We start from the raw sequence: 72,089 nt of genomic DNA on the forward strand, positions 1-72,089 counted from the left end.
CTAACACCCAAAATATACCATTTCCTAACACTAGAAAGCCCAATACTCAAGCATGATCTCATATCCATGACCAAGATGGGAACTTTATGGATCTATAACACAAATACCACTGAAATGGGACAGATCTAGGTCCATGGAGCTCATTACACTCATAAAGTCTCCACCTTTGGGACTTTTAACCCTAAAATGGTCCATGAAGCAACAAACCAAATTAAGAGGAAAGTTTTGAACTTTATACCTCCAAATGCAACTCCTTCCTCTGTAGATCTCAGATCCAAACTTGCACTTCAAACTCTAGTCTCCACAAACTCCTCTCCTTCTTCTTCACTAGCACACCAAGGCACTTTTAGCTCCAAAATCACACACACTCACTAAGAACGAAGAAAAGTTCTCTCTTAGGGTTTTACTCACTGCTATGGAGGCTGAGAAATGAGCCTTAGCATCCAATATATAGGGCACAAGTCAGAAATTAGGGTTTGCACCTGGACACATTACGCCCAGCATAACCCTGAGTACGCCCAGCGTACTCAGGCGAGTCCGCGTCCAAAATAAGCGCATGAGTACGCGCAGCGTACTCTTGAGTACGCCCAGCGTACTCATTTGCTACCAATTCCTCTTAAGGGCTTAACTTGACACTTTGAATAAAAGAAGGGCTAAATAGTTGTACCTGAATTTCGGGATGTTACAATTCTCTCCCACTAGAACTAGACTTCGCCCTCGAAGTCTCACTCAACAAATAACTCTGGATACTGCTCGCGCATCTCTAACTCCGGCTCCCAGGTCATTTCAGAACCCTTCCGATGTTGCCACTGGACTTGAACCAATGGCACCTCCTGGTTTCTCAAAGTCTTGATCCTTCGATCCATAATTGCAACCGGTCTCTCAACATAATTCAGGCTCGCATCCACCTGAATGTCCTCTAACGGAACCACTGCCGACTCATCAGCGATACACTTCCTCAACTGAGACACGTGGAAGGTATCGTGAATCTGGCTCAACTCCGTAGGTAGCTCCAAACGATATGCTACCCTGCCCACCCTGGCAGTCACCCTGAAAGGACCAATATACCGAGGTCCCAACTTACCCCTCTTCCTGAATCGGATCACCCCCTTCCAAGGAGATACCTTCAGGAGTACTAAGTCACCAACCTGGAATTCAAGCTCGGATCGTCGCCTATCCGCATAACTCTTCTGGCGACTCTGAGTGGTTCAACAACCTCTGTCTGACCCGCTGAATCTGCTCAGTCGTCTGAAGTACTATCTCTGTACTACCCATCACACGCTGCCCGACCTCACCCCAACAAATGGGAGTCCGGCACCTCCTCCCATACAACAGCTCAAAGGGTGGCATACTGATGCTCAAATGATGGCTGTTGTTATAAGAAAACTCAACCAAGGGTAAATATGTGTCCCAACTTCCTCCGAAGTCCAATACACATGCCCGAAGCATGTCCTCGAGCGTCCGAATCGTCCGCCGGCTCTGCCCGTCTGTCTGTGGGTGGTAGGCGGTACTGAAATGCAACCTCGTACCCAACTGGAGATCGACTCAACCCCGACCTCTATCATCTGATACTCATCGTTGGACCCTTCGGTCCGGTCTATATCGTTGGACCCTTCGGTCCGGTCTGTACAACACATCACCAGGACTCAACTCAACTCAAGAGTTTGGTCTGCCCGTAGTTGGAATCGCTCGTTCCAATGACTCATTCAACTCATAGCTTGGGGACCCGCAACCCATGTGTACTTTACTTATCCAATCCCTTAGGATTGGATGTCCACACTTACTCAGAATGTAATGATTCCCAATCATTGAGGAGACCCCGGTCTCACCCCTGGTCCGACCACCAGGTTCCCAAAACTCATGCGTAGGGCTTTTCAAGCCTAAAACCCTCCTGTGTCATGCTCAGATCAAGAAGGCTTCCTCATAACAACCTCTCGCTAATTAGTGCGTATTACGGCTCCCCATAACATCACCACAACCTCCTACTGACTAGTGAGTACTACGGCTCCCCATAGTATCACAACAACCTCTCTCTGACTAGTGAGTACTACGGCTCCCCGTAGTATCACAACAACCTCTCTCTTACTAGTGAGTACTACGGCTCCCCATAGTATCACAACAACCTCTCTCTGACTAGTGAGTACTGCGGCTCCCCATAGTATCACAACAACCTCTCTCTGACTAGTGAGTACTACGGCTCCCCATAGTATCACAACAACTTCTCTCTGACTAGTGAGTACTACGGCTCCCCATAGTATCACAACAACCTCTCTCTGACTAGTGAGTACTACAGCTCCCTATAGTATCACAACAACCTCTCTCTGACTAGTGAGTACTACGGCTCCCCATAGTATCACAACAACCTCTCTCTGACTAGTGAGTACTACGGCTCCCCATAGTATCACAACAACCTCTCTCTGACTAGTGAGTACTACGGCTCCCCATAGTATCACAATAACCTCTCTCTGACTAGTGAGTACTACGGCTCCCCATAGTATCACAACAACCTCTCTTATAGTAGCTCCTGAAGCTGCGAGGATAAATATTGCGTCTCTGGCGGCGCAAAGCGATAAGGCGCCTTGGCGATAGGCGCTGCCCCCGGAACCAACTCGATGCGAAACTCTACTTGCCTCTCGGGAGGCACACCCGGCAACTCCTCGGGAAAAACATCCGGGGACTCTCGCACTATCGGAACGTCATCCATCGAACTTGGCCTCCCAGCGGCCTCTCGTGTGTCCATCACATAGGACACATACCCGCTGCAGCCTTGCTGAAAACTCTGTCTCGCTCTGGCGGTTGAACAAAACGCCGACCCACATCGGTTACTCTCGTTGTACACCGTAAGTACTCCCCCACTGGGGTCTCGTATCGTCACCAACTGTCGCTCGCAGTCTATGACAGCCCCAAATCGGCTTAACCCAACCATGCCCACTATGACACACACGTCCCCCATCGATATCGGGACCAGATCTATCGGGGACTCAACACCGAAGATCTCGAGTACACATCCTCGACTCACATTCATAACATACTCCGCTCGCTCGTCCGCTATGGAAACTCGTAGAGGTCGACTCAACGCCTCTCGTCGGCTATTGATGTGCCGACCAAACGTTATTGACACAAATGATCGACTCGCTCCCGAGTCAAATATCACTAAAGCAGGTACATAACTCATAAGAAAAGTACCAGCCACGACATCGGGCGTTGCATGGACCTCCCCCGCCGTCAACTGGAAGGCTCTCCCGCGAGCCTCGGTTGCCTCGGCCCTCGTTGGCCTGGCCTCGGTAACTCTAGCAGCAGGTGCGGCTTTCCTCAGATAGAATACTCGGTTCTTCCCCGCTTAGGGTTCGAACCATCCCCAATTGGCGTACCAACAATCTATCACCCCGACTGTCCCCACCAGTAATCATCGCACCTACTCTTGGAAGGTGATACGCAACTCTCGATGATCTCCTGACAGAGATCAAACAACTCCAAATACCAGGATCTCGTATGCAACCTTCAGTACTTACCATCGTGTCTGCCTCTAGTCATTTAGGATTTCACACTATACCCTCACCGGACCTCCCAACTGTCCAGTGTTAACATTAACCCTGGATCTGGAAATAATGAACCATCATACTCCTCATCCTTGACTCCTTGCCCAACGTTCCAACATGCCCCTTATCATAAGAGCATAAACCACATTTCCACTCCTTATACCTCTCAAGAACCATAGGAGTCACTGCCCTGATATACCCATCTTGATCGCCCAACACTGCGGCTAACACATGCCCTATTATACTCAAATAGGGTGTTTCCTGATCCTTGACCATTTCAGTCTTCACTGTCAACCTGCTCAAGCTATACCATTCCCTCGCGACAGACCTACTGCCGGATACTCTGATTGAAAAGTCACCATCAGTGCGATTCCACAGGGCTCACCCCAACTCAGAAACCAAAATCTCAACACCCCTTACGTCTCCCATAAGAAACGGAAATAGCACCACTCGGGTCACGGAAAGTGACATATCTACTATCGGCCGACTCTCCAGCTCAGACCGTACCCCTCCATAATGCACCGTCCCTACTCATCTCTTAGTCTTGTGACTCCACTGGCATATCACCAACAAATCCCTTAGAGCTAACTCGTTTTCCCTATCAAGGGATGCTCCACTAAAACTCGTTCTCCCTGGCCTTCTAGGCCCATACTCCTTCACATCCGACCTTGGTCTAGATAATCGCTGCGGAATAACCAGCAAAACCAGAAGCACTCACCGCCACATTTCATGGTACTCGAACCATGTCCTCTCTTCTCAACCCGCCTCAAATCATGGTACTCGAACCATAAAATCACCCCTCGATCTGCCACCAATCATGGTACTCGAACCATGACATCACCTCTTGATCTGCTACCAATCATGGTACCCGAACCATGACATCACTTCTCGACCTGTCACCAATCATGGTACTCGAACCATGACATCACCTCTCGATCTGCTACTAATCATGGTACTCCAACCATGACATCACCTCTCGAGCTGTCACCAATCATGGTACTCGAACCATGACATCACCTCTCGATCTGCTACTAATCATGGTACTCGAACCATGACATCACCTCTCGATCTGCTACTAATCATGGTACTCGAACTATGACATCACCCCTCGATCCGCTACTCACAATCCTCCGGATCGCCACGGTCATTTCGTCAAAATCATACTGCGAATCTCTTCATCGCTAATACCGCTGCCCTCCGGCGTGTGCGGTGTTCCAACCATGATGTCTCTGAAACACAATATGAAGATACCAGAGACTCGATCGAGTATACTCGCACTCGATAACTCAACCCTACTTGTTCCTGAGTACCCAATGGATTCTTACTTAGGGTGTGCGCTGCTCCGGTGTCTTCAGTAGTACGGGCCCTATACTACCGTCCACACCGCATCAGTATTCACTCTAAGTCCTCCTCCTTGGATCCCAAGTCCCAAGTACTATACTCTCTTTAACCATATGCTACTCACTAGCAGCTCTCTCATAACTCCTCGCTGCTATCTAAACGCTCTCAAGTATCCCTAGCAGCAAAACTCCTAGACTAAGGCATCACATATCAGGCCACTCTAGTCCTAATAAGAATACCTAGTCTACTCTAGCATGCATAGCATAACTCATCGCATATCATAACATAATATATCTCATAACACTAATTGCAAGGGTATTTTGGGAATTCACCGTTCGGGCGCTGGCTGATCGTACACACGGCTCTGCTCTGTTTGTCTCAAAACTCTTTTTACTCTTTTAAAAAGTTTTTAGTCATCAAAATTTCTCTCAAATCCTCAGTTTGAGTTCAGATACGCCCGAAGATGAATCCGAATCCCTCAAACCAAGGCTCTGATACCAACTTGTAACACCCAAATTTTCAAAACAATTTTTCACATTTTATAAAACACATTTTCATTCATAATCGTTATAAAAACACCATTGTATCACATAGTCAATCATAACATCATATCCCAAGATCATAATAAAAATCTCCCCGTGTGTGTACTGATCAAGCCGGCGCCTTCCCGCGATCCTCGCTGGTACCTGAGACACATAACACAACACTGTAAGCATAAATGCTTAGTGAGTTCCCCAAAATACCACACACAACACATATTAGCCACTCGAGGCTATAACTCTGATGACCCTCTGGTCAAGGTGTCTCTGTGGGACCCTCCAGTCCCATAACTCTGTGGGCCCTCTAGCCCTAACTCTGTGGGCCCTCTGGCCCTAACTCTGTGGACCTTCCGGTCCTAACTCTGTGGACTCTGTAACATACATAGCATATAACACATAGGAATCACATCATGCAAAAGCATACATCATACTCTGTCTCATAGCTCTAATTACCACTCTAGGTAAAGTATAGTGAGAAGACTCACCTCGGGTAACTCGGTAAAGCTCGAACTCTGTAAAATCAGGTCTAGCCTCCGCCTAATCATGTAAAATAAATACTCTCAATCAATACATCTTTCAAGGCTAGACTATTCCTCCTCTTAGTACTCTCAGAAGGGTAAAAGACCATTTTACCCCTCTCATAACTCAAAGGCCCCACTATAGACCAAACCCTAAAAGTCAACCAAAAGTCAACCCTCCGGGTTACGCTGCGCGTACCAGATGTGTACGCTGGGCGTACCCGACAGTCTCTCAGAATCGGGGAACGCCACCCCGTACGCCGCGCGTACTGGGATTACGCCCGGCGTAAATCCCAGTTTCAGTCCCTTAGCTCTTGAGGTCTTAAACAGTTAAGACTCACGTCCAACTTTTAGATCTGACCATTTCTAAGCCTCTTAATCCATAAAGTCGATGACTTTAAGCCTTTGCATGGCTGAACAAGTCACTAACACCCAAAATATACCATTTCCTAACACTAGAAAGCCCAATACTCAAGCATGATCTCATATCCACGACCAAGATGGGAACTTTATGGATCTATAACACAAATACCACTGAAATGGGACAGATCTAGGTCCATGGAGCTCATTACACTCATAAAGTCTCCACCTTTGGGACTTTTAACCCTAAAATGGTCCATGAAGCAACAAACCAAATTAAGAGGAAAGTTTTGAACTTTATACCTCCAAATGCAGCTCCTTCCTCTATAGATCTCAGATCCAAACTTGCACTTCAAACTCTAGTCTCCACAAACTCCTCTCCTTCTTCTTCACTAGCACACCAAGGCACTTTTAGCTCCAAAATCACACACACTCACTAAGAACGAAGAAAAGTTCTCTCTTAGGGTTTTACTCACTGCTATGGAGGCTGAGAAATGAGCCTTAGCATCCAATATATAGGGCACACGTCAGAAATTAGGGTTTGCACCTGGACATATTACGCCCAGCGTAACCCTGAGTACGCCCAGCGTACTCAGGCGAGTCCGCGTCCAAAATAAGCGCATGAGTACGCGCAGCGTACTCATTTGCTACCAATTCCTCTTAAGGGCTTAACTTGACACTTTGAATAAAAGAAGGGCTAAATAGTTGTACCTGAATTTCGGGATGTTACAGGTTTGAAAACCCTATATGCTCACCAGGCTCCCAAGCCTGACCCACTCAGCTTTTTATGTTACAGGTAGTTGACCCCGAGCATAGTCGGAGGACGATGAGAGATTTTTGGATTATAGGCCAGTAGTTGTAAATAACTGTTGAAAGGCTTATAATGTCTTGTTTATGCTTTTGATCTGTATCGGAACATGACATCCCGAGGTTTTGATATGAAATGAAATTATATATTTCTTAAAGAAAGGTTTTGACAAACTTTTATCATGTTTTGTTTTGGGGACCAATTCCGCAACATCTTTTAAAAAGATATCTCTGATTTTATTTTAAAAAGCATAAATTTAATCGGTCTTTTCTGGCCGAGAAATTAGGGGATGTCACAGTTTAGATTGTAGGTTTTAATAGAACTTAGTCTTGGACGTATATGAATATCATGTTGAAATGATTGAACATAGGAAATTTGATATATGGAAGTGTTATAGTAAGAGATACAAGGTCCTTATGTAAGACATAATGTATTGAGTCCCATATGCTTCAGATAAAGGATCAATTACATATGCTATAATATTCACTTGTTCTGTTTTTTTCCAAATGCCTTGGGCATTGAGAGGGGACAAGGACTAGAACTTTGTGTGAATAAAGTTGTTAAACAACTATCAAGAACATTCTAAGGTCATACCAAAGGATTGGTTGCTTGTATACAGTTGGAAGTATGATATTGGTTGGAAGGACCATAGTGACATGTTTTAGATTGGGATGATTCTTGGTCAAAATTGATGTGCATATGGGAATATGGAAATGTTTCTATAGTAGGAGTTTATTATTAAAATCTACATGCGAGTTGGGAGCTTTAATTCAAGAAAGGTGTTCAAGGAGTGTACATTGAATTTGAAACTTCATTTCCATGGAATTGTTTTTAGTAACAAAGTTCTAATGGAACATTATGTAATATCGTTAGTTGAGTCTCTGTGAATTTGAAGCCTCGACATCACAGAAGGACAATGCATGTAAGGTTGGAATTCTAACACATTTTAAGCGGTGACAAGAATTTGGAATTGTAAAATGAGCATCATTGGAATAGTGTCCAATCGATCTGTTCACAAAAGAATGACCATAGAGAGACATAGTATGCATGTTAATAACATGTCATGACTGATGTTTAATTCAAGTGGTTAGTTGATTACTCGAAACATTATACAATGAATAAAGTCTTACTTGTTATGGTGATTAAATAATAAGAGTTTTATTTATATTCAATAATTTTGAGATCATGGTTAATTAGGTTATTATTGTGTTTCACTTTGCATGTTTTACTTCCTGAATAATTTGATTATTCGAAATTCCACATTCGCTCATACTTTTGGAAGTAAGTAGTGAATTAAGGTTGTCATGAATTGAATTGTAGATTGTCTATGGAGATTAGACATTGCAATTGTTGCTACAATGTTCATGAGTACTTAGAAAATGAAGATTTTGAGTATTGGATAAACCCACGCTCAAAGAATTACTTCATGGATTTTATCACGAGTACTTTTGAGACGATAATATATTATATTCTTAAAACGGAGATATATGAGTTGTGGTTTACAAGTCAGTTGTGCATTGATAATACGTAACCGCATCAGTAAGTTGATGTTATAAAACGTATTGTTATGCATGATTTGATGAGTAAATAGTGCAAGCATATAAGTCAAAGTTTATTCGTTCCTTTTCCCCTAATGGGAAAAAGCGATATCTTTGGGCCCCTCGATGATTTGGTGTTGACTTATAAGTTCCAGTCCTAGCCAAGACTAAATTGATGTGTTCGATTAGAAGTCTTATGTCGTCATCACAAATCAGAAATCGGGGAACAAAACTTGGACAATGAGATTGATTATAATACATGTCTCATGTTTGTACAATTATTTGTAGAACGAAAGAATATTTGAACGCTTATCTTAGGACACGTACCTGACCGAGTCAAAGTTCGACAACGGCTTTTGGAAGCTACAATTTGTTGATCAGTTTGGAAGTTATACTGGCAATTATAATTACAGACTTATCCAAGTGGGAGACTGTTGGATTGGGAGTATAAGCCCATAACTATGATTGGTATAAACTTGAATTGATAGTAGCACAGTCCTTTTGGGTTGCCCTCAAACCTAGCAATTGAATAGGATAACTTTTAGGAAGAGAGAGACTGATTTATTAATTTATTATATGATTAATAAATTAATTAGAAATCAAAATAAATGATTTATTACTATATTATGAGAATAATATATTAATTAGAAGTAGTAATATTTAATTAATAATTAATCAGAAATTAATTGGAGTTAATTTTGGGATTAATTGGATTAATTAAAAGTACAGGGGTTAAAGTGTAATTGTTCAATAGTTGAGCAAGAGACCTTCTATAACCATCCTAGAGCCTTGGACGGTTTTACGAGGTGTCTATGGGTTCTATAATTATCCTTGGAGGATAATTAGAAAGTTGGATAATTACCAAAAGGAAATAAGATTATTTTATTTCTTTTAGGGTTATCTAGGTTTCCTGGTTACACTATAAAAGGGACCGTTGGGATACAAATTTCGGCCATGACTTCTAAGGGATAGTTAGGATGAAATTTCCACCTCTTTCTCTCTCTCTCTCTCTCTCTCTCTCTCTCTCTCTCTCTTCAAGCTCCTTGGTTGCTAGGGTTTGGGTGTGAATCATTAAAGGCACGACACTTGTGGTGCTTGCTTCCAAAAGCCTTTCAAGAAGTTTTGGATTAGTTAGTTACTACAATAACTAAAAGGTAAGTAAACCCTAATTTGTTATTGTGAATTTTGAAATTACCTAGGGTTTATAGTTTTTTGTTGTTCAATAGAATATTACTCCAACTGGGTTATGACATAGATCCTTAGGTTGCATGTACCCTTAAGTGTTAAGGATTTATCCGCATTAGTACATGTAAAATCCATCAAAAGCAACATTCGAAGGTAGAACAATTCACCAGAGGAGGGGTGTACGAACACAAGTTGCTCAACTGTTTTGGACGACTCATCGGCCCTTCGACCCTATGCCTCAGAGGAGGCGTCCCACTTGTAAGATTTTGGACAGTCAATGTACGTGAGATCACGACCTTTTGGGTCTCTAGCATTGTTGTCAACCATCCAAGAAGGGTCGTTTTAGAAGTAAAGGGATTACAGAGCACTTCCTCTACTATGTTGTCGTCTTTGAATAGAATTTGTTGCATGCTTTCATCATGAACGGATAGAATCTGAACCGATGGGTGGCGGCGGTGTATATGGAAGTTTAGAATGCGCCATGCTGCCTCATGTGGGCAAATCTACATGCCATCTAAAAAGTTTTGGTATTCGTTCATACAACAACCATCTTCACTTTCAGAGGTCCGATCTTTATTTGTATGGATATTGGGTCCAGATCCGTCATCCGTCTCAGTCTTCTGAATAGCATATATGACGTGGTCCAATCCTTTCAAAATGTATTTGAAGATATATTTGATCATCATGTTCCAGCCATAATATTCAACGTTAATGTGGACCGAAACTAGGAACACAGTCTTTTGTTGTATGGGACGACATAACGTCTATAACATGCCCACATTGTGTTGTATGGTGGGCAAACAAACCTCGTTTGTAGCGCACGTACGCTTCGGTATCAAAGAATGTAGCGCCAAGGCAGGGTTTTAGAAAGTGTTTGCTGCATTTTCCATCTTTCATACAGGGAACCTTTTCATTTAGTGGACCACACGGACCGTGAATCATACATGTTGCTATTGTTTCATACAACCGAGGTTCCATAATGGGATCTGGCAGTTCCGCAGTAATATATGTATCGACATTGGCAACATTCTGGATCTTAGATGCACTTTTAACCCGTAATAGGGTGTGGCAGTGGGGAAGACCTCTTTTCTGGAACTCTATAGTATATAAATTTGCAGACAATAATAGAGGTATTAGATAAGAAGTTAGTTTGTAGTTCGTTTTCCATCAACAAATTAATAAAAGCAAGAAGATATAACGATATGTACGAGTCAGTGGTATTAACACAACAGTTCTGAAGAGATTAGTAGGTATCAATGAAAGTGCAACACACAAGACTCAAATATGAATGTAGGGCATTTGGGAAATCAGACTAACAAATGTTGAAAACAAAATGTATCAAGTAAATTTGATAGATTGAAAAAAAATAACAATAAAGGTCCCGAAACAGGGAAAGGAAACAAAAAAAGGAACAGTAAGGGTCACATAAATCTCCCTGTTATAAAAATGCACGTTATCTCAATGTCGAATATGACAACACAAATTGGGGGCAAAATATGAGGAATAACAGCCAAACATGTGATACGCATAAACGACATAGCAGACATATTTTTGAAATTACGGTAACGAAAATTGATATCAGGTTAATGGTTTCCATATAATAGAGATATAAAACTGGATTTACAGAATTACTCTAACTAATGTTGAAAAGAAAAAGTATTAAGTAGATTTGGTTGTTTGAAAAGAATTAGTAGCAATGGTTGTATACAATAATAGTGACTGTGAAGAAAAGACACATCACTTTCCTAGTTATAAAAGTGTACCTTTGTAACGCATGGTTCCTGGTATGCACTTAATTCATTTATTTATTCATTTTGGAAGGGCTACTCGACGAGTTGGTAGCCCTAACTCGTCGAGTATAACGCATTATATACGCGAGTTTTAAGTGAGCTACTCAACGAGTCAAAGCCCTGACTCGACGAGTAGGACAGGTTGGATGAAACCCTAATCTTTAGGGATTGCATCCTATTTAAGCATCATATTTGGCTTCCATCCCAGCCTCCATCACCTCCAGACCCTAATCTCGAAAACCTAATCAACCTTGAGTGATCTTGAGCTATTTTTTGCCATGTTTGGTGATTAAAGCTAGAAGAAGGAAGCAAAAGGCTTGGAGTTGCATAAGGAAGGTCAAAGATCCAGAGCTAAGGATTCATTTCTATCTTCATAGAGGTATACAGCTTATACATTGGTTGTTATTCACTTAGATATCCTTCTTAGCTTGTATGTTGTCATTTTTGGGTCATTTCCAAGGTCATTTTGAGTTTTGGACCTTTGGGGATGTAAGGACTTCAGATCTGGGCACTCTTGAGCTTTAGAAGCTCAAAGTTGCCACCTTTATTCAGCCATGGCTCCATTCTATGACTTATACCTTCATTTAGGTTTAAATTGGGTGTTTTAGCTTCATAAAACCATGCATGCACGTAAAGTTAGCAACTTTACGTGTAATGCTAGTCTAAGGAGTCCAGATCTATAAGTTAGAAGCACTGTAATGGATTAGAATCGACTGAATGGATATGTCACCTGGAGGACTCGACGAGTTGTTCTTGGACTCGTTGAGTCGGGTCGTGAACCCTAACTCCTTTTCTGGTTGTGAGTTAAACCATTGAGTTTAGGAGATGACTCAGTAAGTTGGACAATATTAGGACTCAAAAGCTGAAAACTCGACGAGTCCAAGGAGGGACTCGACGAGTTGAAGTCGATATGTCCCGATGTTATGACAGGAAGAACTCGACGAGTCTGGGAAGGGACTCGACGAGTTGACTTAGTTGACCACATGTCTGAATTGTTCATGAACTCGCCGAGATGGGAGATGACTCGACGAGTTGGGGTTGACTGGGAGTTGACCTTGACTGGGAGTTGACCTTGACTTTAACTTTGACCAAGATGTTGACTTTGACCAGGGGTAAAATGGTCATTTTACCCTGAGAAGGATTATCAGATTTTGACTAAGCATTATTGTGATATTGATAGCCGGGGAGTTGTTGGAGCAACTATCAGATATTCCTCACCGCGACTTTTGCAGACAACTTTGCGAGGTGAGTTTTATCCAGTAGGAACGGGTATAAGGCACCAAGGTTGTCTCGTTTAGATAGCAGTAGTTCCGGACCACGGTCCAATGTTGGGCGGGGCCCGAAGTAGGTTTATATGTTTACTGAATTCCGATCCGATGCCGGGGTGGTCCCAAGGAATGCTTGTATGCTTGATGTCTTTGTGATTCTTGCATGTGTTTGTTATGTGTTATGTGTTCCAGGCTTAGGACCGATGTCTGGGCAAGCCCGAGGAATGTCTAGTTAATATGTTATGATAGTATGTTCTGGACTCCGGTTCGATGTCGGGGCGGTTCCCGAGGAATGTTAGTATGTTTCCGGATCTCGGTCCGATGTCGGGTGGGGCCCGATGAATGTTTTCATGCTAGGGTTATGTGCTTATGTTGTATGTTTACTGATATGTATATGTATACCGAGATCTACTCAATGTCGGGCGGGACCCGATGCCGAATAGGGTTCGATGCCGGGCGGGGCCCGATGCCGAGAGAAGCCGATGCCGAGCCTGACTCGATGTAGCAGGGGCGGGACCCGAGATATGTTATGTGATATGTGTATGATATGTGGTAGTTGGGGAGACTCACTAAGCTTCGTGCTTACAGTTTTCAGTTTTGGTTTCAGGTACTACCACTAGCAAGGGGAAGGGCTCGGGATGATCGCATGACACACACCACAGTTTCAGCCTGTGATGTTTAAACTCTTATATTTTTCCCATATGATTTTGATACAGTTTTTGACACGATGTTTTGAGATACATGATTTATGGTTTTCTTTATGATGATGGATGACTTATGGTTTTATTATAAATGAGTTTAAAAATACATATTCACGGTAAGATTTCCTGCGTCAACACCTGTCTGATTACCCAATATTAAGCGCGGAGACCAACCTTCCTCACCATATGGAAATAAAAGTGGATATTGCAATGACATATAGTTAGGATGAAGCTTACTAATACGCTGAGGATGACCTGAATTGGAGTAGACAACGATATCGTATTTTGTGCAGGTAGTATCATCACCACTCACTATGCAACCTAAGGATCCGGGTGAAGGCACATCATATCTACGGTCAGGAACGTTATTAAACAAACGCGCTGCATAGGATTCTACATTCATTTCATCAGCCATCTGCTTTGCAATTTAAAGGTGCACACATATTCATTGTTAATCCTTAAAAACTCAATCAGGAATTGAACAATATTTGGATCCAAATATCTCTTTATAGGGCTGTCAAACGCCCTAAACCTATTAACAATCTCATTTTCAGTATCAAATAAATACAACTGAAGAAACCTTAGACCCTTCACGGTATCAGGACAAAGTGACCCAATCTTATGACTAATTTGACTAGACACCTTGAACACATACGACCCACGACTATTATTCAGCTCCTCATCCACATTTGTTCCAAAGGATGTCATAGAAAACATACTGTTATAAGCCTTAATGTCCTTTAAAAAACGTACGTTATCAAAAAGGGCATAAAAATCAGGAGGTAATATAGGAGGATAAGGAAGGATAACATTCCCACCTCTGCAACAATGATTATACCTCAGACAATGAGGACTGGAAAACTTCATAACCCTTTCAACAAACCAGAACTACGCGCCACAAAATTTGCAAACACACTCACAATCACCACAGTCGAGATACTCCGGAAGAAGAAAGAGAGTTTGCAAACGTCGAGACTTCCGATCACGACCAACCACAGACCCGAGAGGCCCGCCAGAAAATTTGCAAACACACTCACAATCATCACTGAATTGCCACTTATGTCGGTCAGACATACGGAGAAAGCCAAACCAACTAACTTGAAGACATAAACAGATAAACGCAGAAGAAACATGGGAAGAATAATACCTGGGAATAAAAGAAGAAAGCGAGTGTGAGACATTCAAGAAACCGACATCTATAAACAACAGAGAGAGAAAAAGAAATTGGCTCACAAAGGCGGTTAAGAAGAATGACACTAATCCTAATGTAATTGGCTTACAAAGGCGGTGAAATGTTTATATAAATAACATGTGTGCAACTCCAATTTAAAAACTGGCCTAAAAAGATTAGTTGGAAAAAAAATAAAAAAAGACCAAATTTATCAAACTGAAAGAAATATTGGGCCAATTATGTCAAATATTATTTATTTTAAGAGGTGAACTATTATTTAAATAACATGTTTTTATTGAATATATATATATATATATATATATATATATATATAATTATTAAAAAAAAAGAAAATAAAATAAAAAAACAAATGATTACAGAAAAATTAATGAGTGTTATACACTTATACCTAGTAGTCTTAGGCTGGAGGGAGTGGTGCCACCGAAACCGCACTCCCTCCCCCGCCACATAAGCGCCATGTTATATTTTACCACTCAAGTGTGGTTTCTTGCCACACCAAGGGAGTGGTGCCACATTTTTTTTTTAACTATTTTAATTTAATAAAACTTTTTTTTTTAACTATTTTAATTTAATAAAGCTTCTATTTTAATAAAAAAACATAATTTTTCATTACTTGAAAATTAAAAAAAACAGTACATTGCATTACCAAAAAAAAAAAAAAAACACGAAAACCACACACATGACATTTAAATAATCCTAGCAACTTAAAAAACACAAATAAACTAACTAAAGCAAACTACATAAAGTCGTTCTCCGAGAACTCGTCTTCGGGGTCATCAGGTGGATCTAAATTAAGGTTAATGTTTTGAACCTCGTAAATGTGTTCCACCAAGTCATTGCGAAGATTGTGAAATGTTTCAGTGCAAAGTATCTCTGCTCTCCTGTTTATATACTCTTCGCCACCAATTTCTATTGGTTGTGTCTCTGGTATGGTTTCTTCCTCGTCAAACGCACATATCGCTCTTCCTTCGTCTTCAATAATCATGTTATGCAATATAAGACATGTATACATGATTTCTTGAAGTTTTTCCTCGCCTAAATAAGCTGCTGGTTTTTTCAATATGAACCACCGTTTCTTCAGAGCTCCAAAAGCACGCTCAACATCCTTCCTAGCTCTTTCTTGAGCTCTCTTGAATTTCTTTCGTCTAGAACCATGTGGAGCTGTAAACGATTTAACAAACATAACATACTCAGGATAGATTCCATCGACCAGATAAATGGCGTTCCACGCACTTGAAAAGAAGAATCTGGTACGGATCCATCGTATATGTTGTTATATATTGGTGAACGATTAAGAACGTTGATGTCGTTAATCGAACCAGGAGAACCAAAATAAGCATGCCAAATCCACATATCTTGTGATGCAACTGCTTCAAGTATGACCGTTGGGTGACCATGATCACCTCGGGTAAATTGCCCATGATATGCTGTAGGGCAATTTTCCCATGCCCAATGGAGACAATCTAAGCTTCCCAGCATTCCAGGAAACCCATGCACACTAGCATGATGAGCTTGCAATTGCAGTATGTCATTACGTGTAGGCTTACGTAAATATTTTGGACCATAAAACTGAATCACAGTTTTGCAGAAAAAATTGAGACTATCTCGTGCGATCCTAGCAGACATCCTAAAACTTTCGTCTAACGCATCAGACGGAATGCCATATGCCAACTGACGAAGTGCGGCCGTGCATTTTTGTAAGGGAGTGAAACCGGGTGTACCTCTAGCATCGTAGCGTTGTTGGAAAAAACTGCACTCCCTCGTTACATCTTCAACTATACGTTCGAATAAACCTTTGAGCATTATGAAGCGCCTACGAAAATAATACCCTTGATAAGTGGCATTCTCTGCAAAATAGTCTTGCACCAAACGTTGGTTGGCTTCTTCACGATTTCTGCAAATATATCTTCGTGTTCTCCGTTGAGAACTTGCAGCTGCGTTGTTACATACAACGTTGTATGTTTGTTCCGCCATTTGAACACACGCAATAGCGGTATAAAAAATAGTCTGAAATTCTTCAGACGATGAAGAAGATGACATTTTTGAGAGTGGTGATTTTTTAAAAAAAAACTTTTGAGAGAGAGAAGAGATTGTGTTGTGAAAAAAAAATGAAGTTGATATGTATATATATAGGAAAGCAAAAGAAAAAAAAAAAAAAAAAACCCAATAACCGGTCGATCCTTCCCATATTCTATCAACCAATCACAAAACGCGGCACTAAAGGACCGCACTGCGGCCGAGACCGCGGCCTGGGGGCGGTGTGCGCGGTCCAGATGGCACGAACCGCGGTCCCAAACCGCAGCCACACCGTGCAGCCTTAACCATCAAATTAACTTAACATGTGGTTAACGGTAACAAAAGACGATGTACTCACATAGTGCCGATTTCCGCAAGCCAAACGAAACCCTAATTTCAACCCTATTTAATCCCCCTTTTTACACTTCCACAACAACACGCCACCATCTTTTCTTTCAATGAAATCTATTTATGAAGTTACGATCGCACTCACACTCACACACTGTATGCTATGAATTGTTCTAGTTTGTTTTTAATGGGGGTTACAGCGAAATAAAGAGAGATCGCAATGACGACTTGCAAAATTCAAGCTCAACAGACCGGAATGCAGGCTTATCTCTCTAGAGGGATTTGCTTGCGTGTCGATATTCCCGCTGAACTGAGCGATTTTCTCTTTCAATTGATCGATTTTTTCATTGTGTTTGTGTTTATATCTGCTGCTCTTTTCTTTATCCATAATTTGGCTTTGATGTTTATGTGGGAATCGAAGGGGATTACAATGAGGATACAAAGCTCCCTCTTCTGAATTAGTGTGAGGTAACTCTGCTGGCAGAATCGAACCTAATTAAATATCATGCCATCTGAGTAATTTCTTTCCCACTTCCGTGGCCGAATAAAGTTTTGAGTTTTATGATGATTTTGGTTACTTGTTTGAATAGTCTACCATCTCAATCTTTACTCCACATCGAAGTCTTATTTTCACGACTTCATGAATTTTAACAATTTGCATATATAGATTTCAGTTTGTTGAATTCTTTAGAAGTTTCGTAGGTTCATATATAGATTGCAACGATGACCAAGTAAAATTCAAGCTCAACAGACCGGAATGCAGGATTCTCAGAATTTTGCGTGTCGATGAATCACTTACTGAGCAGTCTATGAATATTTTGTTGTTAGTTTCCAGTTTTCGTTGTCACATGTCAAAAGATTTGGTATTCTAGCGTTTCTAAATTAAAACCAAGATTCTTTCCATTGATGCCTACTTTTGGTTTTCTTGTTTTGAATTTGATCACAAGTTGTGATCTTATGATACTTTTGTTAGACGATGATGAAGCAAAATGTAAATATTCCAACACTTGGACTGAGAAATTCAATTTCAAGAGATGTGAAAACATGCCTTCTGAGTCTTGTTTATTTGTTTTTTTTGACTTTTGTTTCAAGTATATTGTGCACTTCATGTTACAAATTAGGTTTAGCCATGTCATGTCATCAAATGACGATAAATCAATTTAATCTTAGGACACCATTGGACACAACTTTTGGTTGTGGGTGAGAATACCATTATTCTGATGATGACAATTGATTTTCTAAAGTATTTTATAATTAAATGTCGTACCTAAGCATTGCATCTACAATTAATTGTTGCAAACGTCGGTGGTTTAGTGTAATTATTTATTAGTATTGGTTTTGGTAATGTGTTGAAGTGATGATGGTTTGTGGACTCATCCCACAACCTACATGTTTCGGTTCCATCTGAGTGGGGGATGACTGTTGTGCAGTTACTCGCTAAAAGCCTAAAGCTGTTAGAATATTGAATTTAGTTATTTTTACCTCCGAAAGTTTATTTGTTTAGATTTCTATATACTTTGAATTTCTTCAAATCCAGTTGGACTACACCTATTTCTACAGATTCTCTTTCGATCGTTGGCACGATGCAATGATGTACTCCAGTTCTGCTCTGTGATTTGGAACGAACGTGCTGTTAAAATGGCTTGTACTCAACGTAATCAAAGTGATTCACATGTGTTGTCCATGTCTTACCTTAGCTCACCACACCTGGATGATTGATGTTGGTGCGAGTGGATCGTATGTCCATGGACAACACATGTGTGTGGATTGTAGACTCACTAGGCTGTTAAGTTGCTATTTGCTTCCAAAAAGTTTGTACTTATTCAATTAGTCGATTCCTAGTACCTACACTCAACACATACACAGTTAAATTCGGATATGAAAAAAAACAGAAACAAAAAATCAACAAAACCACTTTATGGCTGATATAGTTTTGGGGCCTTTCAAAAATCAACAAAATCGAATTGGCTGATAAATAGAAGAAATCAAAAAATTGAGAAGAAAATTGACCAAATCTAAAAACTGATAAAACTCAATGAAATCAGAAAATTGATAAAATTCGGTTATTACCGGTTCAGAGCATCAGATGTTATTGCTTCTTAGTTCTTACTCGATGTAAATTACTGGAAGACTTGAATCGATTTCAGAAAAGTCAGAAAATTAAATGTTAAAACCCTTGGAAGAAGATGATGGATTGATGTCATTGTCTCGTTTTCCTTCGATACTGGGAGAGGGGAGGGGATGGTTTGTTTGGGATTGATTTTCATGCTAAAAATTTCTTTTGAAAAAAGTCTTTTCTTATTTTTTGGTTTTTTACAATAAAAGTTCTTTTTAAAAAAGTCCATTTTGGTTTTTTGGCTTTTTACAAAAGATAGTTTTAAAATGTGTTTGGTTCATCTTTTAACTTTTTAAAAGCTAAAAACCAAAAGTTGTAAAAAATCATAAATTCATGACTTTTCAAACAATTTATTTTTGTTTTTGCCAAAAAGTTGTTTTAAAAAACTTCTTGAAATGGCAAATATCTTTTTTAACTTTTAGCTTTTTTGAAAAACTAAAAGTTTTAAGAATCATTTTAAAAGATTTCTCAAACACCCATCACAATTAAAACTGAAGAGTCGACTTGACTGCGTTAGCCTTGAACCAATCAACGTACAACTAGAAAGAAGTGTGAAATTAGGCGCCTTTTTTTTCTGTTTTCCCAACCGTTTTAGGGCCTTGGGCAGTTGTCCAACCTGCCCATCCTATTGGGCTGGGCCTGAGGAAAAAAGATTTAGTCTCCGGTGGCAACTTACTAAGGCAATAGGGAGTGAAAGATGCTAAAGGATGCTAAACTACACACTATCTCTTCCCAAATGCAAAGAAAGTCTCCAAAAAGGAGACATTAGGCTGGTAACATAAGGAGAGATGAGAGATGAGAGAAAAAGTGAAAACGGGTGTTGTGATTTGTTGTGCTAGACATGTTAAGCTTACAAGACATAAAAGAAACTAAAATATTCTATGTGACAGCTTGCTACGCCTACACGTGCTACTACTTCTTCGAACCTAAGTAATTGTTATGTAATGTTTTGAAAAAGACCTCATATTACTTTTATTTAACATTAAAAGTAAAATTAAAAATAATTAAATTAATTAAAAAATAAAGAAATAAGTTAAGAGAAGAATATGTTGGTTGTCTAACACCAACTTCAACTAAATGCATGTTCCAATCCAACCGCATATTAAAATGAGAATTCATATTTACTAGTTCTTAACTCAATACCCATTGAAATCAATTTCATATTACTAAATCATAATTTTTGTCTTTGTGTTGGTAGTTTTTTGAACAACATAATGTGTTGTCAGTCCGAGTTCTTAAAGCGGTTATGCTCTTTTTGATCGTGACCACTCTCGGCTAAGAGGGCAATGCCCGTGGGGTCAACATTCATAATGTTGAACAAGGTTTCTTGTAAAGGTGTGGACTTGAGGTCATTTTGCAAGATTGATATGGGTATAGGTAATTCTACAAAGCTTTGGTCTGATGAATGGCTTGGTAATTATCATTTATGTGTCATTGCTCCGAGAATTTTTGTTTTGGATGTTGATCCGAATGTCTTAGGTAGTGTTTGTTTTTTGTTTGCAGATCTGCGTGACCTCTTCTGTCTGCGCCGCGCATACCACGCGCAGACATTAGCTTTTGCAGACTGTTTGTTTTTGTGAAGACTGCAGACCTAAAAATGTCTGCACGCCCTCTTCTTGGCGCAGATGTGGACTAGAGTCTTCTAACATCTTCAGACATCTTCTAACCTAAAAAACATATATATCTTTATTTTTTTTAATTTATATTTTTTTCCAACTTTATTAATGATAAGCAAATTGAAAAAAAAAATTACAAAACTTAAAAAAAATCGTTCGACGATACAAACATGATATTTTTGACAAATTTATAAATAAAGATTTATTACAATAATAGTCGTTGAAGTTGTTTATATAAATATGAAAAAAAAATCATAATATATTCTTATATTTTTTTTGCCAAATTTTGTAAAACATTATTTAATACAGTATCGTCAATTTCTCGAAAAAATATTTATGGTACGTTTTTAATGGATTTAATTGAAAAAATCGAAGTTTATTTCCATCAATTTATGTATCAAATTCTTTGATCACTAATTATAATGTTTAGCTATAACTTTGCAACCAAAGTTGTTGGTTTTATCAAATATATACGTTAATTCATACCATTTTTATTTTTATTTTTTATACAATAATACATAAAAGTTGATCTGGATTCATTAATTATTTATAACAAAGTCATAAAAATATTAAAAAATCACTTTGAAGTTTAAAAAATCAGTTTATTTAGATTTCAGTTTATTTTAGTAGTCCGCAGACGTTAAAAAAAAAAACAGTCTTCTTTTTTCAGACTGCAGACGTTTTGTCCACATCTTCTACTGCGGAGGTCTACAGACCTAAAAATGTCTGCACGCCCTCTTCTTGGCGCAGATGTGGACTAGAGTCTTCTAACATCTTCAGACATCTTCTAACCTAAAAAAACATATATATCTTTATTTTTTTTAATTTATATTTTTTTCCAACTTTATTAATGATAAGCAATTTGAAAAAAAAAATTACAAAACTTAAAAAAAATCGTTCGACGATACAAACATGATATTTTTGACAAATTTATAAATAAAGATTTATTACAATAATAGTCGTTGAAGTTGTTTATATAAATATGAAAAAAAAATCATAATATATTCTTATATTTTTTTTGCCAAATTTTGTAAAACATTATTTAATACAGTATCGTCAATTTCTCGAAAAAATATTTATGGTACGTTTTTAATGGATTTAATTGAAAAAATCGAAGTTTATTTCCATCAATTTATGTATCAAATTCTTTGATCACTAATTATAATGTTTAGTTATAACTTTGCAACCAAAGTTGTTGGTTTTATCAAATATATACGTTAATTCATACCATTTTTATTTTTATTTTTTATACAATAATACATAAAAGTTGATCTGGATTCATTAATTATTTATAACAAAGTCATAAAAATATTAAAAAATCACTTTGAAGTTTAAAAAATCAGTTTATTTAGATTTCAGTTTATTTTAATAGTCCGCAGATGTTAAAAAAACAAACCGTCTTCTTTTTTCAGACTGCAGACGTTTTGTCCACATCTTCTACTGCGGAGGTCTACAGACCTAAAAATGTCTGCACGCCCTCTTCTTGGCGCAGATGTGGACTAGAGTCTTCTAACATCTTCAGACATCTTCTAACCTAAAAAAACATATATATCTTTATTTTTTTTAATTTATATTTTTTTCCAACTTTATTAATGATAAGCAAATTGAAAAAAAAAATTACAAAACTTAAAAAAAATCGTTCGACGATACAAACATGATATTTTTGACAAATTTATAAATAAATATTTATTACAATAATAGTCGTTGAAGTTGTTTATATAAATATGAAAAAAAAAATCATAATATATTCTTATATTTTTTTTGCCAAATTTTGTAAAACATTATTTAATACAGTATCGTCAATTTCTCGAAAAAATATTTATGGTACGTTTTTAATGGATTTAATTGAAAAAATCGAAGTTTATTTCCATCAATTTATGTATCAAATTCTTTGATCAATAATTATAATGTTTAGTTATAACTTTGCAACCAAAGTTGTTGGTTTGATCAAATATATACGTTAATTCATACCATTTTTATTTTTATTTTTTATAAATAATACATAAAAGTTGATCTGGATTCATTAATTATTTATAACAAAGTCATAAAAATATTAAAAAATCACTTTGAAGTTTAAAAAATCAGTTTATTTAGATTTCAGTTTATTTTAGTAGTCCGCAGATGTTAAAAAAACAAACAGTCTTCTTTTTTCAGACTGCAGACGTTTTGTCCACATCTTCTACTGCGGAGGTCTACAGACCTAAAAATGTCTGCACGCCCTCTTCTTGGCGCAGATGTGGACTAGAGTCTTCTAACATCTTCAGACATCTTCTAACCTAAAAAAACATATATATCTTTATTTTTTTCAATTTATATTTTTTTCCAACTTTATTAATGATAAGCAATTTGAAAAAAAAAATTACAAAACTTAAAAAAAATCGTTCGACGATACAAACATGATATTTTTGACAAATTTATAAATAAAGATTTATTACAATAATAGTCGTTGAAGTTGTTTATATAAATATGAAAAAAAAAATCATAATATATTCTTATATTTTTTTTGCCAAATTTTGTAAAACATTATTTAATACAGTATCGTCAATTTCTCGAAAAAATATTTATAGTACGTTTTTAATGGATTTAATTGAAAAAATCGAAGTTTATTTCCATCAATTTATGTATCAAATTCTTTGATCACTAATTATAATGTTTAGTTATAACTTTGCAACCAAAGTTGTTGGTTTTATCAAATATATACGTTAATTCATACCATTTTTATTTTTATTTTTTATACAATAATACATAAAAGTTGATCTGGATTCATTAATTATTTATAACAAAGTCATAAAAATATTAAAAAATCACTTTGAAGTTTAAAAAATCAGTTTATTTAGATTTCAGTTTATTTTAATAGTCCGCAGATGTTAAAAAAACAAACCGTCTTCTTTTTTCAGACTGCAGACGTTTTGTCCACATCTTCTACTGCGGAGGTCTACAGACCTAAAAATGTCTGCACGCCCTCTTCTTGGCGCAGATGTGGACTAGAGTCTTCTAACATCTTCAGACATCTTCTAACCTAAAAAAACATATATATCTTTATTTTTTTTAATTTATATTTTTTTCCAACTTTATTAATGATAAGCAAATTGAAAAAAAAAAAATACAAAACTTAAAAAAAATCGTTCGACGATACAAACATGATATTTTTGACAAATTTATAAATAAATATTTATTACAATAATAGTCGTTGAAGTTGTTTATATAAATATGAAAAAAAAAATCATAATATATTCTTATATTTTTTTTGCCAAATTTTGTAAAACATTATTTAATACAGTATCGTCAATTTCTCGAAAAAATATTTATGGTACGTTTTTAATGGATTTAATTGAAAAAATCGAAGTTTATTTCCATCAATTTATGTATCAAATTCTTTGATCAATAATTATAATGTTTAGTTATAACTTTGCAACCAAAGTTGTTGGTTTGATCAAATATATACGTTAATTCATACCATTTTTATTTTTATTTTTTATACAATAATACATAAAAGTTGATCTGGATTCATTAATTATTTATAACAAAGTCATAAAAATATTAAAAAATCACTTTGAAGTTTAAAAAATCAGTTTATTTAGATTTCAGTTTATTTTAGTAGTCCGCAGATGTTAAAAAAACAAACAGTCTTCTTTTTTCAGACTGCAGACGTTTTGTCCACATCTTCTACTGCGGAGGTCTACAGACCTAAAAATGTCTGCACGCCCTCTTCTTGGCGCAGATGTGGACTAGAGTCTTCTAACATCTTCAGACATCTTCTAACCTAAAAAAACATATACATCTTTATTTTTTTTAATTTATATTTTTTTCCAACTTTATTAATGATAAGCAATTTGAAAAAAAAAATTACAAAACTTAAAAAAAATCGTTCGACGATACAAACATGATATTTTTGACAAATTTATAAATAAAGATTTATTACAATAATAGTCGTTGAAGTTGTTTATATAAATATGAAAAAAAAATCATAATATATTCTTATATTTTTTTTGCCAAATTTTGTAAAACATTATTTAATACAGTATCGTCAATTTCTCGAAAAAATATTTATGGTACGTTTTTAATGGATTTAATTGAAAAAATCGAAGTTTATTTCCATCAATTTATGTATCAAATTCTTTGATCACTAATTATAATATTTAGTTATAACTTTGCAACCAAAGTTGTTGGTTTTATCAAATATATACGTTAATTCATACCATTTTTATTTTTATTTTTTATACAATAATACATAAAAGTTGATATGGATTCATTAATTATTTATAACAAAGTCATAAAAATATTAAAAAATCACTTTGAAGTTTAAAAAATCAGTTTATTTAGATTTCAGTTTATTTTAGTAGTCCGCAGATGTTAAAAAAACAAACAGTCTTCTTTTTTCAGACTGCAGACGTTTTGTCCACATCTTCTACTGCGGAGGTCTACAGACCTAAAAATGTCTGCACGCCCTCTTCTTGGCGCAGATGTGGACTAGAGTCTTCTAACATCTTCAGACATCTTCTAACCTAAAAAAACATATATATATTTATTTTTTTTAATTTATATTTTTTTCCAACTTTATTAATGATAAGCAATTTGAAAAAAAAAATTACAAAACTTAAAAAAAATCGTTCGACGATACAAACATGATATTTTTGACAAATTTATAAATAAAGATTTATTACAATAATAGTCGTTGAAGTTGTTTATATAAATATGAAAAAAAAATCATAATATATTCTTATATTTTTTTTGCCAAATTTTGTAAAAAATTATTTAATACAGTATCGTCAATTTCTCGAAAAAATATTTATGGTACGTTTTTAATGGATTTAATTGAAAAAATCAAAGTTTATTTCCATCAATTTATGTATCAAATTCTTTGATCACTAATTATAATGTTTAGTTATAACTTTGCAACCAAAGTTGTTGGTTTTATCAAATATATACGTTAATTCATACCATTTTTATTTTTATTTTTTATACAATAATACATAAAAGTTGATCTGGATTCATTAATTATTTATAACAAAGTCATAAAAATATTAAAAAATCACTTTGAAGTTTAAAAAATCAGTTTATTTAGATTTCAGTTTATTTTAGTAGTCCGCAGATGTTAAAAAAACAAACAGTCTTCTTTTTTCAGACTGCAGACGTTTTGTCCACATCTTCTACTGCGGAGGTCTACAGATGTGGTCCGCAAACCGCAGACATTTTGCCTCAGAAAAAACAAACAACACCTTAGTGGTCGATAGATCTTCAGTGGAGGTCGTTCTTAACTTGTTGAGAAGAGTGCTGAGAGGTGTTGTGGAAACCAAGCAATGGGAAAAAATTATGGAGCTGGTGGGGGCGCTTCATGTTTCGTTGGATCACGACCGACTGTCGTGCGATATAAATGATGATGGTTGTTTTTCGGTTGCTTTAGCTAGGAGGTTACTTGAGTAGTAGTATTAAGTTAATTTTATGCCTATTTTGTGATTAGATGGGTGAGAATGTTGATCATGTTTTGTTCTCTTTCCCGTTGATCTAAGGTCTTTGGTACCGCCTTACCAAGTGGTGGAGTTCTTCTATCACTAAGTTTCAAGATGTTGCTTCGGTGTTTGCTTGGGTCGATAGTATCATCATACTCGCTGTTCAAAAGCATGTTCTTGAAGCAGTTGTTTTTATGACTATTTGGCATCTTTGGACTTTCAGGTAAAATATTATTTTCGCTAATGAGAAGCCTAAGAAGAATGAGTTTTTTTTTGTCAAATCCCAACTTAGCTGTTGCTTCTTTGTAACTCTCTACCTCTTTGCTAGTTGTTTTTAATATATCCTTTGTTACAAAAAAACTTAGGAAAATGCTAAGATTGGATTCCAATTCCTTCTAATTTCTAAGGATTCCAGCGAACCAAATACATACTACATGTTTTCATAGAAAAAATAATAATTTGAACGTTTATTTTATTATAGTTGAGAAAATTGGCATTGCCCCTAATAAGAGGGTGTTTGAAATTTTATTTTGAATTTAAAAATGACTTTTGCCAAAAAAAAATTATTGACTTATGAAGGTGAGAAAAAAAGTTTTTAAAAAAATGTTTGGATTAGCCTTTTAGTAACATAAGTCAAATGTTTGGTTTAAAATTGTCTTTTGTTTGTTTTTTTAATCCTAATAAATTATAAGTTATTTCAAAAAGTCATAATTTTGTTATTTCTTGAAAACTACTTTTCAAAGGCTTTAAAAAGGAGTTTTAAAGGTCCTTATTAGGTAACCAAACATTTTTTAACTTATTGACTTTTCAAAAAGTCAATAAGTTAATGAAGAGTTTTTAGACGAATAACCAAACACCCTCTAAGAAAAAAAAGGGTGGTTCAATGTTTAGGCCTGGTTCCACCAACCGGTCCGGTCCAAGTAACCATGTTGCTAAGTTAATGATGAGTTTTTAGATGAACACCCGAACACCCCCCTCTAAGAAATAAAAAGGGTGGTTCATTATAATTGTCCATGTATAAGTACTTTTATTCAATGTTTAGGCCTGGTTGATCAGGGCCGGTCCGTTGATTTTGAAGGTCCTGTACGAAACACAAAAATGGTTTATATATATATATATATATATATATATATATATATATATATATAACAAAATTTAAGAATGATGAATTCTCATAAGAAAAATTAAAATATAAATTAAATTAATTAAAAAGGATCAAATACAAAATTATAAAAATTTTAGAGGATATATATATATATATATATATATATATATATATATATATATATATATATATATATATTGAAAACTAATTCCGTAAGCAAAACTAATTACTAAAGATGAAGAGGTAAAACTAAAACTTATGAAAACAAATAACTTAACTTTTAAAATGGAGGAAAAGAATAGTCGAACCCTCGTCACGTAGGTCAACAGGCGCGCATGGTCAAGCGTTTAAGCCATCTGAACTACATCAGTTATGTTTATATTTTGTATAAAATAATATATATTAAGATATTAAATATATATAATTTTGGTTAAAATCGGACCCTATTTTTCTCGGCGGCCCTGTGCGGCTGCACACCTTTAGGGCCGACCCTGTGGTTGATTATTAGGTTCACTCCTGGTTTAAAATAGTTTTGACGAAAAATATAGAACTTTTGCATGCTGAATTATTAAATAATAGTTTTATGCGTGTCACTGAACCAATTCAATTTTAAACGACTATTGGGTTTAAAAAACCCAGTAACCAAGTCTGTTCCTGGTTCCATCTACCAGTCCGGTCCAAGTTGTAAAACCATGTTGCTAAGTGACCAATAATATGCCAAATGCTATATTTAAAAAAGTCTCCCAACTTTGGAGTTGTAATGTTAAAAAATTGATTTTAGGATGCACGGTGTAGGATGTTCTTGCCAGAAAACGCCGTCAGTCCCCGCAGTTTTGCGTACCAATTGGTTCAGAACGGTGTGGTTGAGCGGTTCGTGACCATTTCCAACCCACACATTTTTTTCTCATATGCTTCAGTACCACTACCACATGTTTTAGTTTTGTATATTAGGATTTAAATTATCGTTTAGGAATTTAAGTATCATTTAATTATTTTAATTATCAATTAAATAACAGTTTTAATATTTTTTTAAAACACAATTAAGAGGGTTGAGAAAAATTAGTTTCTTGTGCAATGAGTCGGGGAAGATGGAAAAAAGATAAAAGAGAAAAAACTAATGTAACTCTTATCTGACAAAAAGGTTGGAGAGAATGATTACTTCACCTTTTGGGTAAATAGTTTGAAAATATATAAATCATACGGCTAATTTTCCACTTTAATTTATGTAACATGTAATTTTTTTTTTCAATCTTTTAGGAAAGATTTGTTCATAATAGATTACGTTTTCCGAAACAAGTTATTCCACAAGCAAACATCCTCACTCGAGTAACAATGAATTTACTCTCGAACAAGAGATAAATGGGTGAATGTGAAACAGACCATCCATTCAAATCTTTTTCTGGAACAATGTGTGACAGCTAAAAAAGTAGCAATACCTTTTGTACTTCAATTTCATACAAAGAAATGATTTTAATTGATTTCTCATTGTAACTGCAAATGTGTTGACCAGCCTTTTTCCTTACCAATTTCCTTTAATAGTTTGTAAGATTTTACATTATGTGAATTTGTGAAAAAAGACAAATGGTCCACCCACTTTATCATAATATTGGAATCTCTTTAAAAAAACGCCATATGTTTGTAAACTATCGTCTCTAGCACATTTTTGCTTACGTATCCATGAAATTGAATCACCATCAAGCATCCTCAAAACTGTTTCATTGAAATTAACATATGTTTTTTTAGCAAAGTGCTCTATAAAACTTGGACTTTAAGTAACTAATTGACTCATAATATAATGCTAAACATAGTCCAGGTGTTTCAAGAGGAAAAGGATCAAGTTTGGAAATGTTTATACTACCAAATACCAATAAAATTGTGCGATCCACATAAAAATGGCTAATAGACCTTGATCGGCCTTCATTGCACCTCAATTACCAAAGTCAAGTCTGTATGTTTTGCTAAGTATGAACACGAATTTTGTGTTTTATTAGACTCATAATATATGTTATTAAACATAATCTAAGTATTTAAAATGGAAAATAAAAGTTTTTGAAAGGTTTATACCAACAAAATCATGTTATGAGGAAAATAACATAATCTAAGTATGTAAAACGGTATATGTAACATCCTGTTTCGATAAGTTTCTTATTTCGGGATTGTGGACATAAATGGATCAAGTAAAGGCCTTGGGCTTCAAGGGAATATGGTTTAGACCCTATTGGATGTTGATAATATTGGTTATGTGATCTAAGCCATTGGTTTGTGTGTTGAAGTCAAAGGGTAAAATGAGAAAAGTAATGTTCCAGACTTCTTTTATAAATTAAGGATTTTAGTTCGGTGTGTTTTAAGTCAAAAGTAATTAGATAGAGTTGTGAGACACTTCAATACCTTTTCGTGCATATAAAGATCGCCGAAAACGGAGTTGAAATGAAAAAGTTATGGTTGATTGAAGTTGGAATGGATTTGGGTGAAAAACTGTCACCACAGAGTGGAGATCAGAGCCCACGACGTGGTAGGCCATGAAGTGGAGAAACGTGGCCATGGAGTGGCAGTCTGTCAGGCCCAAGCCTATGATTTTAGGGTTTTCAACATATATAAGCATAAGGTTCTGCATTTTTGGGCATTTTAGCAGCCTCTATCATATTTAGAACCCCTTGAGAGAAAACCTAGCCTCCATCTTCAAGATTTGAGCTCCTCCCCTCTCCTCTCTATGTTGGATTTGGTGTCCAAGCCCATAACTATAATTAGTATGTACTTGATTTGATAGAAGCATGGTCCTTTTGGGTTGCCTTCACTCATGCAACTTGACATGATGACTGGTGGAGAGAGAGTGGCATTTATTATTTGAAACAATAAATTGGTACTCAAAATGATTTTATTAATATATTATAAGATTAATATATTATTTGGAAATCATATTATTAATTAGTGATTAATCAGAAATTAATTTGATATTAATTTTGGGATTAAAGGAACTGATTAATAATGGAGGGGCTGTTTTGCAAATCATTGATAATTGTGAAACTGGACTTCTGGACTCCTTAATTAGGAGTGGACGAAATCATATAGGGAGGCCCTATAGATTTCGTCCAAGGCCTACTGGTAAGAGGTTCATGGGCTGCTTAAGCCTTAAGCAGGATATTAGGGTTTCCACCTGAAAATCCTAGCAGCCCACAACTATATAAACCCCCCCCCCCCAAGCATTAGAATTTCGGCCATATGTGTGTATTCCTAACCCTAGCCGATTTTCTAGTGTCTCTCCTCTCATCTTGTTGCATTGGGTGTTTGTGACTCGATTAGAGGTGCAACATTTGGGGCACTAAGCTTTCAAGAGTCAAGGATCATCAAGATTGACTTGTTATTACTATATAACAAGTGATGTATTCTTCTAACCCTAATCTTCTGTATGAATTTCGTAATTGTATGCTAGATCGAGGGTTATTGCTTTGGTGTTCAATTTGCATGTTCAGTTAGTGAAAAACTTAGATCCAAAGCAATTAGGGTTGCATGATCACATAGGAATGTAGATATGCTCATAACCCATCAGTGGTATCAGAGCCTAATATGTTTTTCAATTGAATTGATGCAATAGTGAACTGTCCAAAGAAGAAAAAATCGCTTTTTTGCTGTCTGACCTTGGAACTCGACGAGTTCATGTATGAACTCAACGAGTTGGATGAACTCGACGAGTTCAGTGTCCAACTCGACGAGTTGACTCGTCAGTTGCCTGATTTTTCGATTTTCAGATCTCGTTTTGATTAGGATAATTACCATAATTAGTTTTTAATGCCTAAAACCAAATTTTCTGAAAGGTAATATGATATCCTTATCATTATTAAAGGATTTGGTTAAATTTGGATAATGATAAGATTATTTTGATTTAAAATTTAACCTAGTATTTTGAAAGGTTTTTAAAATACACCTTTTGGTTTTATAATTTAAATTTGAAATTAAAAGTTTATTTTCTGGAAATTTAAATTGAAAAAACCTAGAAGATATCTTTATGGATTTTATTGATAATTTAATTAAATGATAAATTAAAAGACTATTAATAAATTTATATATGGTTTAAGTTTAACTAAATTAAAAGTTTAATTTATTAAAGGATTAAACCACTTAGTATTTTAAAAGTTTAAAATGCACCCTTATACTATATGAAATTAAAAGTCTAATATATTATATACGTATAAGAAAAGTCAGTCTTACCGTTAGTAGGCCTCATGTAACATCCCAAAATTCATGACCAAAAATTCATTTTTAATTAAGTAATTTATAAAAACAATATTCTGAAAACATCGACAATGTCATCCCATGTCATGATCAAAACCAATATGTCAAATATCCAAAACATGTCATAAAAAAGTAATATCAGAGTACAACTCCCAAAGATCTCATGTGCGGAAAAGCATAGTGTAATATGTTGCGATCATGCCGGCTCCTTTCCTTTCGAAGAAGAAGTAACCGAAACCAAAACTGAAAACCGTAAGCAGGAAGCTTAGTGAGTTCCCCCATCATACCACATACCATACAATAAACATACTGTCTAGCATATCTGGGTGCTGGCCTACCATTTTGGTCTCTTTCAACCGATACTGCCTAGCATATCTGGGTGCTGGCCTACCCCTTCGATCTCTTTCAACCGGTAACTGCCTAGCATATCTGGGTGATGGCCTACCCCTTCGGTCTCTTTCTACCGGTAACTGCCTAGCATATCTGGGTGCTGGCCTACCCCTTCGGTCTCTTTCAACCGGTAACGGCCTAGCATATCTGGGTGCTGGCCTACCCCTTCGGTCTCTTTCAACAAGTTACGGGGTCTATTTCACCCCTATTACTACCACATAATATCCTAGCATATAAGCACATAATCACATACTGCCTAGCATATACGGGTGTTGGCCTACCCCTTCGATCTCTTTCGACCGGTTATGGGGTCTATTTCACCCCTCCTACCACTACCACATAATACATAGCATACAAGCACATAAATCTCTACAAATAGTAGCATACCAGACAATTATCACAAAGAAAATTATCTCTACTATAACAACTACTAGTGGGTCGGCACTGGTGCCTTCGACCCACTCATTCCGGGAAGGTAACGCACCTCGCATTGCAGAAGCTCACTACAAAAAATCCTTAGCTGCTGCCCTGGAAACTCCTCGAGCTATCAATACCAAAATATTACCCAATTAGCAATTGGGTCCCAACCCATGGTCCATAATCCATACTTTGGGTAAAATGACCATTATACCCGTGGCCCAACAAGATTCATAACTAAGGCCCAAGCCCAAAACTCCAAAATCCATAAAAGACCATTATAGACCCAATTTTTCAAATTGGGCCCAACCCCATTTGGGCCTTACTAAAAAGCCCAATAATTCCTGGTCCAATAATAATTCTTCGATGGCCCAAAGGTCCAAGCCCATTGGGCCCACCAAGGCCCAATACAAAATCTTTGCCCAACTAGACATGTCCAAAAAAAAGTCCAAAACTCTAAGAACCTTCTGACCAAAAAGCCCAACACAAGAAAACTCCAATCCAAGCCCGAAGCCCAACATGAACAAGCCCAAGAAGCCTACTGTTGGACCGAACGGGCGTTCCCTTATGGAACGTTGGGCGTTCCCTTAAAGAACGCTAGGAGTTCCTCATCAGTTCAGATCACGGGTCCTGGTCGGAACGTAGGGTGTTCCCGAACCTTACGTAGTGCGTTCGCGTTTAGAGTCCCAAAAACGCCATTAAGCACTTAATGCTTATGCCATACCACCCAAAACATAGGTCCAAGCCATTTAGGACCTCTAGGACTATAAAGTCACGGCCTTGGTGACTTTGCATGCCCCCAAAAGTTCCAATCTCAAGAAATAGCAATAAACTTTCATAAAAACGACCTTAACTCATGCATGGGTGGATTTTAACCCCAAAAATGGCAACTTTATGGTTCTAGGTCCCAAATAGCACTAAGAGTGGCAACTCCAAGCCTAGGAAACGGATTTGGACAATATAGCTTCATCCTTGGTACCAAAAAGGTCCATAAAACCCAACACAAGAGATCTAAGCAAATAAACACCAAGATGCACTCCAAAATGGTCTTCTAAGCTCAAAACACACAAAGAAGGGATTAGAGTTTCGTAATGAGGTTCAAGGTACAGTGGACGCTGAAAGAATGAAGTGCCTTGGGTCTTAAGTTGTTTAAATAGTGCACACTTAGGGTTCTTGAGTGCAGAAGGCGAACGCCCAGCGTTGGTCTTGGTCTCCGCGTCCAACTTCATGCACTGAACTGTAACAACGTAAATTTCCATAACAATTTTTCGTTTTTAAAACATACTTTTATTCATAAGGTAATATCAAAACATAATGTATCAAATGTTATCATAACAAAACATATCCCAGAATCTCAAGACATAAACTCCATGAGTGTGTACGGATCATGCCGGCGCCTTCCCGTGATCCTTGCTAGTACCTGAAACACATAACACAACAACTGTAAGCATAAATGCTTAGTGAGTTCCCCAAAATACCACATACGCACATACGCCACTCAAGGCTATAAGACCTTCCGGTCACTGTGTCTGAGAGGACTTCCGTCCCATAACCCTGGTAGACCTTCTGGTCCTACCCGTAATGACCTTCCGGTCCATATCATCATGACCTTCCGGTCCACATCATAATGACCTTCCGGTCCTTCTCATTCATAACATACATAACACATACATATCATATAACAGCATACAACACATACATCTCATAGCATATAAGACCTTCCAGTCACACATAGGTACCATCCTAGGTACAGTATAGTGAGAAGACTCACCTCGTACGAAGTCGGATAAACTCTCGTGCTTGACGTCCCGACCTAGCCTCCTCCTATCATCCGAATAAAGATTGGGTAGAAGGCCATTCTACCCCTCTCTGAACTCTCCTGAATCAGCTTGACCAAAACCCTAAGGTCAACTGAAGTCAACGGTCAAACTTTGACCCGAATCGTCGAGTGCACATGGGCGACTCGGCGAGCCCATGCGGGTCCTCTGAATCCTTCTAGCCTCACTTGGCACGTCGAGTGATCCCTTCACTCGACGGGTTACTCTTGTCACGAATCGCGGGGCAACCCCGACTCGACTCGTCGAGTCCACTTATGAACTCGACGAGTAGCGTCCATGACAACACTCAAATGACCTTCTGAGGTCAGATCCGCTTCTCTAACCTATAGATCTGACCTTTCCATACCCACTAATCACGTAAAGGTGAAACCTTTACACTCATGCAACACATATATGGTTCCTTTTGAAGAAATAGCCTCAAAAATGGCAACCTAAGTTCATTCCTTCCATAACACTTCATAAAGCAAGATGGATAATGCTCTCTGGACCTCTATGGGTCCAAATCTGAAGTCTAACACATAAAGGGACCATAAACTCATCAATTTAAGCCATAAAAAGGGTATAGAAAACCCTAGATTCATAGATCTTAACCAAAACAGAAGGAGAGTTCTATTTGCTACCTCAATACTGCAGATCCAAGCTTGAAAACCACGGATTAGCAATCCTCTTGACCTCCTCTAGCTGGAAACACCTTCTTCTTTGCAAAACAACACCAAAAAGGATTAAAATGGCTTGCTCTCACACACAACTCGCCCAAGCTCTCTAGGGTTTCTCTCTATGGACTGGTAGTCGCGAATGAGGGCTATAAGGACCCTTAAATAGGGCACAAGCCCAAAGATTTAGGGTTTCTGCCGCCAGCACGGACTCGTCGAGTCACCCTGCCGACTCGTCGAGTCCATTCATTAATCGAGTCAGCAAATCACGATCCTACTCGACGAGTCTAGGCGTCGACTCGTCGAGTCCTTCTCTCAAACTCAAAATAAATGAATAACATCGAATACCTGGGAATCCGGATGTTACAATTCTCCCCCACTAGAATCAGACTTCGTCCTCGAAGTCTCGCTCTGCAAATAACTCTGGATGCCGCTCCCGCATCTCCAGCTCCGGCTCCCAAGTCAGCTCGGACCCTCTCCGATGTTGCCACTGGACCTGAACCAGGGGCGTCTCCTTGTTCCTCAGAACCTTAATCTTACGATCCACCTGAATATCCTCCAGTGGTACCACCGCCGACTCGTCGGCTATATACTTTCTCAACTGAGACACGTGGAAGGTATCATGAATCTGGCTCAACTCCGCAGGTAGCTCCAAACGATACGCTACCCTGCCCATCCTCGCGGTCACCCTGAACGGACCAATGTATCGGGGCCCCAGCTTGCCCCTCTTCCTGAATCGGATCACTCCCTTCCAAGGAGACAACTTCAGGAGTACGAAGTCTCCCACCTGAAACTCAAGCTCGGATCGTCGCCTATCCACATAACTCTTCTGGCGACTCTGAGCTGTCAACAACCTCTGCCTGACCTGTTGTATCTGCTCAGTCGTCTGAAGCACTATCTCAGTGCTACCCATCACGCGTTGCCCTACCTCTCCCCAGCAAATGGGAGTCCGACATCTCCTCCCATACAACAAATCGAAGGGAGGCATACCAATACTCGAATGGTGGCTGTTGTTATAGGAAAACTCAGCCAACGGCAAGTACGTGTCCCAACTTCCTCCGAAGTCTAACACACATGCTCGAAGCATGTCCTCGAGCGTCCGAATCGTCCGTTCACTCTGTTAGTCCGTCTGTGGGTGGTAGGCGGTACTGAAATGCAACCTCGTACCCAACTCCTCATGGAACTTCTTCCAGAACCTAGAAGTGAAACGTACATCTCGATCTGACACAATCGAGATCGGTACTCCATGACCCGATACCACCTCTCTCACATACAACTCGGCCAGCCTCTTTGCAGAAGAGCTCTCACTGATGGCAAGGAAGTGAGCGCTCTTCGTCATCCGGTCAACGATCACCCAAATTGCATCGACGCCCCTCGCGGTCCTCGGCAATTTGGTGATAAAATCCATAGAAATATGTTCCCATTTCCACAGGGGAACCTCAAGTGGCTGCAACTTGCCATGCGGACGCTGGTGCTCGGCCTTAACCCGGCGACAGGTCAAGCACCTCTCAACGAACCACGCAACATCCCTCTTCATACAGGGCCACCAATAGTCTCTCTTCAGATCCAAATACATCTTAGTGGCCCCGGGATGGATCGAGAACCTCGATCTGTGCGCCTCCTCCATCCGAACGGTACGTGCCCCGCCTGCATACGGCACCCAAATCCGACCTTGAAAGGTCATCAGCCCTCGGCTATCGGTAATGAACTCAGACACCTGCCCGATTACCCGCTCCCTCTTGCGGTTCTCTGGTATCACGACCTCTGCCTGGGCCTCCCGAATGGTGTCCAATACCGGAGTCATCACCGTCAATCGCATACAGGTGTCTCGAATCGGGGCACTCTCTGCCTTACGGCTCAGAGCATCAGCTACAACATTAGCTTTGCCCGGATGGTACATGATCTCACAATCGTAATCCTTTACCACATCCAACCATCTCCTCTGGCGCATATTCAGGTTGGGCTGATCCATCAAATACTTCAAACTCTTGTGGTCCGTGTATATGGTACACCGAACCCCATACAGATAGTGACGCCAGATCTTGAGGGCAAACACCACTGCCCCCAACTCCAGATCGTGGGTGGGATACCTCGTCTCATGAGGCTTCAGCTGCCTCGATGCATACGCTATCACATGCCCTCTCTGCATAAGCACCGCACCCAACCTCGATATCGATGCGTCGCAGTACACCACAAAATCCTCCATTCCCTATGGAAGGGATAACACCGGGGCTTCGCACAACCTCTGGCGAAGAGTCTCAAACGAGGTCTGCTGCTCCGGACCCCACGAAAAAGCAACGCCCTTCCGGGTCAACTTGGTGAGAGGCACGACAATCTTGGAGAAATCCTTGATAAATCTCCGATAGTAGCCGGCCAACCCCAGAAAACTCTTGATCTCGGTGGGTGATCTCGGCACCTCCCAACTCATCACAGCCTCAATCTTGGCCGGATCGATCAATATCCCATTCTAGTTAACGAGATACCCCAAGAACTGGACCTCCCGTAACCAGAACTCGCACTTGGAGAATTTGGCATAGAGCCTCTCCGATCTCAAAACTCCGAGAATCTCTCTCAGATGCTCCTCATGCTGCTCTCTAGATCTCGAATACACCAGAATATCGTCGATGAATACAATCACCGACCTGTCCAACATCTGTCTGCATACCCTATTCATGGGATCCATGAACACTGCTGGTGTATTGGTGAGCCCAAAAGGCATCACCACAAACTCGTAGTGCCCATAACGAGTCCTAAACGCCGTCTTCTGGATATCCTCATCTCGCACCCTAATCTGGTGATATCCAGACCTCAAATCTATCTCGGAGAACCAAGATGCTCCCTGCAACTGATCGAACAGATCATCAATCCTCGGTAGTGGATAACGGTTCTTGACCGTCAACTTGTTCAACTCCCGGTAATCAATGCACATCCGGTGTGAACCATCCTTTTTCTTGACAAAAAGGATCGGCGCTCCCCAAGGTGAGCTACTCGGCCTGATAAATCCTTTCCCCAACAACTCCTGAAATTGTGAGGATAACTCCTGCATCTCTGGTGGCGCAAGGCGATAGGGCGCCTTGGCGATAGGCGCCGCTTCCGGAACGAAATCGATGTAAAACTCCACTTGCCTCACGGGAGGCACACCCGGCAACTCCTCGGGGAAAACATCCGGGAACTCACGCACTATCGGCACATCACTAACCTAACCCGGCCCCTCTGCGGCCACCCGTGAATCCATCACTTAAGCCACAAACCCGCTACAGCCCTGCTGTAGGCTCCGCCTCACTCTAGCAGCCGAACAAAATGTTGACCCAGAACGGGTACCCTCGCCTTACACCGTAAGTACTCCCCCACTAGGGTCTCGTATCGTCACCAACTGTCGCTCGCAGTCTATAACAGCCCCAAATCGGCTCAACCAATCCATGCCCACTATGACACACAAGTCCCCCATCGCAATCGGGACCATATCTATCGGGAAGTCAACACCGCAGATCTCGAGTACACATCCTCGAATCACATCTGTAGCATACAATGCTCGCTCGTCAGCTATGGAAACTCGTAGAGGTCGAATCAACGCCTCCCGCTGGATACTGATGTGCTGACTAAACGCTAAAGACACAAATGGCCGACTCGCACCCGAGTCAAATAACACCAAAGCAGGTACATAACTCACAAGAAAAGTACCTACGCATATCATAATATAAGCACAATATCTCAAACTCAGCATAAATAAATGAAAGAATACATACCAGCCATGACATCGGACGATGCACGGACCTCCTCCGCTGTCAACTGAAAGGCTCTCCCGCGAGCCTTTGGTGCCTCGGCCTTCACCGGCCGAACCTCAGTAGCTCGCACGGCAGTAGGGGCAGATCCCTGCGGTGCTCCCTGTGCTGTCCCCCGCAGCTGCTGACACTCGGCCTTCCGGTGTCCGGTTTGGTTTCAATGAAAGCAAACCATGAACCCCTTGGGGCAATCCTTGGCTATGTGCCCCTCCTTGCCACATTTGTAGCAAGACCTGATCGACAAACCCCATCATGTCCCTTGCCGCACTTCCCACAAGTGCGGCCCTTCTGGCCTCCAGATCTCGAATCGGCGGGCTTTGCCCGCTTGGCTGTCGGCTGAGACTGTGCCGGCCGCCGATCCTTCCCCTGAGACTCGGCCTCCTCCCGGGCCTGAGTCTCCAGCTCGATCTCCCTCTTTCGGGCATTTGCCTAGAGCTCAGTAAATCTCCGGTATGACGAGTTCGCCACGAACTCCCTGATATCCCTCCTCAAAATGCTCAAGTACCGACTCATGCGTGCCTGCTCAGACGACACGTGCTCAGGGCAAAACAACGCCCTCTCATGGAACATCCGTGTGATCACAGTCACTGACTCCGTCCCTGCTTGAGGGACAAAAACTCATGTGCCAACCGTTCCCTCTCCATCGGGGGAACGTACTCATCTCTGAACATGATGGTGAACCTCTCCCAGGTCACCTTCGAAATCTCTGCAAGAGTGAAGTTCGCCGTCACAAACTTCCACCAGTCCTTTGCTCCCAAGCGAAGCTGGTTCAGTGCAAACTGAACCCTCAAATGCTCCGGACACGAACAGGTGTAGAAGCATCCCTCGATATCAGAAATCCATCTCATCGCAGCAATCGGATCCTGCGTCCCATCAAACTCTGGTGGCTTCGTGTTGTTGAACTTCCGGAACAACATCGAGTCACCCCCCTGAGGTCTAGCAGCAGCAATAGTTGAGTAGCTGCAGCAGCCGCAGCCTCAGTAACCGCTGCGTACCGCTCATCAAAGGTCTCAATCAATGTGGTCTTGATAGACCCAAACATCTCCGGAATCTCGGCTCGGATCGCCGCAGCCACGTCATCGTGGATCATCTGACGAAGCTCCTCGTCACTCACGCCGCTCGTCTCAGGTCTGTGGCGTGTCCCAACCATGATGTCTCTGAAATACAACATAAAATATCAGAGACTCGCTCGAGTATACTCGCACTCGATCACTCAACCCTACTTGTTCCCTAGTACCCTAAGGATTCTTACTTGGAGTGCGCACTGATCCGGTGTCTTCAGTAGTACGGGCCCTATACTACCGTCCACACCGCATCAGTATTCACCCCAAGTCCTCCTCCTAGGATCCCAGATCACAAGTACTCTACATCTCGCTAGCATAGGCTACCCTTCGGTAGACCTCTCATAAGCTCCTCACTGCTACCTACTCACTCTCAAGCATCACATAGCAGCTGAAATCTTCCTAGGCTAAGGCATCACAAATCAGGCCACTCTAGTCCTAATATGAATACCTAGGCTACTCTAGCATGCATAACATATCATAACATATCTCATAACACGTAATATAAGGGTAATTTGGGAAATCACCGTTCGAGCGCTGGCTGATCGTACACACTGCTTCCTTCTGCTTTTCTCAAATCCTTTTACTTTTTAGAAAAATTGTTTAGTTTATGAAAATCTTTCTTAAATCCTCAGTTTGAGTTCAAATACACCCGAAGGTGCATCCGAATCCCTCAAACCAAGGCTCTAATACCAACTTGTAACAACGTAAATTTCCAAAACAATTTTTCATTTTTAAAACATACTTTTATTCATAAGGTAATATCAAAACATAATGTATCCAATGTTATCATAACAAAACATATCTCAGAATCTCAAGACATAAAATCCATGAGTGTGTACGGATCATGCCGGCGCCTTCCCGCGATCCTCACTAGTACCTGAAACACATAACACAACAACTGTAAGCATAAATGCTTAGTGAGTTCCCCAAAATACCACATATGCACATACGCCACTCAAGGCTATAAGACCTTAGGGTTACTGTGTCTCAGAGGACTTCTGTCCCACAACCCTGGTAGACCTTCCGGTCCTACCCGTAATGACCTTCCGGTCCATATCATCATGACCTTCCGGTCCACATCATAATGACCTTCCGGTCCTTCTCATTCATAACATACATATCATATAACAGCATACAGCACATACATCTCATAGCATATAAGACCTTCCAGTCACACATAGGTACCATCCTAGGTACAATATAGTGAGAAGACTCACCTCGTACGACGTCGGATAAACTCTCGTGCTTGACGTCCCAACCTAGCCTCCTCCTATCATCCGAATAACATTCCTGATCAATACCCTCTCATAGTCTCATCTCTAAAGATTGAGTAGAAGGCCATTCTATTCCTCCCTGAACTCTCCTGAATCAGCTTGACCAAAACCCTAAGGTCAACTGAAGTCAACGGTCAAACTTTGACCCGACTCGTCGAGTGCACATGGGCGACTCGGCGAGCCCATGCGGGTACTCTGAATCCTTCTAGCCTCACTTGGCACGTCGAGTCATCCCTTCACTCGACGGGTTACTCTTGTCACGAATCGCGGGGCAACCCCGACTTGACTCGTCGAGTCCACTTATGAACTCGGCGAGTAGCGTCCATGACAACACTCAAATGACCTTCTGAGGTCAGATCCGCTTCTCTAACCTATAGATCTGACCTTTCCATACCCACTAATCACGTAAAGGTGAAACCTTTACACTCATGCAACACATATATGGTTCCTTTTGAAGAAATAGCCTTAAAAATGGCAACCTAAGTTCATTCCCTCCATAACACTTCATAAAGCAAGATGGATAATGCTCTCTGGACCTCTATGGGTCCAGATCTGAAGTCTAACACATAAAGGGACCATAAACTCATCAATTCAAGCCATAAAAAGGGTATAGAAAACCCTAGATTCATAGATCTTAACCAAAACAGAAGGAGAGTTCGATTTGCTACCTCAATACTGCAGATCCAAGCTTGAAAACCACGGATTAGCAATCCTCTTGACCTCCTCTAGCTGGAAAAACCTTCTTCTTTGCAAAACAACACCAAAAAGGATTAAAATGGCTTGCTCTCACACACAACTCGCCCAAGCTCTCTAGGGTTTCTCTCTATGGACTGGTAGCCACAAATGAGGGCTATAAGGACCCTTAAATAGGGCACATGCCCAAAGATTTAGGGTTTCTGCCGCCAGCACGGACTCGTCGAGTCACCCTGCCGACTCGTCGAGTCCATTCATTAATACAGTCAGCAAATCGCGATCCTACTCAACAAGTCTAGGCGTCGACTCGTCGAGTCCTTCTCTCAAACTCAAAATAAATGAATAACATAGAATACTTGGGAATCCGGATGTTACATGAACGCTGAGCGTTCAAGATATGAACGCCCCGCATTTGAGCCTTGCCTCCAACACTAAGCTAGAAATTAAAAGTTCTAGGCTTGAAAAACCTCCATACTTAATTAGATCAAGCTCATGCATGCAATATGAACCTTATAATTCTCGAGATGTTACACTCATTCACGAAAAACCCTTATACTATATATAAAATTAAAAGTGTAATATATTATTTATGTATAAGTAAAGTGGAGGAAGCGGCCTGTAAGGGGTGTTTAAGGAAGCGGCCTGTAAAATTACCGCCTTTGGGTATACACTCTTACCCACCGCACCCTTGACTAGTGGAGGGTCGTTAGCCGAACGGGTAGGATAGGACATTAAACTCTCATTAAAATTATAATGAATTATAAAGTAATTAAATGCTTTTATTAAATTCTCAATCTTAGTTATTTTAGGAAAAAAAATGTGAATTTGATGCTAACCCATGAACTTGCACATTGCACCTTATTGGTTGTTAGTGGAGCGTGTGTGGTTAACCGACACACTAATATGAGACTAATATTGTTGGCAATGGTTTTCTCGTAAATTATCGTTGATCAATGGAGCGTGTGTGGTTCACCGGCACATTGATTAGGTGATAAATGACATCGAGAGTACCAAGCTAATTTGCATGGTTATTCACATCTCGTTTGTGATCCTCGGCATCACAGTCACAAAGTGAGAGCATAATCGAGATTAAACATGCCATTGAAAAGTTCAATGAATTTCAAAAGATCTAAGAATTTCATTTAAAACCTAATTCGTTAAAACTTCGTTTGCGTGGTGGAATTGTTAAATCGTCATTTACATACCTTCAAATAATTTGCAATTAGATTACGTCATCCCTCTTCTGAATTGTAAATTATTGTGTTGGGTCCTAGCCTTAATATTTCATTTGGGTGTTATATTAAGGATTAAATCAACTCACTTGAATTTTCTCCCTTTTGTAGATGTCTAGTTCTGACAACTATGGTCTTCCACATTCCTTTGGAAAAGGCTTTCCTTTTGAAGATGATCTTCCATGTGTCGATCGAGGTGAAAGTACGTTCCCTTCTACGTGTATTGGTGGAACTGGAAATCATAGTTCTCTTCCTCCACCTCCTCCAGTAATTCTCTCTGGCCCACGTTTTCGGCGACTTGAAAAGTTCAAGGTCACTCAAGCTCTATTGGCAAGCAAACATCGAGATGGAAGTTATGTGTGTGCACACGTCCTGAAGATGAAGTCGCACATTGACAGACTGAGAATGTTGGGTGTCGTTTTCCCAAGGAAGCTAGCTGTTGACTTGGTTCTTCAATCGCTTCCTGAGTCATATAGTCAGTTCGTTAAGGACTACTAGATGACAGACCATGACGTGACCGTTATTGATCTGGCATATTTGCTAATTGCTGCTGAAGCAACAATGCTTTGGCGCACTGGTGAAGCAAATTTGTTTGGAAGATCTACCTCCCAAATTTCTATGGACGTAGGCAATGACAACGATGATAGTCCAAAAATGATTTTTTCTCCTAAGGGAGAGAAATTGGCCAAGGTCAAAAAGTTTGACCGTAAGAGAAAGGCCAATCGTGAGATAGTTTCACGTGTCACTCCTAAAGAGTCCATATGTCTCTATTTCCGATTGAAGGGGCATTAGAAGAGAAGCTGCCCTGAATACCTGAGAGATCTTAGAGATGGTAAAGTCAAATTGTATGACTCTACTTCAGGTACATTCACTATCTAACTTTATTAAGTTCCTGTTCATAGATTCTTAGTACATGATGTGATAATTTGCATTTTGATGTTTTGCGGAATCTAAGAGAATGAAGGAAGCTTAAGAGGAAGTAAAGGCTAATTCTGATCTGAAGAAATAGATTTCAGTCACATGGTTCAATGATCAGAATTTGGAGCTGCTACTTAGGAGTTATGATAGATTGCTTAGGAACATTTAGAAACATAGTTTTCATGTGTATTTTCATTGTAAGGACAAGTTTTCCGCACATTATCAATAAAGTAAATTTTTGTGGTTTATCTTATTTGCTTTATGATTATTTGCAATGACATTTATGAAAATTGGTGTTTATATTTTTATAATTAGCAATGTTGAAAAATGGATTTGATTCTTAGTTGTATACTTTGTGGTAGTGTCATAATTTATTAAATAAGAAAGGATTCTCATCACCCAATGTTCAATTGGACAGAAACTTGAAATCATACGATTTAAATTGTGTGATGTATGAGAATCTTGATCTTTGGAAAGGTAAGACTAAATTCCTTGCTCATGTGTATATGTGAGTCAAGTGAAGGACTATAGGATCTAGTATACATTGATGTGAACTGGTCAGATCCACCACAAAGGACAATAAGTCTATTCGTCATGATTTACTGATGGTTCAGTAAATATGGTTATACTTATAGGATTAAGTGTAATTCTGATTCTTTGAAAAGTTTCAAAGAATGGCAGAACGAATAAGAAGAATCTATTAGGCAGAAAGATAAAAGTTTCTCCAATCTGAAAGGAAATGAGAGTATTTTAGTATCATGTTTTATGATCATCCTAATGATTTTGGAATCATGTCATAATTGATCCTTCTAAGGACACCTTAGTGTATTTGTATGACTAAGAAGAGGAATCTGGAATTGTTGAAATGGTTAAATCAAAAGGATGAGTCATACTTCGTTCCAAAATCAAGTTTTAGAGTCATACTCTAGTTACTCCAAGTTGTACCTTGAGTAACATGTTCTAAGTAGATTTATAACACCTCATGAAATGTGGAGTAGAAATGTTTTCTTACTCTTGCACATTTGAAATTGGTAGTTGTGATGTTTTGGTTAAAACAAAGACCAACTAAGACCAATTAGATGAAGTGTTTATTGATAAAAACCCACACTAACTCTTGAATGTTTGTTTGTCGAGAAATGTTCCTTAACAGAGAATCTTATATGTCGAGAGGTCAGTGAGAGTCTTAATGGTCTTGAATAGTTTCAGGAGCTAATCAAGAATAAACCTATCACTAGCATACGACCTGAGGACTCCTCCAGAAGATGCTAGATGAAAAACCAAGTCTGGATCCACAAGCTCCAAGCTTCCCAACACCTCACCAATGGACTCCTTCTTCTTTAATATGCACTAAAACACACAAAGTATCACTCTAAGAGCTCAAGAACCTCACAAGGTGGATAGGGTTTCGAAATGACAGAAAGAGGGAGAGTGGAGGCTGGTTATGAAGAGTCCTTGAGGTCTTAAGGTGTTTAAATATGGTCCAAACCCTAAAAAGTAGGGTTTGGGACTTGCATGAGTACGTCCTGTGTACCTATCACGTACGCCCTGCGTACTTGAAGGAATCCGCGACCCATTTTTAATGACCTACGCCTGACATACTCATCAAGTACGCCCTGCGTAGCGACCAATTTGAAAATAATTTTTATAATTTAAGCCATTAAGAAAAATACTTGGAACACGGGTGTTACAATTGAAGTTATTTACTTCTATCAAGTAACATCTCACAGAAGTTGAAGTACCACTTATGTCATTATGACATACTACATTTTATAAATCTTAAATATACCAATACAATAAAATGTAGGACACTCCAAAGGCACATTAATGTAGGTATATTCCATCATTGAGAATTAGGGGTGTTCATGGTACGATTTTTTTGGCTTTTAGGTCAAACCGAAGCCAAACCGTTAGTACCGGTTTTTGTCAATTGAAAACCGAAGCCAAACCATTAAAAATTAAAACCAAACCAAAGTAAACCGTTACTAACGGTTTGACTCCGATTTGGTTTTACGGTTTGGGCTTTTTATGCTCATTTGAGTCAAACCATTTAGACTAATATTGTCAAAAACAACTGTCAAATTAATAGTGTCATCAGCCTCAACCTTTTCCATATAATTATCGTCAATGATGTTGACATGTTCATTATTAAGACGTAAGTTGTAAAGATTGAGTTAGGTAAGTTATGATTATAAGACAAAGATTACGGGTGTTTGGAAATGCTTTATAAAATGACTTATTAATTTATTGGTTTTTCGAATATCCAATAAGTTAAAAAAGTATTTAGTAAACACTAACTTAGTGAAAAAATGATTTTTTTTTAAAAAGCCAGAAATTCTTGGCTTTTCTAAAAAGTCAATAAGGAGTTTGAGAAACAGTCTCAAACACGCCCTAGGTTGGGTATGTTTTGTTTATAACTTAAGACATAAGTTACGTGAGTTTTAATTTTTTAATATATACACACACACACTATATGGTCCGGTCTGGTTTTATACGTCTTGAAAATTTTGAAACCGCAAGCCAAATTGTAAAGAGAAATACAAACCGCGAAATCAAATTGATGCCCGGTTTGGTCGGTTTCATGGTTTCAAACCGAACCATGAACACACCTATTGAGAACCATATGTTGATGTTGTTTACGTTTGATATAGTTGGGACAATGTAGCCATATTATCATATTGATTACATCAAAATTTTGGTCGAATTTTTTAACACCACATTTAGGGTATTACACAAATGCCAAAATGTTCATCATCAATGACAAAATTTATAATCTTATTGACTAATATTGTTGTTACTAATATCATAACGATTGTTGATGATTAATTGATTATTATAATAAATATAACTTCAAAATTTTCCAAGTTATATATTTTATAAACAATTTTATTATAAGAATTTCATTACTAAGTTTTGGATTCGGATACATTGTATTAGTTTAGAAAAATGAATAAAAATTGACCAGCTTTATACTTGTGACTTGTGAGTCGTGTTCTCCAATTTATAAAAGCATTCGACTCCTATAAATAAAAAATTATGATTATTATGATTATTGCTCTCGAGGGATATGGTCCTCCATGACTAGGATCCGATCTACAACCCAAATCCAACTTTAATATTTTGTACACGTCCGAATTTAAAATTGTTAAATATTATTTTTCAATTAATGTAATAACTATTGTGATACTAATTCACAAGTTTAACGTCCAAAACATGAAGTTAAAACTCAAAATTTAAGGATGCTTACAAATTTACTGATAATATAATATTTCATTTTGTCAAAACAAATCCCAAGTAAAAAACATAAAAAGTATAACTGATATTATAAGAAAGATGACCGTGATTGTTGGAGTAATACTTCCTTTTATCTTATTACAGATTTAGAAGTAAAATAAAAAAGATATTTTTAATAAATTAATAAAGAATAGAAAGCAAGCTAAGACTTAACTGGAGCTTGATTCTTGAAGACATGCATGTCATGAATTCTTCCAAAAAAGTCACACAGCTCACACCCAACGCATTCTCTCCTGCATCGTTTATATAACCACACACACTAACATGGTGTTTATGTGTGTGTGTTTCGATCTTTTCTCAACCTCCTTAATTAATTCATCAATGGCGGATCTGGTGATGCCCAAGTTGATAAACCTGCTATCGTCTCTTCTTCAGAGAGCCGCGGAATCGAACGATCTCAACCGTCCATTACACACTCAGAAGATATCAATCTTCTACGGATTGATCCGACCCAATATAAGCATCGAGAAATACCTGGAACGGATCTTCAGATACGCCAATTGCAGTCCGTCGTGCTATGTGGTGGCGTATGTTTATCTCGATCGGTTCGTGAAGAGTCAGCCGTTTTTGCCGATTAACTCTTTCAATGTTCATCGATTGCTTGTTACCAGTGTACTTATCTCGATCAAATTCATGGATGATATGTGAGTTCCTTTTCTCCTTTTGATCTAACTTCAATTCGTTTTATATATATGTGCGCATTATGTATTCAAATGGCGATTAATTTGTTGTTTTGAAAATGTACAGATGTTTCAACAATGCGTATTACGCAAAAGTTGGAGGAATATCAACGGTTGAGATTAACCTGCTTGAAGTCGACTTTCTATTCGGGTTGGGGTTCCAATTAAACGTCACACCGGAGACATTCCGGGACTACTGTACATATCTCCAATCGGAGATGATGATGGAGTTTCCTCCTGTGTGCTCGGCTCCACCAGTTCTTACCATGGGCGCAGATCATTGTGCCATCATCAATGAAGATGATTGTCAATCTCAACATCATCAACCGCAGCTGGCTGTTTGATGGGTATATATGGGAATTACCCGGTACGCTCGACTCCAGCTAAGGCTTTTTGGAGATGCGAAAATTTTCATGTGTTGAGTTTAAACTTTAAAGTAAGAAAGGTTTTTAACACTTTCCATTGTTGTCCAAAAGCAAGCGTTTACATGATTAAAAATTTTGGTCACTAGATCTACCTTAAATTCGCATCGATCTTAATGACTCAATCATTCAAAGACTCTTTCCCAGTTACTGCTGAATCACATCAAAACTTATCGAATTCTAAAAAAGTAGCATCTTAAACTTTTTTTGTAATGACTAATGATAATATATTAGCTAATTAAAAATCTTGTAATTGTCATTGATTCAAGTCAGAATTAACGTATTTGCATCTCTATCATTCAAAACCTACTGACGAAAAGCAAAAGTTGATCATGGGCATCTAAATTGTAAGAGCTAGTTATCGTTTGAATCTCATCAACCAAAGGTACAGATTAAAAAAAAGGAAAGACATATCTAAGTGTATTATGAGGAAAGACAAAAAAACAAGCAATAAACGAACCAATAAAAAAAACCGCAACGAAAACAGATACAAAGATTGACGGTGCGGTTTTTAATTTGATAAAAATCGACCAAAGTTGGTGCGGTGCGGTTTTAGCCTAGAATCCGACCCTCAAAAAATGAAATGCACCGCTATAATTATATTTATTATGATTTTTTTATATTAATAGTTATGTTATTATTAGGTACGAATCTGTCTAGTAAGAAGCTGCATACCCTTAAGTTTCCCTCTACAATGTTACAAAGATAAAAAAAAAAAAATTATTTTATATTAAACGTTCATATTGCTTACCCTTTGAATAATCTATCTTAACAAACCTACTCAGAAAATTAAAGAAACATATTTGTAAGTTTTATACTTTTGTCAACAAGAGATAAGATGAGGAGAAGTAACAACCTAAAAGAGAGATCAATAGATAACAAAGAGGAAAAATTGTAAAAGTAAAATCGCTTAAATACATTCCGCCACAACAATGGATATTAAATACCATATCTGGCCTTTGTCATCACCATTTCTTGCTGACTCGCCTTCAACAATATTGTTGCTCACCACACAATTGATAAAGCCGTAAATGTAAATGAAAATGCCAACCTGAGTTTACATTTTTAGTACATGATATTTTATTAGAAATTAAAAACAATAAATTTTTAAAATTAGAATTATTCCATTAGGTTTTGGAAAACAAAATGGGATTTCTAATAATGAATTGTGCTTACACTTCTTGGTTGTAGTATTTCTTATATTTTCAATAGCTTTTGTATAGTATTGTGCCCATGTTTTTACGTTTGTTTTTGTTTTTTTATTGATATAATCAGATAATTACTATAAACAATTACTAATGTGTATATTGTTACGTTTTTGTTTTTGTTTTATTTTGATTGGAGTACTAGTACATTAGCTAGATCTTAACGATGTGTTTAATGTATTAGCGTGTTTAATGTATTAGCGTATTTTAGTTTACTACTTTATTGTTTATATATGAAGTATGTATTATGACAAATGGCATGATAATTTTTCTCTAGAAGACTAAATTAGCATACATTAGCTAGATTTGTAGTATATATTGAAAATATTGAGAAACAATTTAATTTAATTTACTTCTTATGTCTATTGATTGGAGTTATATAAACTCGTAATTGAAGTTTTCATCTCCATCCAAAAAAAAAAATTATAGCCTGAATTTTATCAACATAATTAAACTAAATATTACATATTATTATTATTATTTTTTTTTGGATCCGCCACCGGTCATAATGGATATTTAAGACAATGATTTTTATTTTTGCAAGTAAATCAAATATCAAATACATAATTATAACTCATAATAGTTCAATTTGTGTTTGTGGATCAATATTATGATTTCACCAAACTTTTGATTGTGGGCTAACAAAGTAAAACAAAAAAAAAATTGTTTCATCTTAATGGGCTAAGCATGTTGGTTAACGAACTAAATGCTAAGGTTAGGAAAAAATGAAAATTTTGAAAAACGTGTTTAATATGATAACTTTTCCAAAATTTTCCCGAAAAATATTTTTTTTTTAATTTTCTAAAATTACAAAGTACTTGAAAAAAATGATAATTATTGCTTTACATACATTTTCTTTCCAAAAGTTTTCTAAAATATATAAACACACAAAAACACCTCACCCTCACCTACACCCCACTCATCCGCTCTCATAACACCCCCACCCATAACCCATACCCCACCCATACCTTACCCACCTTCAACCACACACCACTGCTTTTCACCCTTACCCCATAGACTACCCACCGACCCTTACCCATACCTACCCACCTACACCCACCCTCATCGCCACTCCACTCTACCCACCACACACACACCCACTTCTACCACCCGCCACCCCACATCCCTACTCACCTTACCCCACCCTTACACCCGTAAAACCCACACCCACCTCTACCCTACATCACTCTCACACTCATATCTACACCCACTCACCCACTTGATGCGCCATCAGGTCTTCCTTCCATCTCTCACTCAAGGAACCGAACTCCTCGGGAAATAAGATTGACCTGAAGACAACAAACAAACTGTAAGCAACCGGCCGGGAGGAAATCCCGGTCGATTCTCCGACGGTTAAGTTAGCGAGAGGTAAGTTCGATTAGTTTACACACGGGAATTAGGAGTAGATTCTATGTATGTACCTTCTTGACGTGTTGGGATGCCTATTTATAGTGGTATAAGAAGTGGCAAGTTCTTCCCATATCGACCATGTCGAGCCATCTTATCGCATTTAAGGCTAGATACCCGAAGGTACAACCATTGATACTATGCATACCGTTATACAGCTGTCGTGTGGCTGTGTCGGGGTCCTTTGACCACATATCCTCGTACAGGCTGTATCTATATGGTTTCGAGGTACTGTATTTACTGTTCCTGACGTCACCTCCAGTGGCGGAACCAGAAACTTTTACAAGGGGTAGCACAAAAAAATCCCAATAAATGATAATAAGATAAATTATTTTAAAAAATTACAATTTTATTAGAAATAACTAACTACCGCAAAAGTCTTACATTTCAAAGTTGACCTCTAATCATAAATTTTTATGGATGAAAAATCATGACATTTTGATTTAAAAGGTCATTAAATCCTATATGTTCTCGTTATTTCATCCTTTTGATTTGGATGATAGGATGTAATTTTTGGTTTATACGTTGGATCGAAGAAAGATTGTTAAGATCAAACCTTGGTGGAATAGGTTGTGGTTGTGGTTGAAGGTTTTTCCTCCACCACTTTCATCACTATTACCAACGTCTAATGTTCGTTTAAAAAATTTCATTTAAATCCTACAAACACAAATAAAAATTGAAAATTCACAATTAAAAATTTAAACCGAATATCACAACAACATAACAAGTTAACAACTAACTGGCTAATTAAGTTTTCAATTTGAATAACTAAATTAAACTAAAACATAAAGCATTAAAGATGAAAATTTAAATAATACCTATTTTATGATGAGTCAGTAAGTAAACAAGTGACCAAGTAGTAGAAGAAGCCATATTACCAACAAAAAGTTGTCATGATGGGGTAGGCAGACATAATCAAACGAATTAGAGGAAAAGTCGTCAATTTAATTTCCTCGTGCAGTAAATGATATTAACACACAAAACAAAGCATTTATTTGCTTTTAATGGGCTAAGTCACCAATTAAATGGGCTCATTGAATTGAATCTAAAACTCATATTACGAATATAGTCATCACCGACCATTCTTTTAATGTAACTGCATTTATGTATAAGAAAATTTTAACATTTCTTTAGATTAATCGAGGGGTAGCACGTGCTGCCCCTTCCAACTAAGTAACTCCGCCGCTGGTCACCTTGTACCTTCGCTCTATTCCTTCTTTTCCTTCCAGGCCATTATGCCAGTTCGGTAATTATCGGTTCGGGCCTCTTCGAACATGCTGGCTTGGCATGTTCAGGAAAGGGTAAAGGTACTTCCGTACCATACCCTATTACTACTTTACCTCAATCCCCACATCTACGTCACCCTCACCCTATCCACAACCTACACCCCAATCCCCATATCCAACCACCCCAGTCCCCACCACCACCATCACACAATGATATTGCCATATTTATACACATTTGAGGCATTATTTTAATGCATTTAAGTTATATTTTGGTAAAATGCAAAGATATTTGGTACTTATTAAGTTAAATTTTATTTTGCAGCCAAAAAGGACATTCTTGAAGAAAAAGGACTGAAAGCGACAAAAGTTGGATACTTGGAGGACTGGAGTTGAAACTAGGAGCTTAATTAGGAGAAAATCGCGCAAAAGGAAGTTCTCACGGCCTGGATATAAGATTCCCACGGCGTGGCATGAAGAAAATTTTCAAAATCCAGAAAAATCATTCTCATGACGTGACACATTGCCTCTCACTCGTGACCACGTGTCCTAAAAGATTCTTATACGGAGAAGCACAATTTCCTTGGCGAATACGGAATATACACTTAGTTCACGTCGTGACACCCATACGGTCACGACATGAGGATCGATTATATGGAAACTATATATATCGAATATTATATCGAATTGGAGAGAATTTGGAGATCGAGACGACTTTTGGGATAGAAAAACCTATGAAAATTAACCCTTGGAAGGAAGGAGAAGATTGGAGATCAAGAGATTAAGAGATTGTAGCAAGATTTCACATCATTCATTCGGTTTGCTTAGATTTAATCACGTATAGCTTAATTTCCTATGTGTTTATGTGTTTCTTTTCTGCAATTATGAGGTAAATCATTAGACTTTTGTTTAATAATGATGAATCCTAATAATATGTGTTAGTTTCTACTTTTCATGGATTTATGAAGTTGGTTTCGCTTCTGTTTTATATATCAAAGCCTAGCATGTTAATAGTTTCAATATTTGTTGCTTAAATCTTCAAGTTATGTGTAGTTGAATGATCACTTTAATTGCATGAACTTGTTTACCTGGTTGTTTATGAATCTTAAATTGCTAGATCTAATGACTGACAAAATCCTAGAATAGGTAATCAAGGTAGTAACTTTAACTGTGCTAGAGAACATAATTTGATCATAATTGTGTTTGGTTATTTGTCTTGATCATAGATAGTTAATCTTAAAAATATCTTACATTGCCCAATAATCTTAATAATCAATTTAGTGTCCACTTGTGTAAGATCATTGCATAGTAGTTCATGAATTGGTGAAAACGTTAGGAGATCGGACCAAGAATTCTAATAACTTTTATATTGGTAACCAACTGAAATTAATTCATGTATTGAAACTAACCATAGGAAAAAAATGATTCAAAGCTAAACGAAAGCGTCTTTATTCTCTTGGTTACAATCGTCTTAGCTAATTGATTGCTTTAGTTTTTAGTTAATTGAGTAAATTAAGTTAATTTTAACTTGCAAAATCAGATAAAAACCCTCACTTAACTTGTTTTTTCTTAGATTAATTTTTAGTATTTATCTTATTAGCTAAATTTCGTTCCCTAAGATCGACACCCGACTTACGTTTCTATACTAAAATCTAATTAGGTACACTGCCTATAACGACATTAGTAGTTAAGTTTTGTTAGGTTATAAATTTAAAACCGGTAGGTATATATGTACACTATCACACCACATCCACCCCTACCCCCACTCCCACCTCCACACCCTACCCAATCCCCATATCCATCCCACCTCCACCTCTACCCTACTCTATATCCCCAACCCCACCTACACCCATGATATCGTCAAAGATGTTTGCAATCTTAATAACATTATAGTAATAAAAAGTGTCTTATTTGAAAATGGTTTCTTTTTTATGTTTACTTTTAATTATAAATTAAAGTTTATGTTGGTAATCTTATATTAAAACTTTGTTTTATTTTTTGCTGAAATATGCTTAATATTGTAATATTTGAAAAAAATGGAAAATGAAAAGTGACGAAAATGTACAACCAAACATGTTTTCTAATTTTCTAAAACGGAAAATGAAAAACTCCATTAGTTTCAACCAAACACGTTTTCCAAATTTTTCATTGAAAACTGAAAATGAAAACCCAATTTCATTTTTTGAACGTTTTCTAGGAAAATGAAAACAGTTTTCCACAACCAAACGCTTCTTAAAACTCTAATAAAAAATCACTTCACTTCTAGTCTCTTGCAGTTTTTAAAACACACAATTTCATTGTATGGTTTAAAACAAGAACCACACCTGTTGAAAAACCGAAAAAATGCATATTGCGGCTTTAAGATTACAAAAAACGATGCATACAGTTTACGATTCGATTTTGGCCTAAAACGGACCAAAAAGCATAATGTTGACCCTTAGCAATGGAGTTGTTTAATGGATTGTCACATAACATTTACTTTCTATAAAATACAAGCATGAAAATACATTAATTAAAAAGTATGAAACCTAAAATACAAATTTTAGTACATATTGTCATCTTGAGGTGGCTTGGCCTATATACTCGAGGTGATTAAGGATTTAAGGGTGTTATATACTTGAGGTTATTAAGGGTGTCTGACCAATTATGCTGGAAGTAGCTACATTACAAGACCTTTGGGTATGGCATGCATATTTTAAGGTGGGTAGGTCAAACAATAACGTAAATTTACATAACCAATCACCATTATTCAATCAGGTGTCACAAGGGTATTTGTGGTGAGTGGCAAAACATGCACAAAAGGATATTATTATCTAGAATAAGTTACAATGGTTAAAAGTTTTCAAACATCATTCCGACCCAAAAAGGAAAGATCGATCAAGTGTAAAGAAACATAAAGGATAAAATATGTGTGGTCCAACAAAATCTTTGCAATTTAGAAACAAAAATGATATAATGTATGAATATGTTATATTACATAATATGATCGTTGGAGATGAAGGAAATGCAACTAGTAATTGGTCAGATGATGTTAATTGGGCAAATATCATATTAACCCAACGAACTTTTCCCATTTGTTTTAAATGGTCACTAAAGTTTTTTTTTTCACTTTTAAGGAATAAACTCGTTTTTTACCTGTTTATTTAGTCCCTATACCGACTATAAGAAGTTAAAATGCTACGTGTGTGTGACAACCCGAAATTTCAATCTTGTACAAAGCATTCAATCCAATCAAAGTTAGACTTGTTCCTGCTAACTTCTAGCACTATTTTGAGTCTATTTGAGCATTCCGAGCCTAGTATATCCAAAGAATGAGTGATAGGAAGTGTCCATTGGAGTTGTAAACTATCAAGCAAACCATAAACCCTCTAAAGAGGTGTTTACGGCCAGGACCCATGAGTTTACGGCCGTAAACCCATGGTGGCCGTAAACACCATGCTATATATATGGGCCTTAGTCGTTTTTCCTTCATTTTCACCATTCCAAGCCCAAGAACTCGGAATTCTCTCCCAAGGATCTTGAGATTTTTGCTCCCAATCTTCAAAAATGTAAGTAAATCCTTCCATCAATGTGTTAACACATCTCTTCTTCTTGATTCGCTCTTGAATTTATCCACAAATCTCATCTTTTGAGTCTAGATCTTCAAGATCCTCAAGAACACCAAGAACACTTAAGTGTTTTGGTCCGAAAACACCCCCATTTGCCTTCAAAACGTAAGTACACTATCCTTAACTTGTTGTATACTTGAATCAGTTGTTAAACACCTTGTTAACATCAAGAAATATGGAACAAAAGGGTGTTTACGGCCAAGGCAATCTCCCTTGGTCGTAAACCCTAGTTAGTGGTGCAATGTTGCCACAACTCCTTCCTAAGCCTTGGATCTAAGTCTAGAACACCTCAAGGAAGAACATAGGACCTTAAACACACAAAATGGTACAAGATACCATGAGTTTACGGCCGTAAACTCATTGGGCTGTAAACCCATGGGTCGTAAACACTTTGGGTCGTGAACCCATGGGCCGTAAACTCCAATGTGAGGCCCTACAACCCTTAGATACAACCCTTTGCACTTCTATCACTTGAATCAAAGTGTTTTCCATGTCCTAGGGTGTTTATACTTGCTTAATTAGTTGTTCAATCACTAATTAGATACATATATGTGTCATTATATGTTAAATAGGATCCGTGTGTACTCAAGTCCTCACTTGACACTTAGCATCCTATCCAGCACTTCCATCCAAACCACTCACTACAGGTGAGTTCATACCCCTTAATCAACCTTTGAAACGATTTTAAATGCTTTTATGGGGGGGGGGGGGAATACAAGTTGAAACATTCTAGTTATTATATTAATCACATGTGATTAATAAGTAGAACGAACAGAAAGATTTTCTATTACTTTCAAATTGTTATCAAACTTATGGATTTTAAACACTTCAAAACATTTTATTAAACTCTTTTAAATGCTAAATCCTTATCAAACTCTTTTAAACTTATATTATTGTCAAACTCGTGTCTATACAGATATATTTATATAAGTAAGATTTGAAGGACTTAGGACTGATAGCTCACTTTATTTCCTGTTCCTTGTTTGGTTGTGGACCTAGAGTATCCTGTTATTTGTCCAAATGTCGTTGAAACCTTAGTTATATATCATATATATGTGTTTAGATATAAAAGCTTTTACTTCAGTTCAGTACCTTTGGGTAGCAAAGGCATACAAACAACATTACTAGTAAACTATAATAGGTATAGTTTAAGAGATTACTACTCACTATTACTAGTACAACGAAGCATACAAGAGTCAGTACATTTACAAGTCATTACAAACATACTATAACGAAATACAATACACATTAGTCACTATACAAGAGAATATACTATACACTAGTACAGAGAGAACATTACTACACTATGACTTACTATACAAACATTAGAATACGATAACTAGAATGTGACACATTATTTTCGGATACAACAAGACTGTGTTGTATCATTTTGTAATCAGAGTCTCCTGGAGGGAGAGCGGGCATTGTGTGTATAGATCTATACGGGAAAGACACTCCCACACCCCGACTGCTAGCTACAGTCCCAGCCCATAAGGCCAAGGGGTGACAAAATGTCACCTCACTACATATGACACCGGAGGGTCATCAATTATTCAGTCGTCGATCAGCATAGTTACATACGAGTTCACATTTAAGCCTTTAATTAACCTACTAAAGATTAAAGACTACTTTAGACTCCCCGAGGGGTATTGTACATTTAATACTACCTGGAGTCTGAATTTTATCACTTTATAGCCAACAGTGTTACTGCTGAGGTAAAACATTATTTTCCCTATTACATTTACTTTGTGATATTCTCACATATTCATAAATGTTTAAACTATATTTAGTTAATAATAGTCATACTTGGGAAAATACACACTTTTACACGAAAAAAACATACAGAACATTGATGCCTTGGTAGAAGGCCACTTTTAGTAGAAAATATAGGATTTTCTAGGAGATACAATTATTCACTACAAACATTTACATTGAAAACTTACAAACATTTTCTTCAAACTTACAAACATTTTCATACAAGCAATGACACTAAATACTTATGAACTCACCAGCTTTAATGCTGATAAACTCCTTCAAAATAACTTGTATTCTCAGGTCATCAGTAGACAGGTACCGATGAAGCTTTTGAGAAGATGGAGCACATTCAAGACTCATCTTTTATTTTGATTCATATTTTTTGTGTCTTATAAACTATACAGAACACGCTTGTATTAAAATTATTCTATTAATGCAATGGATGTTGTTGCTTGTTTACTATTATGCATTGTTATGATACTGTACATGACGTCCTCCGCCCCAGAACGTTTCCGCCGTTCCGGTTTTGGGGTGTGACAGATTGGTATCAGAGCATTGTTTATAGTGAATCGAGTATATCAACCCATAAAAGATATACAAACTATAAACACAACGGGATTAAAATACTCTGACCAAGAGTTTATATTTTTAAATAATAAAATATTTAACTAAGTATATCTACCTGCATTCATACTAAGGTCAGTATCATACTAGAACAGAACAAAAGTATTACGATTGTTGAACAACACGATTAGGCTTAGAGACATATAGTCAAACCGGGGAGGATATAGCCTGATCAACTATATTTTCCAAGGAGTGCCTAGCATGTGCCTAAGAGTGGTTGTGAGGTTGCAATAAGTCTAAAAAAAAACTTACCAACACTACTACAACGAGAACATTAGATCAGAACATAAACCTAAAATACTATAGGAGTATTTTGTGTTACTATAATTACTTATTTGAAAACTAAAAAGGTCTTTACTAGTAGGTCAATAGTTGCTAAGTGGATACGCTAAGGGTATATGTGACTAAGGTGTTATAGACTTAGAATCTGTGACCTTTGCTTTACTTCCTGTTCCTTGTTTGGTTGTGGATTTAGAGTTAGGGTCACTTATTCGAAGGTCTATCCTGTTTTGATTACATGTAACTAGTATGCACTATGCAAGTATTGAAGTAACTAGTAAGGATCGTCTTATAATTATCTTAATTAGTACGTCTATTATTATAAGATTCTTATACCCCCTTTTTCTCGCGTAGATAACATGGCTGGCTTCCATCTCCCCGACGATCCGTATTTTCCCAACCAAGACAATGGTGGGTGGCTCGATGAAGAGCCAGAAGAGGACCATCCAATCCCTTTGGATGATCACCTCGCAGAAGGTTTTTCGGATGGATCTGACTCCGAACCATAAGTCAACAACCTACCCCAAGAGGGTCAAGTCCCAAATCACAACCCACGACCGGCATTTCAAGGTCCCACACCTATGTGGGCAGTAAGCTTGAACAGATGGAGCCACGAGCAGGGTCAGCCTTTACCCTTCAATGGGGATCGGATCTTTTACAATATAAGCGAGGGAGGCTCAGCTGACCGAGTCCTGCCCATCATGGTCCGTAGGATTGCTCGGAATGTCGAGCAAGGCCGAGCAGCCATCGACAGAGTCATGGAGATTGACACCAACTCTGGCATTAACACGGTCCGCATTCGCCAACTCAAAGAGGCTATGGAAAGGACTAGGAGAACCAATGAGGCTCTGCAGCAACAACTAACTGCATCCCGAGCTGAAGTCATAGAACTCCGAGTGCATTAGAGGGCGCATGAGCGACATCTTCAAGAAGTTGTACGTCAGCTGGCAGATCTGAGGGTTCGCCCGAGGGATACCCGTCGCCGGTAGAAAATGTCGACTCGTCTTTTTCTTTTAGGTTAAGAAATAACCTTTCTTTTTTGTGCCTATGTAGCACTTGTCTGTAAAATATTCCTATCTTTCAAGTACTTTAACTGGATTTCTAAGCTGTCAACATTTTCCCTTATGGTTTGATGTAAGACCTACTGTTAGGTCATTTTTCCCGAACTCATTTACATCATTAATACCAGTAATATTGGCAGTTATCTAATCTATTGGGAAGTCTTTACTCTTGTGTTTCCCTACTCTATTGTTATGTCCCTATCTGATGGTTGGACTATGGCGATTTAGTCCATGAATCACTCTCATCATACTTACAATTGATTCTTACTACTATCATCATCCCTATCAACTTTCAGTAAAAGATGCCGCCTCGCAAGCGTCCGACCAGAGGCACGCCTGTAAATCAAACTCCACCACCACCACCCCCTCCGCAGTTCGATGCGGTGATGTTTCAGGCAGCTGTGACCGCAGCCATGGCTCAAGTAAATTCTGGTGGTGCTAGTGGAGCTGGAACGGGCACCAACTCTAGCCATGGTGAAATCCAACCCCGTACACGGGAGTGAACCTATAAAGACTTCATCAGCTGCAAATCAGCGTACTTCAACGGAACCGGAGGGATCATTGCACTGTCCCAATGGATCAAAAGAACGGAAGCAATATTTGAGATGTGCTATTGTCCTGAAGGAAGCAAGATAAAATTCGCTGCCTGCACCTTCACCGAAAGGGCCCTGACATGGTGGAATGGCCATGTCAAATCACTCTCACCGGTAGCAGCTAACGCTATGGGCTGGGAGACACTGAAGGATCTAATGGCAAAGGAGTACTGCCCGAAAGGCGAAGTTCATAAACTCGAAGAGGAACTGTGGAACCTTAAGATGAAGGGTTCCGTCATAGTGGCTTATACGGCCAGATTCAGCGACCTGGTGACTCTATGTCCCAACATGGTCCCCACCGAAAGCAAGAAAATCGAGATATACATTTGGGGTTTGGTGCCCCCGTATCGAGGGAACGTTTTAGCATCGAACCCTGCGACCATTGATAGTGCCAAGGAATTGGCCCAAAGGCTTATCGATCACGAGGTTCCTTCTCCTCCAACAACAACTACAACTGTTGTCTCAGCACCAACCAAAGCGGCCGACAACAAGAGAAAGCGTTGGGACCGAAAGAAGGGCAAATCAACTCAGCCCTCTTCCAAGAACCAACAGGTTGTGGCTGTTCGTGCTGCCACAACTCCTGTTGCCCCTGTACCAGCAAAGCCATATGCAGGGAGCCTACCCAAGTGCACTAAGTGCAATTTCCATCACAACGGCCCCTGCCGAGAACTGCACTGCACCAACTGCGACCGGAAGGGCCATACTGTCCGATTTTACAAAGCACCACCCAAACCCATCACCCATTTCCCCGGTGCAGGAGTAAGCCAGGCCTGCTACGGGTGTGGCGAGACAGGGCACTTCAAAAGAAACTGTCCTAAAGCTGGGAATGCGGGAGGAGCAGGGAGACTACTTGCTATTGGCCACAATGAAGCAGTAGCAGACCCCGCAGTAGTCACGGGTACGTTTCTCCTCGATAACTCATATGCATGTATCCTATTTGATAGTGGGGCAGAGAGGAGCTTCGTGAACCAAATATTTAAACACTTACTTAATCAAGCACCGCAAGCACTAAAAGAAACCTTCGTCGTAGAAATGGCTAACGGAAAGACAAAGAGTTCTAACGAGATTTATATAGGTTGTATCCTCACACTAGATAATCATTCATTTCCAATCGACCTCATACCCGTGGAAATCAAGAGTTTCGACGTCATTGTGGGCATGGACTGGTTGAGTCTTTATCGCACCGATATTCTGTGTTTCGAGAAAGCAGTCCGTCTAAACCTACCGAACAACGAAACCTTGTTGATCTACGGAGACAAACCCAGTACAAATCTTCGTATCATCTCGTGCATGCAAGCCCAGAAATACCTACGAAAGGAATAGTGTGCGTTCCTTGCTCATATAGTCGATGTGAACCGGAAAACAAAAGACCTAAAAGACCTCCCCATAGTACGTGACTTCCCCGACGTTTTTCCAGAAGAGCTACCGGGTTTACCTCCCCAACGTCAAGTCGAATTCAGGATCGACTTAGTTCCAGGGGCTACCCCCGTAGCCAAATCGCCCTATCGTCTAGCACCTGCAGAGATGCAAGAACTGTCCGGTCAACTTAACGAACTGCTCAACAAGGGCTTTATAAGACCAAGCTTCTCACCCTGGGGAGCACCGATCTTATTCGTGAAGAAGAAAGACGGATCGTTCCGTATGTGCATTGACTACAGGGAACTTAACAAGCTTACGGTCAAAAATCGTTACCCCCTTCCTCGCATAGACGATTTATTCGACCAGCTGCAAGGGGCGAGCTACTTTTCTAAAATTGATCTGAGATCCGGGTATCACCAGTTACGGGTTCTTGAGGAGGATGTTCCGAAGACAGCCTTCCGAACTCGTTACGGACACTACGAGTTCGTAGTGATGCCATTCGGATTGACTGATGCGCCCGCAGTATTCATGGACTTAATGAATAGGGTATGCCGTCCTTACTGGGATCAGTTCGTCATCGTTTTTGTTGAATCAAAGTTCAATTAGGATCGTTAGATTCTACACAGGCAAACAATTAAGAACGTAATTATGAACACAAGAATGGCTTTGAATGTGTCGTATGATTAATGCTTTAACACCTCAGAAGAGCTCGATTAAGAACTTCGACTGTAGAGGTGTTTAGGGTTACAAAAAAATCAACGATAATAATTACGACCATCTCTAACGCATACATGCATGCACTATTTATAGTATAACCCTACTAGATAATCACGGATGGACAGGCCTAAATCCGGATACAAAACACAAGCCCATGATGCAACACAATTAAACCCAACAATCTCCCCCTTTGCGTCAATGGAGCCGAAAGCTCACTTCGGTTGAGCTGCAGAAGACTTCTTTATTGTTTTGAACACCTTCGGTATGATGGCCAATAGATGATGACGAAACGTTATGTACCACCGAAGCATGTCTGTGAAGTTCTTCTTGTCTGCTTCTGAGTTCTGCTTGCACCGATGAATAATGTTGATGATGTGCTCCAAGCAGTCTGTTGAAAACAAATGTTTATCAACAAGAGCGAACAGAAAACGATTGGCTTCGCCTTTTGTAAACATCACAGTAAGATGTGTAGAATCGATTTGGCCTATCTTCATTTTGTTCACATCTCCTGGTTTCGGTGTTGGCTTGACAGTTGGTTTCTTGTTCATTACTTTCGCTATCTCCTGATCGATAGCAGCAACCTCATGGATGTAGGAGGCCAACATCCTCTTCAAGTGATCCAGTATCGGCTCATATTCTTTCGGATTAGTGAGCAGAATGTTGAACAATAGGATCCAGTCATGAGGATTTAAATTCGGAAGGTCTGCCAGGGAAATAATCGACACCGAGTTTGATGATCCTCGTGTGATTTTGAAATTAACATTTATGAATTTCCCAGCAGGCGAAGGTTTGAGTACCTTGACAGTAACTATCTTCTGTGCGCTCCATGTCAAGTACTGCGGTTGACCATACTTCAGATAAAATTCGATAAGCTCACGATCAACTTTTGGATGAGGGTAAGGAACTTCAACAGTCGAATCGAAACAATGAAAGGTGAATGCCTTTCGTGTTATTGGCATGTCGAACTGTGAGTCCTTAGAATTGTCACAATCAAAGGAAGCGACAGGTTCCAACCAGTAAACACTTGGAAACTCTATAGCCTGATTGATAAGTGTCTCTTTTGTCCACAGAGGAAACAAGGCCTTCTTGCAGTTTAAGGCTTCTTCTTCTTCCTTGTTCCTCCTTTCCCTTTCCTCAGCTTCCTTCGCAACCTTTAAAGTTTCATCCAACTCTCTGTCCCTCTTCTTTCTTTTAAGAGCCTCAGCAATAGTCTCTTCAACATCGTCATCACTGTCATCATCAATCACCTTCTGCTTGGCTTGAGAACCAGAACCCGAAGCTTCATTACCCTTCGGTTCGGTTGTAACCTTGACTTTCGGTTGAGCAGATTCGGTTTCAGTTTTCACAGGAACCTTCGGTTGAGCACCTTCTCCCCCTTGTTTTGGAGGTATGAATCTCTCCGAAACACCCTTCATCTCGTGTAACAATGCAAGGGCAGGAAGAAGTTTTGTAGTTAGATGATTCCTTATGGTTAAAGTAAGGATAGGATCATGAGCACCAAGAATGTTGGTCAGCATATCCTTGACATCTCCAGCACAGCTTCGAAAAACAGCTCTTTCAGTCTTCAACAAAGAAATTTCCTTTTCAGGTTGAGCGAGCTTGACCTTCTGGACTTCAATTGTGGAAGCTTGTCGGGCAAGATCTTCCTTCAGAGCACTTTCTTTTGCTAAATCAGCGTGAAAAGATTCAAGCCGAGAATTCACAGAACTGATAAGTGAAGTGTTCTCTGCTTGGATGGAAGAACGAACAGCCTCAAACTTTGTTTGCTCTTCTTGAAGGGACTTGGATAAGGAATCCACAGAAGCATTCACCTTGGCGGCATTGGTATCAGCATGCCCTTTGAGTGACTCAAGAAAGATCTGAGTACTATGAACAATTTCTGCAACATCGGCAGTGGCCTTTTTGCAAGAAGAAGAAGATTCATTAACAGCCTGTGTGGATTTTTCAATGAAGTCAGTGTATTGCTCAAGAGCAATGTCCAAAAAGGCTTTGAGCACAACACCACTGTAGGACTTGTTATCATCAAGCAATTTATCCAGTTTCTCATCAATGCTCATCAATTGTTGTCTCGTGACTGGAGCTTCATCATCCTCATCGGTAGGAAGCCTATAGGGACTGTAGTATGTAGAATCAAACTCATCATTAGCACCACCGAGAGTGGCACCAGAATCAGTTGAATGTGAGGGTGAAAGAGGTTTGGAAGTAACTGGTGGTTCGGTTTCAGTAGTCGCCCCCGTATCAGATACGTTGACTCTTACTATCGGTTCAGGAATGGTAGTGGTAGTTGATTGGGAAATAATAGAAGGTGGTAAAGGAGTTGTAGAAATAGGAATAGAAGAAACTGGTGGTGGTGGTGGTAAAGAAGTTGTTGTTTGAGATATGGTAGGTGGGGGAACAGGAGCAACCGAAATTGGAACTGTCTGTTTCGGTGATGGAGGTGGTGTTGGAAGTTTGTCATGAAGAGATTCTGTTGGAGTTGGGGATCGAGGAGGGGTGTTACCTCTCGGCGATTCATGATGAGTTTCCTCTTCTTCATCCTCTTCATCATTTTCTAAACTGGGAGGAGTGGGACTCTTGGATCTTTTCGCCATCTTCTTAATCTTCTTTGGTTTAGAAGAATCCCTTTTCTCAGACTTTCGCTTCCTGGACTTGACAGACTTAGACTTATCATCCTCTGTTGTCTCTTTCTTGGTAGTAGCCCGTTTCCCTCGGTTTCCGGGCTTGTCCATATCATCCAAGGCAGCCTACTGTTCGGGAGATAAGACTCTTGGTTCCTTGGGAGGAAGTTTACGATAATTAGCCATGACTTTACTCTCGGCTGTGACACACCGGTACATTGTCTCAGGTATAGAGCCATTGTGAGGGAACTTTGTAGGATCAGAAATTATGATTTTCTTGGTGTGAAACGTAGCAATAGACGCGACTAGGGAATCCTTCATTACCGGAATTTCCAAAGTATTAATCGCCCTTCGTGTAATGAGAGTCCAGAATCGACCACATGAAATTTCAGAATACCTCGTAGAAGTGTTGAGTCTTTGCACCACTTGGGACCAGATAATCGACCCATAGTCGAGATTGATACCATTGTAAAGACCGTATAGAAGGGTCAGAAAACCCTTGCTGGTGCCATCAGATCCACCACTCCTCTCCGCCAAACTCTTGATGAGAAGAGTAAGCAATCCATTCCATTGGGACGGTAAGCATGACTTCTTAACCTTCGTAACCGTGGTAAGTACGTCAGTGTAGCCTATCTCGTAGAGCATTGAGAACAGTTGAGTAGTGGTAATGAAGTCTGATGAGATCACAGACGAATCCACAGCAAGATGCAATAGTGAACAAAATCTCCCTTTTGAAATAGAAGCCTTATGAGAATGGATTTGGAAGTAGATTCTCTCCTTGTTTTTGTCATATGAAGCAGTGGTGTAAACCTGTGATAGGAGTGACATAGGAACGGCTTCCACCTGTGTTAGGGCTAGAACCAGAGGTGAATACTTCAAACACTCAACCACTTGTAGCATATACGAATCGTACAGAAAAGGATTGAGTTCAATAATCATGTTCTGATTTGGCTTGATTGAGAGCAATGTGGACGAAGTAGTTTGATCTTGAGCCGATGAAGAAGTCGCCATTGTTGATTGAAGGAAGAAGATGAACAGTTGTAAATCGCCGTGTAGATATAGAGAGTTGGTTACAGGTGAAAGCGACAAACGTAATTAGAACCCCTTTATATACCGTTGCCAAGAGAGAGAAAGAATCGTCATCATAATGATGAGATCACTGAAACGTCGCCTGAAAAAGCGCGATGTGACAGGTTGGTTTCTCCCAGGTATACGTCAGCACGTGTGGTTTTAGTAACCGTTCAAATTCACGCGCTTAAAATCTTATCCGCAATTCGTCGTTTGAAATTCAGCTTCGCTCCAAGATTTAGGATAACCCCTGTTGCTCCAAAAGATAAACAAAAATCGAACCAACAGCAACCAGAGTGTTGGAAAATAAAAATTTTCGTGCAATAGGGTGACAAAAGATAAATAAATAAAGCAAAACGTGTATTGGATGTGAGTGATGTCTATTAGAAGACATAAAGCAGATGATTCCGGGCAAGAATCGCTTCCTTCAAAGTCAAGAGAGACTTGAAGTGCTTGTGTGGTATCCCGAGAAAATACGATCAACTGCTTGTAGAGAAACATTGAAAGGTTTCTTTTAATTTGTAGGCTAAGGGTAGCTTATCTTCAACCGAACATCAATACTTAACATAAGATCAATCGTTGGTAGAAGTACGTTGGATATAATTTATAATGAGTAAAGAAGTGATAGAAATCTTAAAAAAACAAACTGGATCTTTTTGGGAAGAAATGCCTTGGTGTTAGACAATTTCATAAAAGACCACTCAAAAATAAAAATGAGATTTCAGTAGGTACTCAGTAAGATCTTGAATATAACAATTCACCGTCAATGCATTGGAGGTGTTGGACTTTGGGTTTCACTCAGCACGTTGTATACGTATCTAAGATCACAAACACAGATTTTATGCAACCATAAACCTCAGTGGTAAAGACCGAGAGTCTCAAGGGTTACTGTAGTGAACCGAAAGTTAATGGAGAATAGAAGGAGGATGGTTTAAGGAACCGAAAGTACCTCTGCTATATAAATATGACAAAGAAGAAAACTCTTAACTCATTTGAGAAGAGTAAGGTAGCTCGTGACTTGAGTTGAATGTAACAGCCTGATTGGGAAGAAACAATAGGTACAGATCGAATCATTAAGGCGTTGCTCTTAGTCATAGAGGCTTTGGTCAACATGCAGCAGCATGCTTCTAGGGACCCTTAACTAGTTCAAATGGAAAGAAACATATCAGCCTTAGCTCCAAATTCTGTTGTACTGATATACTTGAGACCTAATTAGAAAACAAGCAAACAAACACACCACACAAACAAACAAACAAACAACCAAAAAAAATATATTGAGAAAAATATTGTTGAAGTTTTGAGATTTTCTGAAAAATAATAAAAACAGAAAAAGAAAATATTTTTGGATTTTTGAAGTTTTTTGAAAAATAATAAAAACAGAAAGAGAAAATATTTTTGAAAATTTTGAAGTTTTCTGAAAAATAATAAAAACAGAAAGAGAAAATATTTTTGAAATTTTTGAAGTTTTCTGAAAAATAATAAAAACAGAAAGAGAAAATATTTTTGAAATTTTTGATGTTTTCTGAAAAATAATAAAAACAGAAAGACAAAAATAAAGTAGCACAAAACACTCTTTTTTTAAAAAAAAAATAAGAAAAAATAGAGTTAAAAGAATAAACAAAATGTACAACCGAAACCTTATCTTAAAAGAATGAAGCGAAATAAGCCGAACGATCGGTTCATTTCGGTTCCTTAAAATTCCAGAGCCGAAATAGACCGAGCGTTCGGTTCATTTCGGTTCCCGAAAATTATGGAGCCGAGATAGACCGAGCGTTCGCTCTATTTCGCTTGTCTAATTTTTAGTGAGAGATTTGAGGATTCGGTACCGACTCTGCTTCCATCATTCCCAGGCCTTGTAAAATTTTATTGAAGCTTGCTTCAGGTAAGGCTTTAGTGAATATGTCAGCCAGTTGATCAGAGGACCGAACGAAATGTACTTCCACGTTCCCATCTTCTACATGGTCCTTGATGAAGTGATATCTAAGTGCAATATGCTTAGTATTTGAGTGTTGCACTGGATTGTGACATATTCTTATTGCACTTTCTGAGTCACAATAGAGAGGAATCTTCTTCATACTCAGCCCATAATCTCTTAGTTGACTTTAAATCCATATTACTTGAGAAGTACAAGATGCTGCAGCTATATACTCAGCTTCGGCTGTTGAAAGTGACACACAGGTTTGCTTCTTGGACTGCCAGCTAACAAGTTTTCCGTCAAGGAATTGACATCCACCTGTTGTGCTCTTTCGGTCCAAACCACATCCTCCAAGATCAGCATCAGAAAAAGCTTGAATAAAGAATCCAGATCTAGCAGGGTACCAAAGACCGAGAGAGGAGGTTCGCTTCAGGTAACGGAAAATATTTTTCACTGCCACCATGTGAGGTTCTCTTGGATTAGCTTGAAACCTGGCACAATAACAAACAGAAAACATAATGTCCGGTCTACTAGCTGTTAGATACATAAGGGACCCTATCATTTGTCGATATAGTGTTATGTCAACAGCAGGTTTTTCCAGAGAAGGTGTTAACTTAGTGCCAAATGTCATAAGAACCTTCACTTTTGAATCTCCTGTCATACCAAATTTTGCCAGCAAATTCTTTGTGTAGGCTTCCTGATTGATAAATATACCTTCTGATCCCTATCTAATATTCAAACCAAGGAAAAAGTTAATCGGACCCATTGCGCTCATTTCAAATTTAATCTCCATCAACTTCCTGAATTCAGCCGTTAAGCTAGGATTCGTGGAGCCGAAGATGATGTCATCGACATAAATCTGAACTATCATTAGATGTTCGCCTTCTTTCTTTCGGAAGAAGGTTGGGTCAACCGAACCTTGCTTAAATTTCGACATTTTCAGAAAGCGAGTTAAAGTTTCATACCAGGCCCTCGGTGCTTGCTTTAAACCATATACAGCTTTATCCAGCACATAGCAATGATCAGGGTTTTTCTCATTCACGAACCCGGGAGGTTGCTCAACATACACTGTTTCTTCTAGTTCTCCATTCAAGAAAGCGCATTTTACATCCATTTGGAAAACCTCGAAGTTTTTATAAGCAGCATATGCCAGAAAAATTCTAACAGATTCCAACCTTGCTACAGGAGCGAAGGTTTCCTCATAATCTATCCCTTCCTCTTGGCAATATCCTTTTACTACCAACCGAGCCTTGTTTCTAATAACGTTCCCCTCTTTGTCCAATTTGTTCCTGAAGACCCATTTCAAGCAAACCACTGAAGCATCCTTTGGTGTGGGAATCAGCCTCCAAACTCGATTGCGTTCGAAATCATGGAGCTCATCTTGCATTGCTTGTACCCAATCAAAATGATCAAGTGCAGCATTAACTGGTTTCGGTTCGACTTTGGAGATAAACGAATTAAACATACAGAATTCAACTTTAGAGAATAATGCAGTTTGTTTCGCTTTCAATTGAGAACGAGTGAGAACTTTCTCAGATGATTCACCAATGATTTGTGCTTTGGGATGATCCTTGGTCCATTTTCACTAAAGGAGGATAATTTGGATCATAGGCTGGATCCAACTCTGCGTTTACTTCCTCTTCAAGTTCTGATTGATCGCCTTCGTCAGTTGTATTCTCTTTCTCCCCCTCGACTGGCGAAGTGACACCTGTGTCAGGATCAGAGTTGTCATCCTCTGTGGAAGTTGGATTCTCCCCCTCGATTGGACTATTATTGGGTGGGTTTGGAATTGTATGCTCCCCCTCGCCTGGACCTTTATGAGTTGGGGATGGAATAGGATTCTCCCCCTCGAAAGACATTTCGGTTGTCTTTGGTGCTGATGAACTCTCTCCCTTGGTTATTGAGTCGTTGTTTGGAGAGTCAGTGGAGGGTTGACCACCTGTCGGTTTAGGAGGTTCACTTTCCATTTCTTTGGCAGCTTCATCTATGATCTTTTTGAGATTGTCGATTTTGTTGTCTGCTGCTTTCGCCTCTGAGTGTGCTGCTTTCTCTGGTTCATCAAATAACCGAATGTACTCATCAAACAAGTTGGATATTGGAACCGAGACTTGTCCTGATTCAGGAAATATTTCCCCTAAGGCACTTTCGCTTCTTTGAACTTTCTTCATGTACTGATCATCAAAGGTTACATAATCTGTTTATTCAATTCGTTTGGAGCGTTTGTTCAACACTCTGTATGCCTTTGACGTTAACGAATAACCCAGAAAGATTCCCTCATCGGCTTTGACGTCAAACTTGTTTCGGTTCTCTTTAGAATTGAAAATAAAGCACCGTGAACCGAATACGTGGAAAAATTTAACGTTGGGCTTTCTATTGTTCAGAATCTCATATGGAGTGATTGAGAATCTTTTGTTGAGCAAGGATCGGTTCTGAGTGTAGCACGCGGTTGCAACTGCATCAGCCCAGAAGTATAACGAAAGGGAAGCGAAGCTGAGCATGGTTTTGGCTGCCTCACATAAAGAACGATTTCGTCTTTCAACAATCCCATTCTGTTGTGGTGTATAAGGGGCCGAAAAGTTGTGAGATATCCCCTTATCAGCTAGAAAGTCTTCAAATTCCTTATTCTTGAATTCCAGCCCATTGTCGCTTCTGATATTCCTCACCGTCTTTCTCAGCTGCACTTCCACTTGCTTGATAAACGCCTTCAACTTGGGAGTAGCATCTGATTTCTGTTTAAGAAAGAAAACCCAGGTGAAGCGTGAAAAATCATCTACAATGACAATAATAAACTTACTACCACCGAAGGTCTACATAAGTCAATGTGCAGAAGTTCAAGAGCGTCAACAATCTTTGTATTAATTCGTGTAGGATGGCTCTTTCTGCTTTGTTTTCCCATCTCACACGCTGCACACAGATGTTCCTTGTCAAACTTGAGAAGAGGAAGGCCTCGAACATGATCACCAAGCACCAACTTATTAATATCTTTGAAGTTCAGGTGCGATAGGCGTCGATGCCACAACCAGCTTTCATCAGTGTTCGCCTTTGATAGTAGACATATTGTTGGTTTTCCTCGAATTGGGTTGAGATTGAAAGGATACATCTCTCCCTTGCATTCAGACTTCAACAGAACCTTTTTGGATTGCTTCTCAATTATTTCTGAGCCCTCATCATCAAATGAAACCTTCAGACCTGTTCCCACAACTAATTGTGACACACTGATGAGGTTATGTTGCAATCCTTCCACATACGCTACTTTTCGAATCGAGAAATCTCCGTTGGTTATCATTCCATATCCTTTGATTGTGCCATATGAGTTATTGCCATACTTCACACATCCACCATCCTTTAGGGACCGAAACTCCCTCAGCTCTTCCTTCCTTCCTGTCATGTGACGAGAGCAGCCACTATCTATATACCATTCGTCATTGAACTGCTCGTCACTAATTACCTACAAGTTCAAGCAGATTTAGGAACCCAAAGTTTCTTGGGTCCAGGTGAGTCTTTCACAGAGAAAGGAATTGCAGTAGAAATATCAACCAAATATTTTCTTTTTACTAGAGTGGATTGATCTTTTCTTTTGATGATATACACCTTGATTTTAGTTTTATCTTGTTCAAATTTTGGTGTATTAGTTGGTGTGTTGTTAGATGGTTTTGGAATTTTCTTTTGAATCCTAGGGTCAGCTGACTTTTTCTTATTATGGAATTCAGAATCAAGCTTTCTCTTTCCTTTGATGTCCTTCACTGAATTTGATTTGCTTTGTGAGTTGGAAGGACCGAAACTAGACTTGGGACCGAAACTTGACTTTCGGTTCTGAGTGCAGGTGTAGGGACCGAAAATATACGTTTGGTTGTCAGCCTTGACGTTTGGACCGAAACTTGACGTTCTGTTCTGCGCGCTAGTTTTGGAACCGAAAGTAGATTTTCGGTTCTGAGATTTGGAATAGTAGGAATTTGGACCGAAATTTTCTTTTCCTTTTAGTTTTTCCTTTCCTTTATCAATTGATTCTTTCTTTGGAGGAACGTAGTTGGGATTTTGAGATTGCCAATGACGTTTTCGCTCATTCAGATTCTTCATGTATCTTTGATTTCTTAAGCGTTTCTGTTCAGCTGACTCCTTCTGTGATTTGTGGATATTGAAGCTAGCCTTAGGCTTCTCCTTTTGAGTTTCGGTTGTCTTAGTTGGAACAATCGGTTCTTTCATTGGTTCTTCAGGGATTTCTTTAGTTCCACTTATGCTTGGTTTATCGAAACTAGAGGGTTTGTTGATGGGTTCAGCAACGTATCTTCCTTTAACCCTCCATGAAGTTTGCTCAGATAAGCCTATGGTTTCGTCCGCGTTGT

The 72,089-nt window shown here is 38.7% G+C and overlaps 2 protein-coding genes, 1 long non-coding RNA gene and 5 other non-coding genes across 9 annotated transcripts; 7 read left to right on the forward strand and 1 right to left on the reverse strand.

The window, feature by feature from the left end:
- Window positions 1-15,515: 15,515 nt before the first annotated feature.
- Window positions 15,516-16,819, reverse strand: LOC145158696 (uncharacterized). Its single transcript, XM_079077555.1, has 2 exons — window positions 16,069-16,819; window positions 15,516-15,940 (listed from the first exon to the last, which is right to left on the reverse strand). Exons 1-2 carry the CDS (start codon window positions 16,817-16,819, stop codon window positions 15,516-15,518), a joined length of 1,176 nt encoding a protein of 391 aa, XP_078933681.1.
- Window positions 16,820-17,190: 371 nt separating this feature from the next.
- Window positions 17,191-19,004, forward strand: LOC145161501 (uncharacterized). 2 transcript variants are annotated; one of them, XR_013738513.1, is made up of 2 exons: window positions 17,191-17,611; window positions 17,838-19,004. It is a non-coding gene; the product is annotated as an uncharacterized LOC145161501 (long non-coding RNA). The 2 variants fall into 2 exon arrangements; XR_013738514.1 differs by having other exon boundaries at window positions 17,846-19,004.
- Window positions 17,357-17,463, forward strand: LOC145161829 (small nucleolar RNA Z107/R87). The gene has a single exon (XR_013738702.1). It is a non-coding gene; the product is annotated as a small nucleolar RNA Z107/R87 (small nucleolar RNA).
- Window positions 17,564-17,663, forward strand: LOC145161894 (small nucleolar RNA R30/Z108). The gene has a single exon (XR_013738752.1). It is a non-coding gene; the product is annotated as a small nucleolar RNA R30/Z108 (small nucleolar RNA).
- Window positions 17,857-17,951, forward strand: LOC145161830 (small nucleolar RNA Z107/R87). The gene has a single exon (XR_013738703.1). It is a non-coding gene; the product is annotated as a small nucleolar RNA Z107/R87 (small nucleolar RNA).
- Window positions 18,114-18,204, forward strand: LOC145161835 (small nucleolar RNA snoR31). Its single transcript, XR_013738708.1, has one exon. It is a non-coding gene; the product is annotated as a small nucleolar RNA snoR31 (small nucleolar RNA).
- LOC145161825 (small nucleolar RNA snoR31/Z110/Z27) lies at window positions 18,280-18,371 on the forward strand. The gene has a single exon (XR_013738697.1). It is a non-coding gene; the product is annotated as a small nucleolar RNA snoR31/Z110/Z27 (small nucleolar RNA).
- A 28,406-nt stretch (window positions 19,005-47,410) lies between the features above and the next one.
- LOC145157134 (cyclin-U4-1-like) lies at window positions 47,411-48,408 on the forward strand. The gene is made up of 2 exons (XM_079076251.1): window positions 47,411-47,856; window positions 47,960-48,408. The coding sequence occupies exons 1-2, from the start codon at window positions 47,477-47,479 to the stop codon at window positions 48,234-48,236; spliced, it is 657 nt and encodes a 218-aa protein (XP_078932377.1). The 5' UTR covers window positions 47,411-47,476; the 3' UTR covers window positions 48,237-48,408.
- The last annotated feature ends 23,681 nt before the right edge of the window (window positions 48,409-72,089 follow it).

The sequence above is a fragment of the Lactuca virosa genome, chromosome 2, assembly GCF_052849685.1.
Source record: "Lactuca virosa cultivar CGN04683 chromosome 2, Lactuca_virosa_CGN04683_v6, whole genome shotgun sequence".
Lineage (NCBI taxonomy): Eukaryota > Viridiplantae > Streptophyta > Magnoliopsida > Asterales > Asteraceae > Lactuca > Lactuca virosa.

Excerpts from the sequence above, each read along its gene's own strand:
- LOC145158696 (XM_079077555.1), bottom strand. The coding sequence starts at position 16,819 with ATGTCATCTTCTTCATCGTCTGAAGAATTTCAGACTATTTTTTATACC. Across the intron at positions 15,941-16,068 it reads CGACATCAACGTTCTTAATC|CTCCACATGGTTCTAGACGA; the intron begins GTTCACCAATAT and ends AATCGTTTACAG.
- LOC145157134 (XM_079076251.1), top strand. The coding sequence starts at position 47,477 with ATGGTGTTTATGTGTGTGTGTTTCGATCTTTTCTCAACCTCCTTAATT. Across the intron at positions 47,857-47,959 it reads ATCAAATTCATGGATGATAT|ATGTTTCAACAATGCGTATT; the intron begins GTGAGTTCCTTT and ends GAAAATGTACAG.